We start from the raw sequence: 72,089 nt of genomic DNA on the forward strand, positions 1-72,089 counted from the left end.
CCTGTTTGAGACGTTACTCCCATGGGGGAATGTGCGCATGGTGACTGTTGTATTCAATCCCGAAGCAATTTCTGTGTTTCATCAACACTCTGATAGTCCACAGATTACAGAATGCCTCCAGATGTGCATCGGAAACTACTACTGGTCTTCCTGGGAACGATCAAAGCGTAGATGTTTGAGACATTACTCCCATTGAGGTATGTGCGCATGGTGACTGTTGTCTTCAATCCCCATGCAAATTCTGTGCTTAATCAACACTCTGATAGTCCACAGATTACAGAATGCCTCCAGATGTGCATTGGAAACTACTACTGGTCTTCCAGGAAACGATCAAAGCGTACACTGTATGAGACATTATTCCCATGGAGGAAAGTGCGCATGGTGACTGTTGTATTCAATCCCGATTCGATTTCTGTGTTTCATCAACACTCTGATAGTCCACAGATTACAGAATTCCTCCAGATGTCCATCGGAAACTACTACAGGTCTTCCAGGGAACGATCAAAGCGTAGACTGTTTGTGCCTTTACACCCATGGAGGAAAGTGCGCATGGTGACTGTTGTATTCAATCCCGAAGCAATTTCTGTGTTTCATCAACACTCTGATAGTCCACCGATTACAGAATGCCTCCAGATGTCCATCGGAAACTACTACTGGTCTTCCAGGGGACGATCAAAGCGTATACTGTTTGAGACATTACTCCCACGGAGGTAAGTGCGCATGGTGACTGTTTTATTCAATACTGATGCAAATTCTGTGTTTAATCAACACTCTGATAGTCCACAGATTACAGAATGCCTCCAGATGTGCAATGGAAACTACCACTGGTCTTCCAGGAAACGATCAAAGGGTAGACTGTTTGAGACATTACTCCCATGGAGGAAAGTGCGCATGGTGACTGTTGTATTCAATCCCGATTCGATTTCCATGTTTCATCAACACTCTGATAGTCCACAGATTACTGAATTCATAAAGATGTGCATCGGAAACTACTACTGGTCTTCTGGGGAACGATCAAAACGTAAACGGTTTGAGACATTACTCCCACGGAGGAAAGTGCGCATGGTGACTGTTGCATTCATTCCAGAAGCAATTTCCATGTTTCATCAACAATCTGATAGTCCGCAGATAACAGAATGCCTCCAGATGTGCATCGGAAACTACTACTGGTCTTCCAGGGAACGATCAAAGCGTAGACTGTTTGAGACATTACTCCCATGGAGGAAAGTGCACATGGTGACTGTTGTATTCAATCCCAATGCAGGTTGGGTTTCATCTACACCCTGATAGTCCACAGATTACAGAATGCCTCCAGATGTGCATCGGAAACTACTACTGGTCTTCCAGGGAACGATCAAAGCGTAGACTTTTTGAGACATTACTCCCATGGAGGTAAGTGCGAATGGTGACTGTTGTATTCAATCCCGAGGCAAATTCTTTGCTTAATCAACACTCTGATAGTCCACAGATTACAGAATGCCTCCAGATGTGCAATGGAAACTACCACTGGTCTTAAAGGAAACGATCAAATCGTAGACTGTTTGTGACATTACTATCACGGAGGTAAGTGCGCATGGTGACTGTTGTAATCAATCCCGAAGCAATTTCTGTGTTTCTTAAACACTCTGATAGTCCACATATTACAGAATGCCTCCAGATGTGCATCGGAAACTACTACTGGTCTTCCAGGGAACGATCAAAGCGTAGACTGTTTTAGACATTACTCCCATGGAGGTAAGAGCGCATGGGGACTGTTGTATTCAATCCCGATGCAAATTCTGTGCCTAATCAACACTCTGATAGTCCACAGATTACAGAATGCCTCCAGATGTGCATCGGAAACTACTACTGGTCTTCCAGGGAGCGATCAAAGCATAGACTGTTAGCGACATTACTCCCATGGAGGTAAGTGCGCATGGTGACTCTTGTATTCAATCCCGAAGCAATTTCTGTGTTTCATCAACACTCTGATAGTCCACAGATTACAGAATGCCTCCAGATGTGCAATGGAAACTACCACCGGCCTTCCAGGAAACGCTCAAAGCGTAACCTGTTTGAGACGTTACTCCCATGGGGGAATGTGCGCATGGTGACTGTTGTATTCAATCCCGAAGCAATTTCTGTGTTTCATCAACACTCTGATAGTCCACAGATTACAGAATGCCTCCAGATGTGCATCGGAAACTACTACTGGTCTTCCTGGGAACGATCAAAGCGTAGATGTTTGAGACATTACTCCCATTGAGGTATGTGCGCATGGTGACTGTTGTATTCAATCCCGATTCGATTTCAGTGTTTCATCAACACTCTGATAGTCCACCGATTACAGAATGCCTCCAGATGTCCATCGGAAACTACTACTGGTCTTCCAGGGGACGATCAAAGCGTATACTGTTTGAGACATTACTCCCACGGAGGTAAGTGCGCATGGTGACTGTTTTATTCAATACCGATGCAAATTCTGTGTTTAATCAACACTCTGATAGTCCACACATTACAGAATGCCTCCAGATGTGCAATGGAAACTACCACTGGTCTTCCAGGAAACGATCAAAGGGTAGACTGTTTGAGACATTACTCCCATGGAGGAAAGTGCGCTTGGTGACTGTTGTATTCAATCCCGATTCGATTTCCATGTTTCATCAACACTCTGATAGTCCACAGATTACTGAATTCATAAAGATGTGCATCGGAAACTACTACTGGTCTTCCGGGGAACGATCAAAACGTAAACGGTTTGAGACATTACTCCCACGGAGGAAAGTGCGCATGGTGACTGTTGCATTCATTCCAGAAGCAATTTCTATGTTTCATCAACAATCTGATAGTCCGCAGATAACAGAATGCCTCCAGATGTGCATCGGAATCTACTACTGGTCTTCCAGGGAACGATCAAAGCGTAGACTGTTTGAGACATTACTCCCATGGAGGAAAGTGCGCATGGTGACTGTTGTATTCAATCCCGATGCAGGTTGGGTTTCATCTACACCCTGATAGTCCACAGATTACAGAATGCCTCCAGATGTGCATCGGAAACTACTACTGGTCTTCCAGGGAACGATCAAAGCGTAGACTTTTTGAGACATTACTCCCATGGAGGTAAGTGCGAATGGTGACTGTTGTATTCAATCCCGAAGCAAATTCTTTGCTTAATCAACACTCTGATAGTCCACAGATTACAGAATGCCTCCAGATGTGCAATGGAAACTACCACTGCTCTTCCAGGAAACGATCAAAGCATAGACTGTTTGAGAAATTACTCCCATGGAGGAAAGTGCGCATGGTGACTGTTGTATTCAATCCCGATTCGATTTCTGTGTTTCATCAACACTCTGATAGTCCACAGATTAAAGAATTCCTCCAGATGTGCATCGGAAACTACTACTGGTCTTCCAGGGAACGATCAAATCGTAGACTGTTTGTGACATTAGTATCATGGAGGTAAGTGCGCATGGTGACTGTTGTAATCAATCCCGAAGCAATTTCTGTGTTTCATAAACACTCTGATAGTCCACAGATTACAGAATGCCTCCAGATGTCCATCGGAAACTAATACTGGTCTTCCAGGGGACGATCAAAGCGTAGACTGTTTGAGACATTACTCTCATGGAGGAAAGTGCGCATGGTGACTGTGGCATTCAATCCCGATGCAATTTTGGTTTCATCTACACGCTGATAGTCCACAGATTACAGAATGCCTCCAGATGTGCATCGGAAACTACTACTGGTCTTCCAGGGAACCATCAAAGCGTAGACGGTTTGAGACATTTCTCCCATGGAAGAAAGTGCGCATGGTGACTGTCGTATTCAATCCCGATGCAATTTTGGTTTTATCAACACTCTGATAGTCCACAGATTACAGAATGCCTCCAGATGTGCATCGGAAACTACTACTGGTCTACCAGGAAACGATCAAAGCGTAGAGTGTTTGAGGCATTAATCCCATGGAGGTAACTGCGCATAAAGACTGTTGTATTCAATCCCGATACAAATTCTGTGTTTCATCAACACTCTGATAGTCCACAGACTACAGATTGCCTCCACATGGGCATCGGAACCTACTACTGGTCTTCCAGGGAACGGTCAACACATAAATTCTTTGAGACATACTCCCATGGAGAGAAGTGCGCATGGTGACTGTTGTATTCAATCCCGATGCAATTTCTGTGTTTCATCAACACTCTGATAGTCCAGAGATAACAGAATGCCTCCAGATGGGCATCGGAAACTACTACTGGTCTTCCAGGGAACGATCAAAGCGTAAACTCTTTCAGACATTACTCCCATGGAGGAAAGTGCGCATGGTGACTGTTATATTCAATCCCGATGCAATTTCTGTGTTTCATCAACACTCTGATGGTCCACAGATTACAGAATGCCTCCAGATGTGCATCGGAAACTACTACTGGTCTTCCAGGGAACGATCAAAGCGTAGACTTTTTGAGACATTACTCCCATGGAGGTAAGTGCGAATGGTGACTGTTGTATTCAATCCCGAAGCAAATTCTTTGCTTAATCAACACTCTGATAGTCCACAGATTACAGAATGCCTCCAGATGTGCAATGGAAACTACCACTGGTCTTCCAGGAAACGATCAAAGCGTAGACTGTTTGAGAAATTACTCCCATGGAGGAAAGTGCGCATGGTAACTGTTGTATTCAATCCCGATTCGATTTCTGTGTTTCATCAACACTCTGATAGTCCACAGATTAAAGAATTCCTCCAGATGTGCATCGGAAACTACTACTGGTCTTCCAGGGAACGATCAAATCGTAGACTGTTTGTGACATTAGTATCATGGAGGTAAGTGCGCATGGTGACTGTTGTAATCAATCCCGAAGCAATTTCTGTGTTTCATAAACACTCTGATAGTCCACAGATTACAGAATGCCTCCAGATGTCCATCGGAAACTAATACTGGTCTTCCAGGGGACGATCAAAGCGTAGACTGTTTGAGACATTACTCTCATGGAGGAAAGTGCGCATGGTGACTGTGGCATTCAATCCCGATGCAATTTTGGTTTCATCTACACGCTGATAGTCCACAGATTACAGAATGCCTCCAGATGTGCATCGGAAACTACTACTGGTATCCAGGGAACCATCAAAGCGTAGACTGTTTGAGACATTTCTCCCATGGAAGAAAGTGCGCATGGTGACTGTCGTATTCAATCCCGATGCAATTTTGGTTTTATCAACACTCTGATAGTCCACAGATTACAGAATGCCTCCAGATGTGCATCGGAAACTACTACTGGTCTACCAGGAAACGATCAAAGCGTAGAGTGTTTGAGGCATTAATCCCATGGAGGTAACTGCGCATAAAGACTGTTGTATTCAATCCCGATACAAATTCTGTGTTTCATCAACACTCTGATAGTCCACAGACTACAGATTGCCTCCACATGGGCATCGGAACCTACTACTGGTCTTCCAGGGAACGGTCAACACATAAATTCTTTGAGACATACTCCCATGGAGAGAAGTGCGCATGGTGACTGTTGTATTCAATCCCGATGCAATTTCTGTGTTTCATCAACACTCTGATAGTCCAGAGATAACAGAATGCCTCCAGATGGGCATCGGAAACTACTACTGGTCTTCCAGGGAACGATCAAAGCGTAAACTCTTTCAGACATTACTCCCATGGAGGAAAGTGCGCATGGTGACTGTTATATTCAATCCCGATGCAATTTCTGTGTTTCATCAACACTCTGATGGTCCACAGATTACAGAATGCCTCCAGATGTGCATCGGAAACTACTACTGGTCTTCCAGGGAACGATCAAAGCGTAGACTTTTTGAGACATTACTCCCATGGAGGTAAGTGCGAATGGTGACTGTTGTATTCAATCCCGAAGCAAATTCTTTGCTTAATCAACACTCTGATAGTCCACAGATTACAGAATGCCTCCAGATGTGCAATGGAAACTACCACTGGTCTTCCAGGAAACGATCAAAGCGTAGACTGTTTGAGACATTACTCCCATTTAGGAAAGTGCGCATGGTGACTTTTGTATTCAATCCCGATTCGATTTCTGTGTTTCATCAACACTCTGATAGTCCACAGATTACAGAATTCCTCCAGATGTGCATCGGAAACTACTACTGGTCTTCCAGGGAACGATCAAATCGTAGACTGTTTGTGACATTACTATCACGGAGGTAAGTGCGCATGGTGACTGTTGTAATCAATCCCGAAGCAATTTCTGTGTTTCATAAACACTCTGATAGTCCACAGATTACAGAATGCCTCCAGATGTGCATCGGAAACTACTACTGGTCTTCCAGGGAACGATCAAAGCGTAGACTGTTTTAGACATTACTCCCATGGAGGTAAGAGCGCATGGGGACTGTTGTATTCAATCCCGATGCAAATTCTGTGCCTAATCAACACTCTGATAGTCCACAGATTACAGAATGCCTCCAGATGTGCATCGGAAACTACTACTGGTCTTCCAGGGAGCGATCAAAGCATAGACTGTTAGCGACATTACTCCCATGGAGGTAAGTGCGCATGGTGACTCTTGTATTCAATCCCGAAGCAATTTCTGTGTTTCATCAACACTCTGATAGTCCACAGAATACAGAATGCCTCCAGATGTGCAATGGAAACTACCACCGGCCTTCCAGGAAACGCTCAAAGCGTAACCTGTTTGAGACGTTACTCCCATGGGGGAATGTGCGCATGGTGACTGTTGTATTCAATCCCGAAGCAATTTCTGTGTTTCATCAACACTCTGATAGTCCACAGATTACAGAATGCCTCCAGATGTGCATCGGAAACTACTACTGGTCTTCCTGGGAACGATCAAAGCGTAGATGTTTGAGACATTACTCCCATTGAGGTATGTGCGCATGGTGACTGTTGTATTCAATCCCGATTCGATTTCAGTGTTTCATCAACACTCTGATAGTCCACCGATTACAGAATGCCTCCAGATGTCCATCGGAAACTACTACTGGTCTTCCAGGGGACGATCAAAGCGTATACTGTTTGAGACATTACTCCCACGGAGGTAAGTGCGCCTGGTGACTGTTTTATTCAATACTGATGCAAATTCTGTGTTTAATCAACACTCTGATAGTCCACAGATTACAGAATGCCTCCAGATGTGCAATGGAAACTACCACTGGTCTTCCAGGAAACGATCAAAGGGTAGACTGTTTGAGACATTACTCCCATGGAGGAAAGTGCGCATGGTGACTGTTGTATTCAATCCCGATTCGATTTCCATGTTTCATCAACACTCTGATAGTCCACAGATTACAGAATTCATAAAGATGTGCATCGGAAACTACTACTGGTCTTCCGGGGAACGATCAAAACGTAAACGTTTTGAGACATTACTCCCACGGAGGAAAGTGCGCATGGTGACTGTTGCATTCATTCCAGAAGCAATTTCTATGTTTCATCAACAATCTGATAGTCCGCAGATAACAGAATGCCTCCAGATGTGCATCGGAATCTACTACTGGTCTTCCAGGGAACGATCAAAGCGTAGACTGTTTGAGACATTACTCCCATGGAGGAAAGTGCGCATGGTGACTGTTGTATTCAATCCCGATGCAGGTTGGGTTTCATCTACACCCTGATAGTCCACAGATTACAGAATGCCTCCAGATGTGCATCGGAAACTACTACTGGTCTTCCAGGGAACGATCAAAGCGTAGACTTTTTGAGACATTACTCCCATGGAGGTAAGTGCGAATGGTGACTGTTGTATTCAATCCCGAAGCAAATTCTTTGCTTAATCAACACTCTGATAGTCCACAGATTACAGAATGCCTCCAGATGTGCAATGGAAACTACCACTGCTCTTCCAGGAAACGATCAAAGAGTAGACTGTTTGAGAAATTACTCCCATGGAGGAAAGTGCGCATGGTGACTGTTGTATTCAATCCCGATTCGATTTCTGTGTTTCATCAACACTCTGATAGTCCACAGATTAAAGAATTCCTCCAGATGTGCATCGGAAACTACTACTGGTCTTCCAGGGAACGATCAAATCGTAGACTGTTTGTGACATTAGTATCATGGAGGTAAGTGCGCATGGTGACTGTTGTAATCAATCCTGAAGCAATTTCTGTGTTTCATAAACACTCTGATAGTCCACAGATTACAGAATGCCTCCAGATGTCCATCGGAAACTAATACTGGTCTTCCAGGGGACGATCAAAGCGTAGACTGTTTGAGACATTACTCTCATGGAGGAAAGTGCGCATGGTGACTGTGGCATTCAATCCCGATGCAATTTTGGTTTCATCTACACGCTGATAGTCCACAGATTACAGAATGCCTCCAGATGTGCATCGGAAACTACTACTGGTCTTCCAGGGAACCATCAAAGCGTAGACTGTTTGAGACATTTCTCCCATGGAAGAAAGTGCGCATGGTGACTGTCGTATTCAATCCCGATGCAATTTTGGTTTTATCAACACTCTGATAGTCCACAGATTACAGAATGCCTCCAGATGTGCATCGGAAACTACTACTGGTCTACCAGGAAACGATCAAAGCGTAGAGTGTTTGAGGCATTAATCCCATGGAGGTAACTGCGCATAAAGACTGTTGTATTCAATCCCGATACAAATTCTGTGTTTCATCAACACTCTGATAGTCCACAGACTACAGATTGCCTCCACATGGGCATCGGAACCTACTACTGGTCTTCCAGGGAACGATCAAAGCGTAAACTCTTTCAGACATTACTCCCATGGAGGAAAGTGCGCATGGTGACTGTTATATTCAATCCCGATGCAATTTCTGTGTTTCATCAACACTCTGATGGTCCACAGATTACAGAATGCCTCCAGATGTGCATCGGAAACTACTACTGGTCTTCCAGGGAACGATCAAAGCGTAGACTTTTTGAGACATTACTCCCATGGAGGTAAGTGCGAATGGTGACTGTTGTATTCAATCCCGATGCAATTTCTGTGTTTCATCAACACTCTGATGGTCCACAGATTACAGAATGCCTCCAGATGTGCATCGGAAACTACTACTGGTCTTCCAGGGAACGATCAAAGCGTAGACTTTTTGAGACATTACTCCCATGGAGGTAAGTGCGAATGGTGACTGTTGTATTCAATCCCGAAGCAAATTCTTTGCTTAATCAAAACTCTGATAGTCCACTGATTACAGAATGCCTCCAGATGTGCAATGGAAACTACCACTGGTCTTCCAGGAAACGATCAAAGCGTAGACTGTTTGAGAAATTACTCCCATGGAGGAAAGTGCGCATGGTAACTGTTGTATTCAATCCCGATTCGATTTCTGTGTTTCATCAACACTCTGATAGTCCACAGATTAAAGAATTCCTCCAGATGTGCATCGGAAACTACTACTGGTCTTCCAGGGAGCGATCAAAGCATAGACTGTTAGCGACATTACTCCCATGGAGGTAAGTGCGCATGGTGACTCTTGTATTCAATCCCGAAGCAATTTCTGTGTTTCATCAACACTCTGATAGTCCACAGATTACAGAATGCCTCCAGATGTGCAATGGAAACTACCACCGGCCTTCCAGGAAACGCTCAAAGCGTAACCTGTTTGAGACGTTACTCCCATGGGGGAATGTGCGCATGGTGACTGTTGTATTCAATCCCGAAGCAATTTCTGTGTTTCATCAACACTCTGATAGTCCACAGATTACAGAATGCCTCCAGATGTGCATCGGAAACTACTACTGGTCTTCCTGGGAACGATCAAAGCGTAGATGTTTGAGACATTACTCCCATTGAGGTATGTGCGCATGGTGACTGTTGTATTCAATCCCGATTCGATTTCAGTGTTTCATCAACACTCTGATAGTCCACCGATTACAGAATGCCTCCAGATGTCCATCGGAAACTACTACTGGTCTTCCAGGGGACGATCAAAGCGTATACTGTTTGAGACATTACTCCCACGGAGGTAAGTGCGCATGGTGACTGTTTTATTCAATACTGATGCAAATTCTGTGTTTAATCAACACTCTGATAGTCCACAGATTACAGAATGCCTCCAGATGTGCAATGGAAACTACCACTGGTCTTCCAGGAAACGATCAAAGGGTAGACTGTTTGAGACATTACTCCCATGGAGGAAAGTGCGCATGGTGACTGTTGTATTCAATCCCGATTCGATTTCCATGTTTCATCAACACTCTGATAGTCCACAGATTACTGAATTCATAAAGATGTGCATCGGAAACTACTACTGGTCTTCCGGGGAACGATCAAAACGTAAACGTTTTGAGACATTACTCCCACGGAGGAAAGTGCGCATGGTGACTGTTGCATTCATTCCAGAAGCAATTTCTATGTTTCATCAACAATCTGATAGTCCGCAGATAACAGAATGCCTCCAGATGTGCATCGGAATCTACTACTGGTCTTCCAGGGAACGATCAAAGCGTAGACTGTTTGAGACATTACTCCCATGGAGGAAAGTGCGCATGGTGACTGTTGTATTCAATCCCGATGCAGGTTGGGTTTCATCTACACCCTGATAGTCCACAGATTACAGAATGCCTCCAGATGTGCATCGGAAACTACTACTGGTCTTCCAGGGAACGATCAAAGCGTAGACTTTTTGAGACATTACTCCCATGGAGGTAAGTGCGAATGGTGACTGTTGTATTCAATCCCGAAGCAAATTCTTTGCTTAATCAACACTCTGATAGTCCACAGATTACAGAATGCCTCCAGATGTGCAATGGAAACTACCACTGCTCTTCCAGGAAACGATCAAAGAGTAGACTGTTTGAGAAATTACTCCCATGGAGGAAAGTGCGCATGGTGACTGTTGTATTCAATCCCGATTCGATTTCTGTGTTTCATCAACACTCTGATAGTCCACAGATTAAAGAATTCCTCCAGATGTTCATCGGAAACTACTACTGGTCTTCCAGGGAACGATCAAATCGTAGACTGTTTGTGACATTAGTATCATGGAGGTAAGTGCGCATGGTGACTGTTGTAATCAATCCTGAAGCAATTTCTGTGTTTCATAAACACTCTGATAGTCCACAGATTACAGAATGCCTCCAGATGTCCATCGGAAACTAATACTGGTCTTCCAGGGGACGATCAAAGCGTAGACTGTTTGAGACATTACTCTCATGGAGGAAAGTGCGCAAGGTGACTGTGGCATTCAATCCCGATGCAATTTTGGTTTCATCTACACGCTGATAGTCCACAGATTACAGAATGCCTCCAGATGTGCATCGGAAACTACTACTGGTCTTCCAGGGAACCATCAAAGCGTAGACTGTTTGAGACATTTCTCCCATGGAAGAAAGTGCGCATGGTGACTGTCGTATTCAATCCCGATGCAATTTTGGTTTTATCAACACTCTGATAGTCCACAGATTACAGAATGCCTCCAGATGTGCATCGGAAACTACTACTGGTCTACCAGGAAACGATCAAAGCGTAGAGTGTTTGAGGCATTAATCCCATGGAGGTAACTGCGCATAAAGACTGTTGTATTCAATCCCGATACAAATTCTGTGTTTCATCAACACTCTGATAGTCCACAGACTACAGATTGCCTCCACATGGGCATCGGAACCTACTACTGGTCTTCCAGGGAACGGTCAACACATAAATTCTTTGAGACATACTCCCATGGAGAGAAGTGCGCATGGTGACTGTTGTATTCAATCCCGATGCAATTTCTGTGTTTCATCAACACTCTGATAGTCCAGAGATAACAGAATGCCTCCAGATGGGCATCGGAAACTACTACTGGTCTTCCAGGGAACGATCAAAGCGTAAACTCTTTCAGACATTACTCCCATGGAGGAAAGTGCGCATGGTGACTGTTATATTCAATCCCGATGCAATATCTGTGTTTCATCAACACTCTGATGGTCCACAGATTACAGAATGCCTCCAGATGTGCATCGGAAACTACTACTGGTCTTCCAGGGAACGATCAAAGCGTAGACTGTTTGAGACACTACTCCCATTGAGGAATGTGCGCATGGTGACTGTTGTATTCAATCCCGATGCAATTTCTGTGTTTCATCAACACTCTGATAGTCCACAGATTACGGAATGCCTCCAGATTTGCATCGGAAAATATTACAATGACTTCCAGGGAGCGATCAAAACGTAGACTGTTTGAGACATTACTCCCATAGGGGGAAGTGTGCATGGTGACAGTTGTTTTCTATCCCGATGCAATTTCTGTGTTTCATCTACACTCTGATAGTCCACAGATTACAGAATTCCTCCAAATGTGAATCGGAAACTACTACTGGTCTTCCAGGGAACGATCAAAGCGTAAACTCTTTGAGACATTACTCCCATGGAGGTAAGGGCGCATGGAGACTGTTGTATTCAATCCCGATGCAATTTTGGTTTCGTCAACACTCTGATAGTCCACAGATTACAGAATGCCTCCAGATGTGAAATGGAAACTACCACTGGTCTTCCAGGAAACGATCAAAACGTTGACTGTTTGAGACATTACTCCATTGGAGGAAAGTGCGCATGGTGACTGTTGTATTCAATCCCGATGCAATTTTGGTTTTATCAACACTCTGATAGTCTAAGGATTACAGAATGCCTCCAGATGTGCATCGGAAACTACTACTGGTCTACCAGGAAACTATCAAAGCGTAGAGTGTTTGAGGCATTAATCCCATGGAGGTAACTGCGCATAAAGACTGTTGTATTCAATCCCGATGCAAATTCTGTGTTTCATCAACACTCTGATAGTCCACAGACTACAGAATGCCTCCAGATGGGCATCGGAACCTACTACTGGTCTTCCAGGGAACGATCAACACATAAACTCTTTGAGACATACTCCCATGGAGAGAAGTGCGCATGGTGACTGTTGTATTCAATCCCGATGCAATTTCTGTGTTTCATCAACACTCTGATAGACCAGAGATAACAGAATTTCTCCAGATGGGCATCGGAAACTACTACTGGTCTTCCAGGGAACGATCAAAGCGTAAACTCTTTGAGACATTACTCCCGTGGAGGAAAGTGCGCATGCTGACTGTTATATTCAATCCCGATGCAATTTCTGTATTTCATCAACACTCTGATGGTCCACAGATTACAGAATTTCTCCAGATGTGCATCGGAAACTACTACTGGTCTTCCAGGGAACGATCAAAGCGTAGACTGTTTGAGACACTACTCCCATGGAGGAATGTGCGCATGGTGACTGTTGTATTCAATCCCGATGCAATTTCTGTGTTTCATCAACACTTTGATAGTCCACAGATTACGGCATGCCTCCAGATGTGCATCGGAAACTATTACAATGACTTCCAGGGAACGATCAAAGCGTAGACTGTTTGAGACATTACTCCCATAGAGGGAAGTGTGCATGGTGACTGTTGTATTCTATCCCGATGCAATTTCTGTGTTTCATCAACACTCTGATAGTCCACAGATTACAGAATTCCTCCAAATGTGAATCGGAAACTACTACTGGTCTTCCAGGGAACCATCAAAACGTAGACTGTTTGAGACAATACTCCCATGGAGGAAACTGCACATGGTGACTGTTGTATTCAATCCCGATGCAATTTCTGTCTTTCATCAACACTCAGATAGTCCACAGATTACAGAATGCCTCCAGATGTGCATCGGAAACTACTACTGGTCTACCAGGGAACGATCAAAGCGTAAACTGTTTGAGACATTACACCCATGGAGGAAAGTGCGCATGGTGACTGTTGTATTCAATCCCGATGCAATTTCTGTGTTTCATAAACACACTGAAGGACCACAGATTACAGAATGGCTTCATATGTGCATCGGAAACTACTACTGGTCTTCCAGGGAACGATCAATGCGTATACTGTTTGAGACATTACTCCAATGGAGGAAAGTGCGCATGGTGACTGTTGTATTCCATCCCAATGCAAATTCTGTGTTTCATCAAGTCTCCGATAGTCCACAGATTACAGAATGCCTCCAGATGGGCATCGGAAAGTACTACTGGTCTTCCAGGGAACGATCAAAGCGTAAACTCTTTGTGACTTTACTCCCATGGAGGAAAGTGCGCATGGTGACTGTTGTATTCAATCCCGATGCAATTTTGGTTTCATCAACACTCAGATAGTCGACAGATTACAGAATGCCTCCAGATGTGCATCGGAAACTACTACTTGTCTTCCAGGGAACGATCAAATCGTAAACACTTTTTGACATTACTCCCATGGAGGGAAGTGCGCATGGTGACTTTTGCATTCAATCTTGATGCAATTTCTGGGTTTCATCAACACTCTGATAGTCAACAGATTACAGAATGCCTCCAGATGTGCACCGGAAACTACTACTGGTCTTCCAGGGAACGATGAAAGCGTATACTGTTTGAGACATTACTCCCATGGACGTATGGGCGCATGGAGACTGTTGTATTCAACCCCGATGCAATTTTGGTTTCATCAACACTCTGATAGTCCACAGATTACAGAAATCCTCCAGATGTGCAATGGAAACTAACACTGGCCTTCCAGGAAACGATCAAAGCGTTGACTGTTTAAGACATTACTCCCATGGAGGAAAGTGCGCATGATGACTGTTGTATTCAATACCGATTCGATTTCTGTGTTTCATCAACACTATGATAGTCCACAGATTACAGAATTCCAACATATGTGCATCGGAAACTACTACTGGTCTTCCAGGGAACGATCAAAGCGTAAACTGTTTGAGACATTACTCCCATGGTTTAAGTGCGCATGGTGACTGTTGTATTAAATCCCGATGCAATTTCTGTGTTTCATCAACACTCTGATAATCCACAGATTACACAATGCCTCCAGATGTGCATCGGAAACTACTACTGGTCTTCCACGGAACGATCAAAGTGTAGACTGTTTGAGACATTAGTCCAGCAGAGGTAAGTGCTTATGGTGACTGTTGTATTCAAACCCGATGCAAATTCTGTGTTTCATCAACACTCTGATAGTCCAGAGATTACAGAATGGCTCCAGATGTGCAATGGAAACTACCACTGGTCTTCCAGGAAACGATCAAAGCGTAGACTGTTTGAGACATTACTCCCATGGAGGTAAGTGCGCATGGTGACTGTTTTATTCAATCCCGATCCAATTCCTGTGTTTCATCAACACTCTGATAATCCACAGATTACAGAATGCCTCCAGATGTGCATCGGAAACAACTACTGGTCTTCCAGGGAACAATCAAAGCGTAGAGTGTTTGAGACATTACTCCCATGGAGGTAAGTGCGCATGGTGACAGTTGTAGTCAATCCCATTGAAAATTCTGTGTTTAATCAACACTCTGATAGTCCACAGATTACAGAATGCCTCCAGATCTGCAATGGAAACTACCACTGGTCTTCCAGGAAACGATCAAAGCGTAGACTGTTTGAGACATTACTCCCATGGAGGAAAGTGCGCATGGTGACTGTTGTAGTCAATCCCCATTCGATTTCTGTGTTTCTTCAACACTCTGATAGTCCACAGATTAGAGAATTAATCCAGATGTGCATCGGAAATTTCTACTGGTCTTCCAGGGAACGATCAAAGCGTGAACTGTTTGAGACATCACTCCCATGGAGGAAAGTGCGCATGGTGACTGTTGTATTCAATCCCGAAGTAATTTCTGTGTTTCATCAACACTCTGATAGTCCACAGATTACAGAATGCCTCCAGATGTGCATCGGAAACTGCTAGTGGTCTTCCAGGGAATGATCAAAGCGTAGACTGTTTGAGACATTACTCCCATGGAGGAAAGTGCGCATGCGGACTGTTGTATTCAATCCCAATGCAATTTTGGTTTCATCTACACTCTGATAGTCCACAGATTACAGAATGCCTCCAGATGTGCATCGGAAACTACTACTGGTCTTACAGGGAACGAGCAAAGCGTAGAGTGTTTGAGACATTACTCCCACGGAGGTAAGTGCTTATGGTGACTGTTGTATTCAAACCCGATGCAAATTCTGTGTTTCATCAACACTCTGATAGTCAGGAGTTTACAGAATGGCTCCAGATGTGCAATGGAAACTACCACTGGTCTTCAAGGAAACGATCAAAGCGTAGACTGTTTGAGACATTACTCCCATGGAGGAAAGTGCGCATGGTGACTGTTGCATTCAATCCTGATTCGATTTCTGTGTTTCATCAACACTCTGATAGTCCACAGATTACAGAATGCCTCCAGATCTGCAATGGAAACTACCACTGGTCTTCCAGGAAACGATCAAAGCGTAGACTGTTTGAGACATTACTCCCATGGAGGAAAGTGCGCATGGTGACTGTTGTAGTCAATGCCCATTCGATTTCTGTGTTTCATCAACACTCTGATAGTCCACAGATTAGAGAATTAATCCAGATGTGCATCGGAAATTTCTACTGGTCTTCCAGGGAACGATCAAAGCGTGAACTGTTTGAGACATCACTCCCATGGAGGAAAGTGCGCATGGTGACTGTTGTATTCAATCCCGAAGTAATTTCTGTGTTTCATCAACACTCTGATAGTCCACAGATTACAGAATGCCTCCAGATGTGCATCGGAAACTGCTAGTGGTCTTCCAGGGAATGATCAAAGCGTAGACTGTTTGAGACATTACTCCCATGGAGGAAAGTGCGCATGCGGACTGTTGTATTCAATCCCAATGCAATTTTGGTTTCATCTACACTCTGATAGTCCACAGATTACAGAATGCCTCCAGATGTGCATCGGAAACTACTACTGGTCTTACAGGGAACGAGCAAAGCGTAGAGTGTTTGAGACATTACTCCCACGGAGGTAAGTGCTTATGGTGACTGTTGTATTCAAACCCGATGCAAATTCTGTGTTTCATCAACACTCTGATAGTCAGGAGTTTACAGAATGGCTCCAGATGTGCAATGGAAACTACCACTGGTCTTCAAGGAAACGATCAAAGCGTAGACTGTTTGAGACATTACTCCCATGGAGGAAAGTGCGCATGGTGACTGTTGCATTCAATCCTGATTCGATTTCTGTGTTTCATCAACACTCTGATAGTCCACAGATTACAGAATTCCTCCAGATGTGCATCGGAAACAACTACTGGTCTTCCAGGGAGCGATCAAAGCGTAAACTGTTTGAGACATTACTCCCATGGAGGAAAGTGCGCATGGTGACTGTTGTATTCAATCCCGAAGCAATTTCTGTGTTTCATCAACACTCTGATAGTCCACGGATTACAGAATGCCTCCAGATGTGCATCGGAAACTACTACTGGTCTTCCAGGGAACGATCAAAGTATTGACTGTTTGAGACATTACTCCCACGGAGGAAAGTGCGCATGATGACTGTTGTATTCAATCCCGATTCGATTTCTGTGTTTCATCAACACTATGATAGTCCACAGATTACAGAATTCCTCCAGATGTGCATCGGAAACTATTACTGGTCTTCCAGGGAACGATCAAAGCGTACACTGTTTGAGACATTACTCCCATGGATTAAAGTGCGCATGGTGACTGTTGTATTCAATCCCGAAGCAATTTCTGTGTTTCATCAACACTCTGATAGTCCACCGATTACAGAATGCCTCCAGATGTCCATCGGAAACTACTACTGGTCTTCCAGGGGACGATCAAAGCGTATACTGTTTGAGACATTACTTCCACGGAGGTAAGTGTGCATGGTGACTGTTTTATTCGATACTGATGCAAATTCTGTGTTTAATCAACACTCTGATAGTCCACAGATTACAGAATGACTCCAGATGTGCATCGGAAACTACTACTGGTCTTCCAGGGAACCATCAAAGCGTAGACCGTTTGAGACATTTCTCCCATGGAAGAAAGTGCGCATGGTGACTGTCGTATTCAATCCCGATGCAATTTTGGTTTTATCAACACTCTGATAGTCCACAGATTACAGAATGCCTCCAGATGTGCATCGGAAACTACTACTGGTCTACCAGGAAACGATCAAAGCGTAGAGTGTTTGAGGCATTAATCCCATGGAGGTAACTGCGCATAAAGACTGTTGTATTCAATCCCGATACAAATTCTGTGTTTCATCAACACTCTGACAGTCCACAGACTACAGATTGCCTCCACATGGGCATCGGAACCTACTACTGGTCTTCCAGGGAACGGTCAACACATAAATTCTTTGAGACATACTCCCATGGAGAGAAGTGCGCATGGTGACTGTTGTATTCAATCCCGATGCAATTTCTGTGTTTCATCAACACTCTGATAGTCCAGAGATAACAGAATGCCTCCAGATGGGCATCGGAAACTACTACTGGTCTTCCAGGGAACGATCAAAGCGTAAACTCTTTCAGACATTGCTCCCATGGAGGAAAGTGCGCATGGTGACTGTTATATTCAATCCCGATGCAATTTCTGTGTTTCATCAACACTCTGATGGTCCACAGATTACAGAATGCCTCCAGATGTGCATCGGAAACTACTACTGGTCTTCCAGGGAACGATCAAAGCGTAGACTGTTTGAGACACTACTCCCATTGAGGAATGTGCGCATGGTGACTGTTGTATTCAATCCCGATGCAATTTCTGTGTTTCATCAACACTCTGATAGTCCACAGATTACGGAATGCCTCCAGATTTGCATCGGAAAATATTACAATGACTTCCAGGGAGCGATCAAAACGTAGACTGTTTGAGACATTACTCCCATAGGGGGAAGTGTGCATGGTGACAGTTGTATTCTATCCCGATGCAATTTCTGTGTTTCATCAACACTCTGATAGTCCACAGATTACAGAATTCCTCCAAATGTGAATCGGAAACTACTACTGGTCTTCCAGGGAACCATCAAAGCGTATACTGTTAAAGACAATACTCCCATGGAGGAAACTGCACATGGTGACTGTTGTATTCAATCCCGATGCAATTTCTGTCTTTCATCAACACTCAGATAATCCACAGATTGCAGAATTCCTCCAGATGTGCATCGGAAACTACTACTGGTCTTCCAGGGAACGATCAAAGCGTAGACTGTTTGTGACATTACTCCCATGGAGGTAAGTGCGCATGGTGACTGTTGTAATCAATCCCGATGCAATTTCTGTGTTTCATCAACACTCTGATAGTCCACAGATTACGGAATGCCTCCAGATTTGCATCGGAAAATATTACAATGACTTCCAGGGAGCGATCAAAACGTAGACTGTTTGAGACAATACTATCATAGAGGGAAGTGTGCATGGTGACTGTTGTATTCTATCCCGATGCAAATTCTGTGTTTCATCAACACTCTGATAGTCCACAGATTACAGAATTCCTCCAAATGTGAATCGGAAACTACTACTGGTCTTCCAGGGAACGATCAAAGCGTAAACTCTTTGAGACATTACTCCCATGGAGGTAAGGGCGCATGGAGACTGTTGTATTCAATCCCGATGCAATTTTGGTTTCGTCAACACTCTGATAGTCCACAGATTACAGAATGCCTCCAGATGTGCAATGGAAACTACCACTGGTCTTCCAGGAAACGATCAAAACGTTGACTGTTTGAGACATTACTCCATTGGAGGAAAGTGCGCATGGTGACTGTTCTATTCAATCCCGATGCAATTTTGGTTTTATCAACACTCTGATAGTCTAAGGATTACAGAATGCCTCCAGATGTGCATCGGAAACTACTACTGGTCTACCAGGAAACTATCAAAGCGTAGAGTGTTTGAGGCATTAATCCCATGGAGGTAACTGCGCATAAAGACTGTTGTATTCAATCCCGATGCAAATTCTGTGTTTCATCAACACTCTGATAGTCCACAGACTACAGAATGCCTCCAGATGGGCATCGGAACCTACTACTGGTCTTCCAGGGAACGATCAACACATAAACTCTTTGAGACATACTCCCATGGAGAGAAGTGCGCATGGTGACTGTTGTATTCAATCCCGATGCAATTTCTGTGTTTCATCAACACTCTGATAGTCCAGAGATAACAGAATTTCTCCAGATGGGCATCGGAAACTACTACTGGTCTTCCAGGGAACGATCAAAGCGTAAACTCTTTGAGACATTACTCCCGTGGAGGAAAGTGCGCATGGTGACTGTTATATTCAATCCCGATGCAATTTCTGTATTTCATCAACACTCTGATGGTCCACAGATTACAGAATTTCTCCAGATGTGCATCGGAAACTACTACTGGCCTTCCAGGGAACGATCAAAGCGTAGACTGTTTGAGACACTACTCCCATGGAGGAATGTGCGCATGATGACTGTTGTATTCAATACCGATTCGATATCTGTGTTTCATCAACACTATGATAGTCCACAGATTACAGAATTCCAACAGATGTGCATCGGAAACTACTACTGGTCTTCCAGGGAACGATCAAAGCGTAAACTGTTTGAGACATTACTCCCATGGTTTAAGTGCGCATGGTGACTGTTGTATTAAATCCCGATGCAATTTCTGTGTTTCATCAACACTCTGATAATCCACAGATTACAGAATGCCTCCAGATGTGCATCGGAAACTACTACTGGTCTTCCACGGAACGATCAAAGTGTAGACTGTTTGAGACATTAGTCCAGCAGAGGTAAGTGCTTATGGTGACTGTTGTATTCAAACCCGATGCAAATTCTGTGTTTCATCAACACTCTGATAGTCCAGAGATTACAGAATGGCTCTAGATGTGCAATGGAAACTACCACTGGTCTTCCAGGAAACGATCAAAGCGTAGACTGTTTGAGACATTACTAACATGGAGCAAAGAGCGCATGGTGACTGTTGTATTCAATCCTGATTCGATCTCTGTGTTTCATCAACACTCTGATAGTCCACAGATTACAGAATTCCTCCAGATGTGCATCGGAAACAACTACTGGTCTTCCAGGGAACGATCAAAGCGTAAACTGTTTGAGACATTACTCCCATGGAGGAAAGTGCGCATGGTGACTGTTGTATTCAATACCGAAGCAATTTCTGTGTTTCATCAACACTATGATAGTCCACAGATTACAGAATGCCTCCAGATGTGCATCGGAAACTACTACTGGTCTTCTAGGGAACGATCAAAGCGTAGACTGTTTGAGACATTACACACATGGAGGAAAGTGTGCATGTTGACGGTTGTATTCAATCCAGATGCAATTACTGTGTTTCATTAACACACTGATACTCCACAGATTACAGAATGCCTCCAAATGTGAATCGGATACTACTACTGGTCTTCCAGGGAACCATCAAAGCGTAGACTGTTTGAGACAATACTCCCATGGAGGTAACTGCACATGGTGGCTGTTATATTCAATCCCGATGCAATTTCTGTGTTTCATCAACACTCACATAGTCCACAGATTAAAGAATGCCTCCAGATGTGCATCGGAAACTGCTACTGGTCTTCCAGGAAACGATCAAAGCGTAGACTGTTTGAGACATTACTCCCATGGAGGTAACTGCGCATGGTGTCTGTTGTATTTAATCCCGATGCAATTTCTGTGTTTCATCAACACTCTGATAGTCGACAGGTTACAGAATGCCTCCAGATGTGCATCGGAAACTACTACCGGTCATCCAGGAAACGATCAAAGCGTAGACTGTTTGAGACATTACTCCCACGGAGGAATGTGCGCATGGTGACTGTTGTATTCAATCCCGATGCAATTTCTGTGTTTCATTAACAATCTGATAGTCCACAGACTACAGAATGACTCCAGATGTGCATTGGAAACTACTACTGGTCTTCCAGTGAACGATGAAAGCGTATACTGTTTGAGACATTACTCCAATGGAGGTAAGGGCGCATGGAGACTGTTGTATTCAATCCCGATGCAATTTTGGTTTCATCAACACTCTGATAGTCCACAGATTACAGAATGCCTCCAGATGTGCATCGGAAACTACTACTGGTCTTCCAGGGAACGATCAAAGCGTAGACTATTTGAGACATTACTCCCATGGAGGTAAGTGCGCATGGTGACTGTTGTATTCAATCCCGATCCAATTTCTGTGTTTCATCAACACTCTGATAATCCACAGATTACAGAATGCCTCCAGATGTGCATCGGAAACAACTACTGGTCTTCCAGGGAACAATCAAAGCGTAGAGTGTTTGAGACATTACTCCCATGGAGGTAAGTGCGCATGGTGACAGTTGTAGTCAATCCCATTGAAAATTCTGTGTTTAATCAACACTCTGATAGTCCACAGATTACAGAATGCCTCCAGATCTGCAATGGAAACTACCACTGGTCTTCCAGGAAACGATCAAAGCGTAGACTGTTTGAGACATTACTCCCATGGAGGAAAGTGCGCATGGTGAATGTTGTAGTCAATCCCCATTCGATATCTGTGTTTCATCAACACTCTGATAGTCCACAGATTAGAGAATTAATCCAGATGTGCATCGGAAATTTCTACTGGTCTTCCAGGGAACGATCAAAGCGTGAACTGTTTAAGACATTACTCCCATGGAGGAAAGTGCGCATGGTGACTGTTGTATTCAATCCCTAAGTAATTTCTGTGTTTCATCAACACTCTGATAGTCCACAGATTACAGAATGCCTCCAGATGTGCATCGGAAACTGCTAGTGGTCTTCCAGGGAATGATCAAAGCGTAAACTGTTTGAGACATTACTCCCATGGAGGAAAGTGCGCATGGTGACTGTTGTATTCAATCCCGAAGCAATTTCTGTGTTTCATCAACACTCTGATAGTCCACGGATTACAGAATGCCTCCAGATGTGCATCGGAAACTACTACTGGTCTACCAGGAAGCGATCAAAACGTAAACTGTTTGAGACATTACTCCCATGGAGGTAAGTGTGCATGGTGACTGTTGTATTCTATCCCGATGCAATTTCTGTGTTTCATCAACACTCAGATAATCCACAGATTACAGAATGCCTCCAGATGTGCATCGGAAACTACTACTGGTCTTACAGGGAACGATCAAAGTGTAGAGTGTTTGAGACATTACTCCCACGGAGGTAAGTGCTTATGGTGACTGTTGTATTCAAACCCGATGCAAATTCTGTGTTTCATCAACACTCTGAAAGTCAGGAGTTTACAGAATGGCTCCAGATGTGCAATGGAAACTACCACTGGTCTTCAAGGAAACGATCAAAGCGTAGACTGTTTGAGACATTACTCCCATGGAGGAAAGTGCGCATGGTGACTGTTGCATTCAATCCTGATTCGACTTCTGTGTTTCATCAACACTCTGATAGTCCACAGATTACAGAATTCCTCCAGATGTGCATCGGAAACAACTACTGGTCTTCCAGGGAGCGATCAAAGCGTAAACTGTTTGAGACATTACTCCCATGGAGGAAAGTGCGCATGGTGACTGTTGTATTCAATCCCGAAGCAATTTCTGTGTTTCATCAACACTCTGATAGTCCACGGATTACAGAATGCCTCCAGATGTGCATCGGAAACTACTACTGGTCTTCCAGGGAACGATCAAAGTATTGACTGTTTGAGACATTACTCCCACGGAGGAAAGTGCGCATGATGACTGTTGTATTCAATCCCGATTCGATTTCTGTGTTTCATCAACACTATGATAGTCCACAGATTACAGAATTCCTCCAGATGTGCATCGGAAACTATTACTGGTCTTCCAGGGAACGATCAAAGCGTAAACTGTTTGAGACATTACTCCCATGGATTAAAGTGCGCATGGTGACTGTTGTATTCAATCCCGAAGCAATTTCTGTGTTTCATCAACACTCTGATAGTCCACAGATTACAGAATGCCTTTAGATGTGCATCGGAAACTACTACTGGTCTTCCAGGGAACGATCAATGCGTAGACAGTTTGAGACATTACTCCCATGGAGGAAAGTGCGCATGTTGACGGTTGTTTTCAATCCCGTTGCAATTTCTATGCTTTATTAACACTCTGATAGTCCACAGATTACAGAATGCCTCCAAATGTGAATCGGATACTACTACTGGTCTTCCAGGGAACCATCAAAGCGTAGTCTGTTAGAGAAAGTACTCCCATGGAGGTAACTGCACATGGTGACTCTTGTATTCAATCCCGATGCAATTTCTGTGTTTCATCAACACTCAGATAATCCACAGATTACAGAATGCCTCCAGATGTGCATCGGAAACTACTACTGGTCTTCAAGGGAGCGATCAAAGCGTAGACTGTTTGCGACATTACTCTCATGGAGGAAAGTGGGCATGGTGACTGTTGTATTCAACCCCGATGCAATTTCTGTGTTTCATCAACACTCTGATAGTCCACAGATTACAGAATGCCTCCAGATGTGCATCGGAAACTACTACTGGTCTACCAGGGAACGATCAAAGCGTAAACTGTTTGAGACATTACACCCATAGAGGAAAGTGCGCATGGTGACTGTTGTATTCAATCCCGATGCAATTTCTGTGTTTCATCAACACTCTCATAGTCCACAGATTACAGAATGCCTCCAGATGTGCATCGGAAACTACTACTGGTCTTCTTGGGAACCATCACAGCGTAGACTCTTTGAGACATTACTCCCATGGTGGAAAGTGCGCATGGTTACTGTTGTATTCAATCCCAACGCAATTTCTGTGTTTCCTCAAGACTCCGTTAGTCCACAGATTACAGAATGCCTCCAGATGGGCATCATAAAGTACTACTGGTCTCCAGGGAACGATCTAAGCGTAAACTCTTTGTGACTTTACTCCCATGGAGGAAAGTGCGCATGGTGACTGTTGTATTCAATCCCGATGCAATTTTGGTTTCATCAACACTCAGATAGTCGACAGATTACAGAATGCCTCCAGATGTGCATCGGAAACCACTACTGGTCTACCAGGAAACGATCAAACCGTAGACTGTTTGAGAAATTACTCCCATGGAGGTAACTGCGCATGGTGACTGTTTTATTCAATACCGATGCAATTTCTGTCTTTCATCAAAACTCTGATAGTCCACAGATTACAGAATGCCTCCAGATGTGCATCGGAAACTACTACTTGTCTTCCAGGGAACGATCAAATCGTAAACACTTTTTGACATTACTCCCATGGAGGGAAGTGCGCATGGTGACTTTTGTATTCAATCTTGATGCAATTTCTGGGTTTCATCAACACTCTGATAGTCAACAGTTTACAGAATGCCTCCAGATGTGCACCGGAAACTACTACTGGTCTTCCAGGGAACGATGAAAGCGTATACTGTTTGAGACGTTACTCCCATGGACGTATGGGCGCATGGAGACTATTGTATTCAATCCCGATGCAATTTTGGTTTCATCAACACTCTGATAGTCCACAGATTACAGAAATCCTCCAGATGTGCAATGGAAACTAACACTGGCCTTCCAGGAAACGATCAAAGCGTAGACTGTTTGAGACATTACTCCCATGGAGGTAACTGCGCATGGTGACTGTTGTATTTAATCCCGATGCAATTTCTGTGTTTCATCAACACTCTGATAGTCGACAGGTTACAGAATGCCTCCAGATGTGCATCGGAAACTACTACCGGTCATCCAGGAAACGATCAAAGCGTAGACTGTTTGAGACATTACTCCCACGGAGGAATGTGCGCATGGTGACTGTTGTATTCAATCCCGATGCAATTTCTGTGTTTCATTAACAATCTGATAGTCCACAGACTACAGAATGACTCCAGATGTGCATTGGAAACTACTACTGGTCTTCCAGTGAACGATGAAAGCGTATACTGTTTGAGACATTACTCCAATGGAGGTAAGGGCGCATGGAGACTGTTGTATTCAATCCCGATGCAATTTTGGTTTCATCAACACTCTGATAGTCCACAGATTACAGAATGCCTCCAGATGTGCATCGGAAACTACTACTGGTCCTCCATGAAACGATCAAAGAGTAGACTGTTTGAGACATTACTCCCATGGAGGTAAGTGCGCATGGTGACTGTTGTATTCAATCCCGATCCAATTTCTGTGTTTCATCAACACTCTGATAATCCACAGATTACAGAATGCCTCCAGATGTGCATCGGAAACAACTACTGGTCTTCCAGGGAACAATCAAAGCGTAGAGTGTTTGAGACATTACTCCCATGGAGGTAAGTGCGCATGGTGACAGTTGTAGTCAATCCCATTGAAAATTCTGTGTTTAATCAACACTCTGATAGTCCACAGATTACAGAATGCCTCCAGATCTGCAATGGAAACTACCACTGGTCTTCCAGGAAACGATCAAAGCGTAGACTGTTTGAGACATTACTCCCATGGAGGAAAGTGCGCATGGTGAATGTTGTAGTCAATCCCCATTCGATTTCTGTGTTTCATCAACACTCTGATAGTCCACAGATTAGAGAATTAATCCAGATGTGCATCGGAAATTTCTACTGGTCTTCCAGGGAACGATCAAAGCGTGAACTGTTTAAGACATTACTCCCATGGAGGAAAGTGCGCATGGTGACTGTTGTATTCAATCCCGAAGTAATTTCTGTGTTTCATCAACACTCTGATAGTCCACAGATTACAGAATGCCTCCAGATGTGCATCGGAAACTGCTAGTGGTCTTCCAGGGAATGATCAAAGCGTAGACTGTTTGAGACATTACTCCCATGGAGGAAAGTGCGCATGCGGACTGTTGTATTCAATCCCAATGCAATTTTGGTTTCATCTACACTCTGATAGTCCACACATTACAGAATGCCTCCAGAAGTGCATCGGAAACTACTACTGGTCTACCAGGAAGCGATCAAAGCTTAAACTGTTTGAGACATTACTCCCATGGAGGTAAGTCCGCATGGTGACTGTTGTATTCTATCCCGATGCAATTTCTGTGTTTCATCAACACTCAGATAATCCACAGATTACAGAATGCCTCCAGATGTGCATCGGAAACTACTACTGGTCTTACAGGGAACGATCAAAGTGTAGAGTGTTTGAGACATTACTCCCACGGAGGTAAGTGCTTATGGTGACTGTTGTATTCAAACCCGATGCAAATTCTGTGTTTCATCAACACTCTGATAGTCAGGAGTTTACAGAATGGCTCCAGATGTGCAATGGAAACTACCACTGGTCTTCAAGGAAACGATCAAAGCGTAGACTGTTTGAGACATTACTCCCATGGAGGAAAGTGCGCATGGTGACTGTTGCATTCAATCCTGATTCGATTTCTGTGTTTCATCAACACTCTGATAGTCCACAGATTACAGAATTCCTCCAGATGTGCATCGGAAACAACTACTGGTCTTCCAGGGAGCGATCAAAGCGTAAACTGTTTGAGACATTACTCCCATGGAGGAAAGTGCGCATGGTGACTGTTGTATTCAATCCCGAAGCAATTTCTGTGTTTCATCAACACTCTGATAGTCCACGGATTACAGAATGCCTCCAGATGTGCATCGGAAACTACTACTGGTCTTCCAGGGAACGATCAAAGTATTGACTGTTTGAGACATTACTCCCACGGAGGAAAGTGCGCATGATGACTGTTGTATTCAATCCCGATTCGATTTCTGTGTTTCATCAACACTATGATAGTCCACAGATTACAGAATTCCTCCAGATGTGCATCGGAAACTATTACTGGTCTTCCAGGGAACGATCAAAGCGTAAACTGTTTGAGACATTACTCCCATGGATTAAAGTGCGCATGGTGACTGTTGTATTCAATCCCGAAGCAATTTCTGTGTTTCATCAACACTCTGATAGTCCACAGATTACAGAATGCCTTCAGATGTGCATCGGAAACTACTACTGGTCTTCCAGGGAACGATCAATGCGTAGACAGTTTGAGACATTACTCCCATGGAGGAAAGTGCGCATGTTGACGGTTGTTTTCAATCCCGTTGCAATTTCTGTGTTTTATTAACACTCTGATAGTCCACAGATTACAGAATGCCTCCAAATGTGAATCGGATACTACTACTGGTCTTCCAGGGAACCATCAAAGCGTAGTCTGTTAGAGAAAATACTCCCATGGAGGTAACTGCACATGGTGACTCTTGTATTCATTCCCGATGCAATTTCTGTGTTTCATCAACACTCAGATAATCCACAGATTACAGAATGCCTCCAGATGTGCATCGGAAACTACTACTGGTCTTCAAGGGAGCGATCAAAGCGTAGACTGTTTGCGACATTACTCTCATGGAGGAAAGTGGGCATGGTGACTGTTGTATTCAACCCCGATGCAATTTCTGTGTTTCATCAACACTCTGATAGTCCACAGATTACAGAATACCTCCAGATGTGCATCGGAAACTACTACTGGTCTACCAGGGAACGATCAAAGCGTAAACTGTTTGAGACATTACACCCATAGAGGAAAGTGCGCATGGTGACTGTTGTATTCAATCCCGATGCAATTTCTGTGTTTCATCAACACTCTCATAGTCCACAGATTACAGAATGCCTCCAGATGTGCATCGGAAACTACTACTGGTCTTCTTGGGAACCATCACAGCGTAGACTCTTTGAGACATTACTCCCATGGTGGAAAGTGCGCATAGTTACTGTTGTATTCAATCCCAACGCAATTTCTGTGTTTCCTCAAGACTCCGTTAGTCCACAGATTACAGAATGCCTCCAGATGGGCATCGTAAAGTACTACTGGTCTCCAGGGAACGATCAAAGAGTAAACTCTTTGTGACATTACTCCCATGGAGGAAAGTGCGCATGGTGACTGTTGTATTAAATCCCGAAGCAATTTCTGTGTCTCATCAACACTCTGATAGTCCACAGATGACAGAATGCCTCCAGATGTGCATCGGAAACTACTACTGGTCTTCCAGGGAACGATCAAAGCGTAGACTGTTTGAGACATTACTCCCATGGAGGAAATTGCGCATGTTGAGGGTTGTATTCAATCCCGATGCAATTTCTGTGTTTCAGCAACAATCTGATAGTACACAGATTACAGAATGCCTCCAAATGTGAATCGGATACTACTACTGGTCTTCCAGGGAACCATCAAATCGTAGACTGTTTGAGACAATACTCCCATGGAGGTAACTGCACATGGTGACTGTTGTATTCAATCCCGATGCAATTTCTGTGTTTCATCAACACTCAGATAGTCCACAGATTACAGAATGCCTCCAGGTGTGCATCGGAAACTACTACTGGTCTTCCAGGGAGCGATCAAAGCGTAGACTGTTTGCGACATTACTCCCATGGAGGAAAGTGGGCATGGTGACTGTTGTATTCAACCCCGAAGCAATTTCTGTGTTTCATCAACACTCTGAAAGTCCACAGATTACAGAATGCCTCCAGATGTGCATCGGAAACTACTACTGGTCTTCCAGGGAGCGATCAAAGCGTAGACTGTTTGCGACATTACTCTCATGGAGAAAAGTGCGCATGGTGACTGTTGTATTCAACCCCGATGCAATTTCTGTGTTTCATCAACACTCTGATAGTCCACAGATTACAGAATGCCTCCAGATGTGCATCGGAAAATACTACTGGTCTACCAGGGAACGATCAAAGCGTAAACTGTTTGAGACATTACACCCATTGAGGAAAGTGCGCATGGTGACTGTTGTATTCAATCCCGATGCAATTTCTGTGTTTCATCAACACTCTCATAGTCCACAGATTACAGTATGCCTCCAGATGTGCATCGGAAACTACTACTGGTCTTCTTGGGAACCATCAGAGCGTAGACTGTTTGAGACATTACTCCCATGGAGGAAAGTGCGCATGGTGACTGTTGTATTCAATCCGAACGCAATTTCTGTTTTTCTTCAAGACTCCGATAGTCCACAGATTACAGAATGCCTCCAGATGGGCATCGGAAAGTACTACTGGTCTTCAAGGGAACGATCAAAGCGTAAACTCTTTGTGACATTACTCCCACGGAGGAAAGTGCGCATGTTGACGGTTGTATTCAATCCCGATGCAATTTCTGTGTTTCATCAACACTCTGATAGTCCACAGATTACAGAATGCCTCCTAATGTGAATCGGATACTACTACTGGTCATCCAGGGAACCATGAAAGCGTAGACTGTTTGAGACAATACTCCCATGGAGGTAACTGCACATGGTGACTGTTGTATTCAATCCCGATGCAATTTCTGTGTTTCATCAACACTGAGATAGTCCACAGATTACAGAATGCTTCCACATGTGCATCGGAAACTACTACTGGTCTTCCAGGGAGCGATCAAAGCGTAGACTGTTTGCGACATTACTCCCATGGAGGAAAGTGGGCATGGTCACTGTTGTATTCAACCCCGATGCAATTTCTGTGTTTCATCAACACTCTGATAGCCCACAGATTACAGAATACCTCCAGATGTGCATCGGAAACTACTACTGGTCTTCTTGGGAAACATCAGAGCGTAGACTGTTTGAGACATTACTCGCATGGAGGAAAGTGAGCATGGTGACTATAGTATTCAATCCCTACGCAATTTCTGTGTTTCTTCAAGACTCCGATTGTCCACAGATTACAGAATGCCTCCAGATGGGCATCGGAAAGTACTACTAGTCTTTCAGGACACGATAAAACGTAGACTGTTTGAGACATTACTCCCATGGAGGAAAGTGCGCATGGTGACTGTTGTATTCAATCCCGATGCAATTTCTGTGTTTCATCAACACTCAGATAGTCCACAGATTACAGAATGCCTCCAGATGTGCATCGGAAACTAATACTGGTCTTCCAGGGAGCGATCAAAGCGTAGACTGTTTGCGACATTACTCCCATAGAGGAAAGTGGGCATGGTGACTTTTGTATTCAACCCCGATGCAATTTCTGTGTTTCATCAACACTCTGATAGTCCACAGATTACAGAATGCCTCCAGATGTGCATCGGAAACTACTACTGGTCTACCAGGGAACGATCAAAGCGTATACTGTTTGAGACATTACACCCATGGAGGAAAGTGCGCATGGTGACTGTTGTATTCAATACCGATGCAATTTCTGTGTTTCATTAACACTCTGATAGTCCACAGATTACAGAATGCCTCCAGATGTGCATCGGAAACTACTACTGGTCATCTTGGGAACCATCAGAGCGTAGACGGTTTGAGACATTACTCCCATGGAGGAAAGTGCGCATGGTGAAGGTTGTATTCAATCCCAACGCAATTTCTGTGTTTCTTCAAGACTCCGATAGTCCACAGATTACAGAATGCCTCCAGATGAGCAATGGAAACTACCAGTGGTCTTCCAGGAAACGATCAAAGCGTGGACTGTTTGCGACATTACTCCCATGGAGGAAAGTGGGCATAGTGACTGTTGTATTCAACCCCGATGCAATTTCTGTGTTTCATCAACACTCTGATAGTCCACAGATTACTGAATGCCTCCTGATTTGCATCGGAAACTACTACTGGTCTACCAAGGAAAGATTAAAGCGTAAACTGTTTGAGACATTACACCCATTGGGGAAAGTGCGCATGGTGACTGTTGTATTCAATCCCGATGCAATTTCTGTGTTTCATCAACACTCTGTTAGTCCACAGATTACAGAATGCCTCCAGATGTGCATCGGAAACTACTACTGGTCTTCTTGGGAACCATCAGAGCGTAGACTGTTTGAGACATTACTCCCATGGAGGAAAGTGAGCATGGTGACTGTTGCATTCAATCCCAACGCAATTTCTGTGTTTCTTCAAGACTCCGTTAGTCCACAGATTACAGAATGCCTCCAGATGGGCATCGGAAAGTACTACTGGTCTTCCAGGGAACGATCAAAGCGTAAACTTTTTGTGACATTACTCCCATGGATGAAAGTGTGCATGGTGACTGTTGTATTCAATCCCGATGCATTTTCTGTGTTTCATCAACACTCTGATAGTCCACAGATTACAGAGTGCCTCCAGATGTGCTTCGGAAACTGCTACTGGTCTTTCAGGACACGATAAAAGCGTAGACTGTTTGAGACATTACTCGCATGGAGGAAAGTGCGCATGGTGACTGTTGTATTCAATCCCGATGCAATTTCTGTGTTTCACCAACACTCTGATAGTCCACAGATTACAGAATGCCTCCAGATGTGCATCGGAAACTACTACTGGTCTTCCAGTAGTTGTTTTCAATCCCGATGCAATTTCTGTGTTTCATCAACACTCAGATAGTCCACAGATTACAGAATGCCTCCAGATGTGCATCGGAAACTACTACTGGTCTTCCACTGAGCGATCAAAGCGTAGACTGTTTGCGACATTACCCTCATGGAGGAAATTGGGCATGGTGACTGTTGTATTCAACCCCGATGCAATTTCTGTGTTTCATCAACACTCTGATAGACCACAGATTACAGAATGCCTCCAGATGTGCATCGGAAACTACTACTGGTCTTCCAGGGAATGATCAAAGCGTAGACTGTTTGAGACATTACTCCCATGGAGGAAAGTGCGCATGCGGACTGTTGTATTCAATCCCAATGCAATTTTGGTTTCATCTACACTCTGATAGTCCACACATTACAGAATGCCTCCAGAAGTGCATCGGAAACTACTACTGGTCTACCAGGAAGCGATCAAAGCGTAAACTGTTTGAGACATTACTCCCATGGAGGTAAGTCTGCATGGTGACTGTTGTATTCTATCCCGATGCAATTTCTGTGTTTCATCAACACTCAGATAATCCACAGATTACAGAATGCCTCCAGATGTGCATCGGAAACTACTACTGGTCTTACAGGGAACGATCAAAGTGTAGAGTGTTTGAGACATTACTCCCACGGAGGTAAGTGCTTATGGTGACTGTTGTATTCAAACCCGATGCAAATTCTGTGTTTCATCAACACTCTGATAGTCAGGAGTTTACAGAATGGCTCCAGATGTGCAATGGAAACTACCACTGGTCTTCAAGGAAACGATCAAAGCGTAGACTGTTAGAGACATTACTCCCATGGAGGAAAGTGCGCATGGTGACTGTTGCATTCAATCCTGATTCGATTTCTGTGTTTCATCAACACTCTGATAGTCCACAGATTACAGAATTCCTCCAGATGTGCATCGGAAACAACTACTGGTCTTCCAGGGAGCGATCAAAGCGTAAACTGTTTGAGACATTACTCCCATGGAGGAAAGTGCGCATGGTGACTGTTGTATTCAATCCCGAAGCAATTTCTGTGTTTCATCAACACTCTGATAGTCCACGGATTACAGAATGCCTCCAGATGTGCATCGGAAACTACTACTGGTCTTCCAGGGAACGATCAAAGTATTGACTGTTTGAGACATTACTCCCACGGAGGAAAGTGCGCATGATGACTGTTGTATTCAATCCCGATTCGATTTCTGTGTTTCATCAACACTATGATAGTCCACAGATTACAGAATTCCTCCAGATGTGCATCGGAAACTATTACTGGTCTTCCAGGGAACGATCAAAGCGTAAACTGTTTGAGACATTACTCCCATGGATTAAAGTGCGCATGGTGACTGTTGTATTCAATCCCGAAGCAATTTCTGTGTTTCATCAACACTCTGATAGTCCACAGATTACAGAATGCCTTCAGATGTGCATCGGAAACTACTACTGGTCTTCCAGGGAACGATCAATGCGTAGACAGTTTGAGACATTACTCCCATGGAGGAAAGTGCGCATGTTGACGGTTGTTTTCAATCCCGTTGCAATTTCTGTGTTTTATTAACACTCTGATAGTCCACAGATTACAGAATGCCTCCAAATGTGAATCGGATACTACTACTGGTCTTCCAGGGAACCATCAAAGCGTAGTCTGTTAGAGAAAATACTCCCATGGAGGTAACTGCACATGGTGACTCTTGTATTCATTCCCGATGCAATTTCTGTGTTTCATCAACACTCAGATAATCCACAGATTACAGAATGCCTCCAGATGTGCATCGGAAACTACTACTGGTCTTCAAGGGAGCGATCAAAGCGTAGACTGTTTGCGACATTACTCTCATGGAGGAAAGTGGGCATGGTGACTGTTGTATTCAACCCCGATGCAATTTCTGTGTTTCATCAACACTCTGATAGTCCACAGATTACAGAATACCTCCAGATGTGCATCGGAAACTACTACTGGTCTACCAGGGAACGATCAAAGCGTAAACTGTTTGAGACATTACACCCATAGAGGAAAGTGCGCATGGTGACTGTTGTATTCAATCCCGATGCAATTTCTGTGTTTCATCAACACTCTCATAGTCCACAGATTACAGAATGCCTCCAGATGTGCATCGGAAACTACTACTGGTCTTCTTGGGAACCATCACAGCGTAGACTCTTTGAGACATTACTCCCATGGTGGAAAGTGCGCATGGTTACTGTTGTATTCAATCCCAACGCAATTTCTGTGTTTCCTCAAGACTCCGTTAGTCCACAGATTACAGAATGCCTCCAGATGGGCATCGTAAAGTACTACTGGTCTCCAGGGAACGATCAAAGAGTAAACTCTTTGTGACATTACTCCCATGGAGGAAAGTGCGCATGGTGACTGTTGTATTAAATCCCGAAGCAATTTCTGTGTCTCATCAACACTCTGATAGTCCACAGATGACAGAATGCCTCCAGATGTGCATCGGAAACTACTACTGGTCTTCCAGGGAACGATCAAAGCGTAGACTGTTTGAGACATTACTCCCATGGAGGAAATTGCGCATGTTGAGGGTTGTATTCAATCCCGATGCAATTTCTGTGTTTCAGCAACAATCTGATAGTACACAGATTACAGAATGCCTCCAAATGTGAATCGGATACTACTACTGGTCTTCCAGGGAACCATCAAATCGTAGACTGTTTGAGACAATACTCCCATGGAGGTAACTGCACATGGTGACTGTTGTATTCAATCCCGATGCAATTTCTGTGTTTCATCAACACTCAGATAGTCCACAGATTACAGAATGCCTCCAGGTGTGCATCGGAAACTACTACTGGTCTTCCAGGGAGCGATCAAAGCGTAGACTGTTTGCGACATTACTCCCATGGAGGAAAGTGGGCATGGTGACTGTTGTATTCAACCCCGAAGCAATTTCTGTGTTTCATCAACACTCTGAAAGTCCACAGATTACAGAATGCCTCCAGATGTGCATCGGAAACTACTACTGGTCTTCCAGGGAGCGATCAAAGCGTAGACTGTTTGCGACATTACTCTCATGGAGAAAAGTGCGCATGGTGACTGTTGTATTCAACCCCGATGCAATTTCTGTGTTTCATCAACACTCTGATAGTCCACAGATTACAGAATGCCTCCAGATGTGCATCGGAAAATACTACTGGTCTACCAGGGAACGATCAAAGCGTAAACTGTTTGAGACATTACACCCATTGAGGAAAGTGCGCATGGTGACTGTTGTATTCAATCCCGATGCAATTTCTGTGTTTCATCAACACTCTCATAGTCCACAGATTACAGAATGCCTCCAGATGTGCATCGGAAACTACTACTGGTCTTCTTGGGAACCATCAGAGCGTAGACTGTTTGAGACATTACTCCCGTGGAGGAAAGTGCGCATGGTGACTGTTGTATTCAATCCGAACGCAATTTCTGTTTTTCTTCAAGACTCCGATAGTCCACAGATTACAGAATGCCTCCAGATGGGCATCGGAAAGTACTACTGGTCTTCAAGGGAACGATCAAAGCGTAAACTCTTTGTGACATTACTCCCACGGAGGAAAGTGCGCATGTTGACGGTTGTATTCAATCCCGATGCAATTTCTGTGTTTCATCAACACTCTGATAGACCACAGATTACAGAATGCCTCCTAATGTGAATCGGATACTACTACTGGTCATCCAGGGAACCATGAAAGCGTAGACTGTTTGAGACAATACTCCCATGGAGGTAACTGCACATGGTGACTGTTGTATTCAATCCCGATGCAATTTCTGTGTTTCATCAACACTGAGATAGTCCACAGATTACAGAATGCTTCCACATGTGCATCGGAAACTACTACTGGTCTTCCAGGGAGCGATCAAAGCGTAGACTGTTTGCGACATTACTCCCATGGAGGAAAGTGGGCATGGTCACTGTTGTATTCAACCCCGATGCAATTTCTGTGTTTCATCAACACTCTGATAGCCCACAGATTACAGAATACCTCCAGATGTGCATCGGAAACTACTACTGGTCTTCTTGGGAAACATCAGAGCGTAGACTGTTTGAGACATTACTCGCATGGAGGAAAGTGAGCATGGTGACTATAGTATTCAATCCCTACGCAATTTCTGTGTTTCTTCAAGACTCCGATTGTCCACAGATTACAGAATGCCTCCAGATGGGCATCGGAAAGTACTACTAGTCTTTCAGGACACGATAAAACGTAGACTGTTTGAGACATTACTCCCATGGAGGAAAGTGCGCATGGTGACTGTTGTATTCAATCCCGATGCAATTTCTGTGTTTCATCAACACTCAGATAGTCCACAGATTACAGAATGCCTCCAGATGTGCATCGGAAACTAATACTGGTCTTCCAGGGAGCGATCAAAGCGTAGACTGTTTGCGACATTACTCCCATAGAGGAAAGTGGGCATGGTGACTTTTGTATTCAACCCCGATGCAATTTCTGTGTTTCATCAACACTCTGATAGTCCACAGATTACAGAATGCCTCCAGATGTGCATCGGAAACTACTACTGGTCTACCAGGGAACGATCAAAGCGTATACTGTTTGAGACATTACACCCATGGAGGAAAGTGCGCATGGTGACTGTTGTATTCAATACCGATGCAATTTCTGTGTTTCATTAACACTCTGATAGTCCACAGATTACAGAATGCTTCCAGATGTGCATCGGAAACTACTACTGGTCATCTTGGGAACCATCAGAGCGTAGACGGTTTGAGACATTACTCCCATGGAGGAAAGTGCGCATGGTGAAGGTTGTATTCAATCCCAACGCAATTTCTGTGTTTCTTCAAGACTCCGATAGTCCACAGATTACAGAATGCCTCCAGATGAGCAATGGAAACTACCAGTGGTCTTCCAGGAAACGATCAAAGCGTGGACTGTTTGCGACATTACTCCCATGGAGGAAAGTGGGCATAGTGACTGTTGTATTCAACCCCGATGCAATTTCTGTGTTTCATCAACACTCTGATAGTCCACAGATTACTGAATGCCTCCAGATTTGCATCGGAAACTACTACTGGTCTACCAAGGAAAGATTAAAGCGTAAACTGTTTGAGACATTACACCCATTGGGGAAAGTGCGCATGGTGACTGTTGTATTCAATCCCGATGCAATTTCTGTGTTTCATCAACACTCTGTTAGTCCACAGATTACAGAATGCCTCCAGATGTGCATCGGAAACTACTACTGGTCTTCTTGGGAACCATCAGAGCGTAGACTGTTTGAGACATTACTCCCATGGAGGAAAGTGAGCATGGTGACTGTTGTATTCAATCCCAACGCAATTTCTGTGTTTCTTCAAGACTCCGTTAGTCCACAGATTACAGAATGCCTCCAGATGGGCATCGGAAAGTACTACTGGTCTTCCAGGGAACGATCAAAGCGTAAACTTTTTGTGACATTACTCCCATGGATGAAAGTGTGCATGGTGACTGTTGTATTCAATCCCGATGCATTTTCTGTGTTTCATCAACACTCTGATAGTCCACAGATTACAGAGTGCCTCCAGATGTGCTTCGGAAACTGCTACTGGTCTTTCAGGACACGATAAAAGCGTAGACTGTTTGAGACATTACTCGCATGGAGGAAAGTGCGCATGGTGACTGTTGTATTCAATCCCGATGCAATTTCTGTGTTTCACCAACACTCTGATAGTCCACAGATTACAGAATGCCTCCAGATGTGCATCGGAAACTACTACTGGTCTTCCAGTAGTTGTTTTCAATCCCGATGCAATTTCTGTGTTTCATCAACACTCAGATAGTCCACAGATTACAGAATGCCTCCAGATGTGCATCGGAAACTACTACTGGTCTTCCACTGAGCGATCAAAGCGTAGACTGTTTGCGACATTACCCTCATGGAGGAAATTGCGCATGGTGACTGTTGTATTCAACCCCGATGCAATTTCTGTGTTTCATCAACACTCTGATAGACCACAGATTACAGAATGCCTCCAGATGTGCATCGGAAACTACTACTGGTCTACCAGGGAATGATCAAAGCGTAAACTGTTTGAGACATAACACCCATGGAGGAAAGTGCGCATGGTGACTGTTGTATTCAATCCCGATGCAATTTCTGTGTTTCATCAACACTCTGATAGCCCAAACATTACAGAATGCCTCCAGATGTGCATCGGGAACTACTACTGGTCTTTTTGGGAACCATCAGAGCGTAGACTGTATGAAACATTACTCCCATGGAGGAAAGTGAGCATGGTGACTATTGTATTCAATCCCAACACAATTTCTGTGTTTCTTCAAGACTCCGATAGTCCACAGATTACAGAATGCCTCCAGATGGGCATCGGAAAGTACTACTGGTCTTCCAGGGAACGATCAAAGCGTAAACTCTTTGTGACATTACTCCCATGGAGGAAAGTGCGCATGGTGACTGTTGTATTCAAACCCGATGCAATTTCTGTGTTTCTTCAAGACTCCGATAGTCCACAGATTACAGAATGCCTCCAGATGGGCATCGGAAAGTACTATTGGTCTTCCAGGGAACGATCAAAGCGTAAACTCTTTGTGACATTACTCCCATTGATGAAAGTGCGCATGGTGACTGTTGTATTCAATCCCGATGCAATTTCTGTGTTTCACCAACACTCTGATAGTCCACAGATTACAGAATGCCACCAGATGTGCATCGGAAACTACTACTGGTCTTCCAGGGAGCGATCAAAGCGTAGACTGTTTGCGACATTACTCTCATGGAGGAAAGTGGGCATGGTGACTGTTGTATTCAACCCCGATGCAATTTCTGTCTTTCATCAACACTCTGATAGTCCACAGATTACAGAATGCCTCCAGATGTGCATCGGAAAATACTACTGGTCTACCAGGGAACGATCAAAGCGTAATCTGTTTGAGACATTACACCCATTGTGGAAAGTGCGCATGGTGACTGTTGTATTCAATCCCGATGCAATTTCAGTGTTTCATCAACACTCTCATAGTCCACAGATTACAGAATGCCACCAGATGTGCATCGGAAACTACTACTGGTCTTCTTGGGAACCATCAGAGAGTAGACTGTTTGAGACATCACTCCCATGGAGGAAAGTGCGCATGGTGACTGTTGTATTCAATCCCAACGCAATTTCTGTGTTTCTTCAAGACTCCGATAGTCCACGGATTACAGAATGCCTCCAGATGGGCATCGGAAAGTACTACTGGTCTTCCAGGGAACGATCAAAGCGTAAACTCTTTGTGACATTACTCCCATGGAGGAAAGTGCGCATGGTGACTATTGTAATCAAACCCGATGCAAATTCTGTGTTTAATCAACACTCTTATAGTCCACAGATTACAGAATGCCTCCAGAAGTGCAATGGAAACTACTAGTGGTCTTCCAGGAAACGATCAAAGCGTAGACTGTTTGAGACATTACTCCCATGGAGGAAAGTGCGCATGGTGACTGTTGTATTCAATCCCGATGCAATTTCTGTGTTTCACCAACACCCTGATAGTCCACAGATTATAGAATGCCTCCAGATGTGCATCGGAAACTACTACTGGTCTTCCAGTAGTTGTTTTCAATCCCGATGCAATTTCTGTGTTTCATCAACACTCAGATAGTCCACAGATTACAGAATGCCTCCAGATGTGCATCGGAAACTAGTACTGGTCTTCCAGGGAGCGATCAAAGCGTAGACTGTTTGCGACATTACCCTCATGGAGAAAAGTGCGCATGGTGACTGTTGTATTCAACCCCGATGCAATTTCTGTGTTTCATCAACACTCTGATAGTCCACAGATTACAGAATGCCTCCAGATGTGCATCGGTAACTACTACTGGTCTTTTTGGGAACCATCAGAGCGTAGACTGTATGAGACATTACTCCCATGGAGGAAAGTGAGCATGGTGACTATTGTATTCAATCCCAACGCAATTTCTGTGTTTCTTCAAGACTCCGATAGTCCACAGATTACAGAATGCCTCCAGATGGGCATCGGAAAGTACTACTGGTCTTCCAGGGAACGATCAAAGCGTAAACTCTTTGTGACATTACTCCCATGGAGGAAAGTGCGCATGGTGACTGTTGTATTCAAACCCGATGCAATTTCTGTGTTTCTTCAAGACTCCGATAGTCCACAGATTACAGAATGCCTCCAGATGGGCATCGGAAAGTACTATTGGACTTCCAGGGAACGATCAAAGCGTAAACTCTTTGTGACATTACTCCCATTGATGAAAGTGTGCATGGTGACTGTTGTATTCAATCCCGATGCAATTTCTGTGCTTCATCAACACTCTGAGTGTCCACAGATAACAGAGTGCCTCCCGATGTGCATCGGAAACTGCTACTGGTCTTTCAGGACACGATAAAAGCGTAGACTGTTTGAGACATTACTCCCATGGAGGAAAGTGCGCATGGTGACTGTTGTATTCAATCCCGATGCAATTTCTGTGTTTCACCAACACTCTGATAGTCCACAGATTACAGAATGCCTCCAGATGTGCATCGGAAACTACTACTGGTCTACCAGGGAACGATCAAAGCGTAAACTGTTTGAGACATTACACCCATGGAGGAAAGTGCGCATGGTGAGTGTTGTATTCAATCCCGATGCAATTTCTGTGTTTCATCAACACTCTGATAGTCCACAGATTACAGAATGCCTCCAGATTTGCATCGGAAACTACTACTGGTCTTCCAGGGAGCGATCAAAGCGTAGACTGTTTGCAACATTACTCTCATGGAGGAAAGTGGGCATGGTGACTGTTGTATTCAACCCCGATGCAATTTCTGTGTTTCATCAACACTCTGATAGTCCCCAGATTACAGAATGCCTCCAGATGTGCATCGGAAAATACTACTGGTCTACCAGGGAACGATCAAAGCGTAAACTGTTTGAGACATTACACCCATTGAGGAAAGTGCGCATGGTGAATGTTGTATTCAATCCCGATGCAATTTCAGTGTTTCATCAGCACTCTCATAGTCCACTGATTACAGAATGCCTCCAGATGTGCATCGGAAACTACTACTGGTCTTCTTGGGAACCATCAGAGCGTAGACTGTTTGAGACATTACTCCCATGGAGGAAAGTGCGCATGGTGACTGTTGTATTCAATCCCAACGCAATTTTTGTGTTTCTTCAAGACTCAGATAGTCCACAGATTACAGAATGCCTCCAGATGGGCATCGGAAAGTACTACTGGTCTTCCAGGGAACGATCAAAGCGTAAACTCTTTGTGACATTACTCCCATGGAGGAAAGTGCGCATGGTGACTATTGTAATCAAACCCGATGCAAATTCTGTGTTTAATCAACACTCTGATAGTCCACAGATTACAGAATGCCTCCAGAAGTGCAATTCAAACTACTAGTGGTCTTCCAGGAAACGATCAAAGCGTAGACTGTTTGAGAAATTACTCCCATGGAGGAAAGTTCGCATGGTGACTGTTGTATTCAATCCCGATTCGATTTCTGAGTTTCATCAACACTCTGATAGTCCACAGATTACAGAATGCCTCCAGATGTGCATCGGAAACTACTACTGGTCTTCCAGGGAACCATCAAAGCGTAGACTGTTTGAGACAATACTCCCATGGAGGTAACTGCACATGGCGACTGTTGTATTCAATCCCGATGCAAATTCTGTGTTTCATCAACACTCAGATAGTCCACAGATTACAGAATGCCTCCAGATGTGCATCGGAAACTTTTACTGGTCTTCCAGGGAACGATCAAAGCGTAGACTGTTTGCGACATTACCCTCATGGAGGAAAGTGCGCATGGTGACTGTTGTATTCAACCCCGATGCAATTTCTGTGTTTCATCAACACTCTGATAGACCACAGATTACAGAATGCCTCCAGATGTGCATCGGAAACTACTACTGGTCTACCAGGGAACGATCAAAGCGTAAACTGTTTGAGACATTACACCCATGGAGGAAAGTGCGCATGGTGACTGTTGTATTCAATCCCGATGCAATTTCTGTGCTTCATCAACACTCTGATGGTCCACAGATTACAGAGTGCCTCCAGATGTGCATCGGAAACTGCTACTGGTCTTCCAGGGAACGATCAAAGCGTAAACTGTTTGAGACATTACACCCATGGGGGAAAGTGCGCATGGTGACTGTTGTACTCAATCCCGATGCAATTTCTGTGTTTCACCAACACTCTGATAGTCCACAGATTACAGAATGCCTCCAGATGTGCAGCGGAAACTACTACTGGTCTACCAGGGAACGATCAAAGCGTAAACTGTTTGAGACATTACACCCATGGAGGAAAGTGCGCATGGTGACTGTTGTATTCAATCCCGATGCAATTTCTGTGTTTCATCAACACTCTGATAGTCCACAGATTACAGAATGCCTCCAGATGTGCATCGGAAACTACTACTGGTCTTCTTGGGAACCATCAGAGCGTAGACTGTTTGAGACATTACTCCCATGGAGGAAAGTGAGCATGGTGACTGTTGTATTCAATCCCAACGCAATTTCTGTGTTTCTTCAAGACTCCGTTAGTCCACAGATTACAGAATGCCTCCAGATGGGCATCGGAAAGTACTACTGGTCTTCCAGGGAACGATCAAAGCGTAAACTTTTTGTGACATTACTCCCATGGATGAAAGTGTGCATGGTGACTGTTGTATTCAATCCCGATGGATTTTCTGTGTTTCATCAACACTCTGATAGTCCACAGATTACAGAGTGCCTCCAGATGTGCTTCGGAAACTGCTACTGGTCTTTCAGGACACGATAAAAGCGTAGACTGTTTGAGACATTACTCGCATGGAGGAAAGTGCGCATGGTGACTGTTGTATTCAATCCCGATGCAATTTCTGTGTTTCACCAACACTCTGATAGTCCACAGATTACAGAATGCCTCCAGATGTGCATCGGAAACTACTACTGGTCTTCCAGTAGTTGTTTTCAATCCCGATGCAATTTCTGTGTTTCATCAACACTCAGATAGTCCACAGATTACAGAATGCCTCCAGATGTGCATCGGAAACTACTACTGGTCTTCCACTGAGCGATCAAAGCGTAGACTGTTTGCGACATTACCCTCATGGAGGAAATTGCGCATGGTGACTGTTGTATTCAACCCCGATGCAATTTCTGTGTTTCATCAACACTCTGATAGACCACAGATTACAGAATGCCTCCAGATGTGCATCGGAAACTACTACTGGTCTACCAGGGAATGATCAAAGCGTAAACTGTTTGAGACATAACACCCATGGAGGAAAGTGCGCATGGTGACTGTTGTATTCAATCCCGATGCAATTTCTGTGTTTCATCAACACTCTGATAGCCCAAACATTACAGAATGCCTCCAGATGTGCATCGGGAACTACTACTGGTCTTTTTGGGAACCATCAGAGCGTAGACTGTATGAGACATTACTCCCATGGAGGAAAGTGAGCATGGTGACTATTGTATTCAATCCCAACACAATTTCTGTGTTTCTTCAAGACTCCGATAGTCCACAGATTACAGAATGCCTCCAGATGGGCATCGGAAAGTACTACTGGTCTTCCAGGGAACGATCAAAGCGTAAACTCTTTGTGACATTACTCCCATGGAGGAAAGTGCGCATGGTGACTGTTGTATTCAAACCCGATGCAATTTCTGTGTTTCTTCAAGACTCCGATAGTCCACAGATTACAGAATGCCTCCAGATGGGCATCGGAAAGTACTATTGGTCTTCCAGGGAACGATCAAAGCGTAAACTCTTTGTGACATTACTCCCATTGATGAAAGTGCGCATGGTGACTGTTGTATTCAATCCCGATGCAATTTCTGTCTTTCATCAACACTCTGATAGTCCACAGATTACAGAATGCCTCCAGATGTGCATCGGAAAATACTACTGGTCTTCCAGGGAGCGATCAAAGCGTAGACTGTTTGCGACATTACTCTCATGGAGGAAAGTGGGCATGGTGACTGTTGTATTCAACCCCGATGCAATTTCTGTCTTTCATCAACACTCTGATAGTCCACAGATTACAGAATGCCTCCAGATGTGCATCGGAAAATACTACTGGTCTACCAGGGAACGATCAAAGCGTAATCTGTTTGAGACATTACACCCATTGAGGAAAGTGCGCATGGTGACTGTTGTATTCAATCCCGATGCAATTTCAGTGTTTCATCAACACTCTCATAGTCCACAGATTACAGAATGCCACCAGATGTGCATCGGAAACTACTACTGGTCTTCTTGGGAACCATCAGAGAGTAGACTGTTTGAGACATCACTCCCATGGAGGAAAGTGCGCATGGTGACTGTTGTATTCAATCCCAACGCAATTTCTGTGCTTCTTCAAGACTCCGATAGTCCACGGATTACAGAATGCCTCCAGATGGGCATCGGAAAGTACTACTGGTCTTCCAGGGAACGATCAAAGCGTAAACTCTTTGTGACATTACTCCCATGGAGGAAAGTGCGCATGGTGACTATTGTAATCAAACCCGATGCAAATTCTGTGTTTAATCAACACTCTTATAGTCCACAGATTACAGAATGCCTCCAGAAGTGCAATGGAAACTACTAGTGGTCTTCCAGGAAACGATCAAAGCGTAGACTGTTTGAGACATTACTCCCATGGAGGAAAGTGCGCATGGTGACTGTTGTATTCAATCCCGATGCAATTTCTGTGTTTCACCAACACCCTGATAGTCCACAGATTATAGAATGCCTCCAGATGTGCATCGGAAACTACTACTGGTCTTCCAGTAGTTGTTTTCAATCCCGATGCAATTTCTGTGTTTCATCAACACTCAGATAGTCCACAGATTACAGAATGCCTCCAGATGTGCATCGGAAACTAGTACTGGTCTTCCAGGGAGCGATCAAAGCGTAGACTGTTTGCGACATTACCCTCATGGAGAAAAGTGCGCATGGTGACTGTTGTATTCAACCCCGATGCAATTTCTGTGTTTCATCAACACTCTGATAGTCCCCAGATTACAGAATGCCTCCAGATGTGCATCGGAAAATACTACTGGTCTACCAGGGAACGATCAAAGCGTAAACTGTTTCAGACATTACACCCATTGAGGAAAGTGCGCATGGTGAATGTTGTATTCAATCCCGATGCAATTTCAGTGTTTCATCAGCACTCTCATAGTCCACTGATTACAGAATGCCTCCAGATGTGCATCGGAAACTACTACTGGTCTTCTTGGGAACCATCAGAACGTAGACTGTTTGAGACATTACTCCCATGGAGGAAAGTGCGCATGGTGACTGTTGTATTCAATCCCAACGCAATTTTTGTGTTTCTTCAAGACTCAGATAGTCCACAGATTACAGAATGCCTCCAGATGGGCATCGGAAAGTACTACTGGTCTTCCAGGGAACGATCAAAGCGTAAACTCTTTGTGACATTACTCCCATGGAGGAAAGTGCGCATGGTGACTATTGTAATCAAACCCGATGCAAATTCTGTGTTTAATCAACACTCTGATAGTCCACAGATTACAGAATGCCTCCAGAAGTGCAATTCAAACTACTAGTGGTCTTCCAGGAAACGATCAAAGCGTAGACTGTTTGAGAAATTACTCCCATGAAGGAAAGTTCGCATGGTGACTGTTGTATTCAATCCCGATTCGATTTCTGAGTTTCATCAACACTCTGATAGTCCACAGAATACAGAATGCCTCCAGATGTGCATCGGAAACTACTACTGGTCTTCCAGGGAACCATCAAAGCGTAGACTGTTTGAGACAATACTCCCATGGAGGTAACTGCACATGGCGACTGTTGTATTCAATCCCGATGCAAATTCTGTGTTTCATCAACACTCAGATAGTCCACAGATTACAGAATGCCTCCAGATGTGCATCGGAAACTACTACTGGTCTTCCAGGGAACGATCAAAGCGTAGACTGTTTGCGACATTACCCTCATGGAGGAAAGTGCGCATGGTGACTGTTGTATTCAACCCCGATGCAATTTCTGTGTTTCATCAACACTCTGATAGACCACAGATTACAGAATGCCTCCAGATGTGCATCGGAAACTACTACTGGTCTACCAGGGAACGATCAAAGCGTAAACTGTTTGAGACATTACACCCATGGAGGAATGTGCGCATGGTGACTGTTGTATTCAATCCCGATGCAATTTCTGTGCTTCATCAACACTCTGATGGTCCACAGATTACAGAGTGCCTCCAGATGTGCATCGGAAACTGCTACTGGTCTTCCAGGGAACGATCAAAGCGTAAACTGTTTGAGACATTACACCCATGGGGGAAAGTGCGCATGGTGACTGTTGTACTCAATCCCGATGCAATTTCTGTGTTTCACCAACACTCTGATAGTCCACAGATTACAGAATGCCTCCAGATGTGCAGCGGAAACTACTACTGGTCTACCAGGGAACGATCAAAGCGTAAACTGTTTGAGACATTACACCCATGGAGGAAAGTGCGCATGGTGACTGTTGTATTCAATCCCGATGCAATTTCTGTGTTTCATCAACACTCTGATAGTCCACAGATTACAGAATGCCTCCAGATGTGCATCGGAAACTACTACTGGTCTTCCAGGGAGCGATCAAAGCGTAGACTGTTTGCGACATTACTCTCATGGAGGAAAGTGGGCATGGTGACTGTTGTATTCAACCCCGATGCAATTTCTGTGTTTCATCAACACTCTGATAGTCCCCAGATTACAGAATGCCTCCAGATGTGCATCGGAAAATACTACTGGTCTACCAGGGAACGATCAAAGCGTAAAGTGTTTGAGACATTACACCCATTGAGGAAAGTGCGCATGGTGACTGTTGTATTCAATCCCGATGCAATTTCAGTGTTTCATCAGCACTCTCATAGTCCACTGATTACAGAATGCCTCCAGATGTGCATCGGAAACTACTACTGGTCTTCTTGGGAACCATCAGAGCGTAGACTGTTTGAGACATTACTCCCATGGAGGAAAGTGCGCATGGTGACTGTTGTATTCAATCCCAACGCAATTTTTGTGTTTCTTCAAGACTCAGATAGTCCACAGATTACAGAATGCCTCCAGATGGGCATCGGAAAGTACTACTGGTCTTCCAGGGAACGATCAAAGCGTAAACTCTTTGTGACATTACTGCCATGGAGGAAAGTGCGCATGGTGACTATTGTAATCAAACCCGATGCAAATTCTGTGTTTAATCAACACTCTGATAGTCCACAGATTACAGAATGCCTCCAGAAGTGCAATTCAAACTACTAGTGGTCTTCCAGGAAACGATCAAAGCGTAGACTGTTTGAGAAATTACTCCCATGGAGGAAAGTTCGCATGGTGACTGTTGTATTCAATCCCGATTCGATTTCTGAGTTTCAAAAACACTCTAATAGTCCACAGATTACAGAATGCCTCCAGATGTGCATCGGAAACTACTACTGGTCTTCCAGGGAACGATCTAAGCGTAGACTGTTTGAGACATTACTCCCATGGAGGAAAGTGCGCAGGTTGACGGTTGCATTCAATCCCGATGCAATTTCTGTGTTTCATCAACACTCTGATAGACCACAGATTACAGAATGCCTCCAGATGTGCATCGGAAACTACTACTGGTCTACCAGGGAACGATCAAAGCGTAAACTGTTTGAGACATTACACCCATGGAGGAAAGTGCGCATGGTGACTGTTGTATTCAATCCCGATGCAATTTCTGTGCTTCATCAACACTCTGATGGTCCACAGATTACAGAGTGCCTCCAGATGTGCATCGGAAACTGCTACTGGTCTTCCAGGGAACGATCAAAGCGTAAACTGTTTGAGACATTACACCCATGGGGGAAAGTGCGCATGGTGACTGTTGTACTCAATCCCGATGCAATTTCTGTGTTTCACCAACACTCTGATAGTCCACAGATTACAGAATGCCTCCAGATGTGCAGCGGAAACTACTACTGGTCTACCAGGGAACGATCAAAGCGTAAACTGTTTCAGACATTACACCCATGGAGGAAAGTGCGCATGGTGACTGTTGTATTCAATCCCGATGCAATTTCTGTGTTTCATCAACACTCTGATAGTCCACAGATTACAGAATGCCTCCAGATGTGCATCGGAAACTACTACTGGTCTTCCAGGGAGCGATCAAAGCGTAGACTGTTTGCGACATTACTCTCATGGAGGAAAGTGGGCATGGTGACTGTTGTATTCAACCCCGATGCAATTTCTGTGTTTCATCAACACTCTGATAGTCCCCAGATTACAGAATGCCTCCAGATGTGCATCGGAAAATACTACTGGTCTACCAGGGAACGATCAAAGCGTAAAGTGTTTGAGACATTACACCCATTGAGGAAAGTGCGCATGGTGACTGTTGTATTCAATCCCGATGCAATTTCAGTGTTTCATCAGCACTCTCATAGTCCACTGATTACAGAATGCCTCCAGATGTGCATCGGAAACTACTACTGGTCTTCTTGGGAACCATCAGAGCGTAGACTGTTTGAGACATTACTCCCATGGAGGAAAGTGCGCATGGTGACTGTTGTATTCAATCCCAACGCAATTTTTGTGTTTCTTCAAGACTCAGATAGTCCACAGATTACAGAATGCCTCCAGATGGGCATCGGAAAGTACTACTGGTCTTCCAGGGAACGATCAAAGCGTAAACTCTTTGTGACATTACTGCCATGGAGGAAAGTGCGCATGGTGACTATTGTAATCAAACCCGATGCAAATTCTGTGTTTAATCAACACTCTGATAGTCCACAGATTACAGAATGCCTCCAGAAGTGCAATTCAAACTACTAGTGGTCTTCCAGGAAACGATCAAAGCGTAGACTGTTTGAGAAATTACTCCCATGGAGGAAAGTTCGCATGGTGACTGTTGTATTCAATCCCGATTCGATTTCTGAGTTTCAAAAACACTCTAATAGTCCACAGATTACAGAATGCCTCCAGATGTGCATCGGAAACTACTACTGGTCTTCCAGGGAACGATCTAAGCGTAGACTGTTTGAGACATTACTCCCATGGAGGAAAGTGCGCAGGTTGACGGTTGCATTCAATCCCGATGCAATTTCTGTGTTTCATCAACACTCTGATAGACCACAGATTACAGAATGCCTCCAGATGTGCATCGGAAACTACTACTGGTCTACCAGGGAACGATCAAAGCGTAAACTGTTTGAGACATTACACCCATGGAGGAAAGTGCGCATGGTGACTGTTGTATTCAATCCCGATGCAATTTCTGTGCTTCATCAACACTCTGATGGTCCACAGATTACAGAGTGCCTCCAGATGTGCATCGGAAACTGCTACTGGTCTTCCAGGGAACGATCAAAGCGTAAACTGTTTGAGACATTACACCCATGGGGGAAAGTGCGCATGGTGACTGTTGTACTCAATCCCGATGCAATTTCTGTGTTTCACCAACACTCTGATAGTCCACAGATTACAGAATGCCTCCAGATGTGCAGCGGAAACTACTACTGGTCTACCAGGGAACGATCAAAGCGTAAACTGTTTGAGACATTACACCCATGGAGGAAAGTGCGCATGGTGACTGTTGTATTCAATCCCGATGCAATTTCTGTGTTTCATCAACACTCTGATAGTCCACAGATTACAGAATGCCTCCAGATGTGCATCGGAAACTACTACTGGTCTTCCAGGGAGCGATCAAAGCGTAGACTGTTTGCGACATTACTCTCATGGAGGAAAGTGGGCATGGTGACTGTTGTATTCAACCCCGATGCAATTTCTGTGTTTCATCAACACTCTGATAGTCCCCAGATTACAGAATGCCTCCAGATGTGCATCGGAAAATACTACTGGTCTACCAGGGAACGATCAAAGCGTAAAGTGTTTGAGACATTACACCCATTGAGTAAAGTGCGCATGGTGACTGTTGTATTCAATCCCGATGCAATTTCAGTGTTTCATCAGCACTCTCATAGTCCACTGATTACAGAATGCCTCCAGATGTGCATCGGAAACTACTACTGGTCTTCTTGGGAACCATCAGAGCGTAGACTGTTTGAGACATTACTCCCATGGAGGAAAGTGCGCATGGTGACTGTTGTATTCAATCCCAACGCAATTTTTGTGTTTCTTCAAGACTCAGATAGTCCACAGATTACAGAATGCCTCCAGATGGGCATCGGAAAGTACTACTGGTCTTCCAGGGAACGATCAAAGCGTAAACTCTTTGTGACATTACTGCCATGGAGGAAAGTGCGCATGGTGACTATTGTAATCAAACCCGATGCAAATTCTGTGTTTAATCAACACTCTGATAGTCCACAGATTACAGAATGCCTCCAGAAGTGCAATTCAAACTACTAGTGGTCTTACAGGAAACGATCAAAGCGTAGACTGTTTGAGAAATTACTCCCATGGAGGAAAGTTCGCATGGTGACTGTTGTATTCTTTCCCGATTCGATTTCTGAGTTTCATCAACACTCTGATAGTCCACAGATTACAGAATGCCTCCAGATGTGCATCGGAAACTACTACTGGTCTTCCAGGGAACGATCTAAGCGTAGACTGTTTGAGACATTACTCCCATGGAGGAAAGTGCGCAGGTTGACGGTTGCATTCAATCCCGATGCAATTTCTGTGTTTCATCAACACTCTGATAGACCACAGATTACAGAATGCCTCCAAATGTGAATCGGATACTACTACTGGTCTTCCAGGGAACCATCAAAGCGTAGACTGTTTGAGACAATACTCCCATGGAGGTAACTGCACATGGCGACTGTTGTATTCAATCCCGATGCAAATTCTGTGTTTCATCAACACTCAGATAGTCCACAGATTACAGAATGCCTCCAGATGTGCATCGGAAACTACTACTGGTCTTCCATGGAACGATCAAAGCGTAGACTGTTTGCGACATTACCCTCATGGAGGAAAGTGCGCATGGTGACTGTTGTATTCAACCCCGATGCAATTTCTGTGTTTCATCAACACTCTGATAGACCACAGATTACAGAATGCCTCCAGATGTGCATCGGAAACTACTACTGGTCTACCAGGGAACGATCAAAGCGTAAACTGTTTGAGACATTACACCCATGGAGGAAAGTGCGCATGGTGACTGTTGTATTCAATCCCGATGCAATTTCTGTGCTTCATCAACACTCTGATGGTCCACAGATTACAGAGTGCCTCCAGATGTGCATCGGAAACTGCTACTGGTCTTCAAGGGAACGATCAAAGCGTAAACTGTTTGAGATATTACACCCATGGGGGAAAGTGTGCATGGTGACTGTTGTATTCAATCCCGATGCAATTTCTGTGTTTCATCAACACTCTCATAGTCCACAGACTACAGAATGCCTCCAGATGTGCATCGGAAACTACTACTGGTCTTCTTGGGAACCATCAGAGCGTAGACTGTTTGAGACATTACTCCCATGGAGGAAAGTGAGCATGGTGACTGTTGTATTCAATCCCAACACAATTTCTGTGTTTCTTCAAGACTCCGTTAGTCCACAGTTTACAGAATGCCTCCAGATGGGCATCGGAAAGTACTACTGGTCTTCCAGGGAACGATCAAAGCGTAGACTGTTTGAGACATTACTCCCATGGAGGAAAGTGCGCATGGTGACTGTTGTATTCAATCCCGATGCAATTTCTGTGTTTCACCAACACTCTGATAGTCCACAGATTACAGAATGAATCCAGATGTGCATCGGAAACTACTACTGGTCTTCCAGTAGTTGTTTTCAATCCCGATGCAATTTCTGTGTTTCATCAACACTCAGATAGTCCACAGATTACAGAATGCCTTCAGATGTGCATCGGAAACTACTACTGGTCTTCCAGGGAGCGATCAAAGCGTATACTGTTTGCGACATTACCCTCATGGAGGAAAGTGCGCATGGTGACTGTTGTATTCAACCCCGATGCAATTTCTGTGTTTCATCAACACTCTGATAGACCACAGATTACAGAATACCTCCAGATGTGCATCGGAAACTACTACTGGTCTACCAGGGAACGATCAAAGCGTAAACTGTTTGAGACATTACACCCATGGAGGAAAGTGCGCATGGTGACTGTTGTATTCAATCCCGATGCAATTTCTGTGTTTCATCAACACTCTGATAGCCCACACATTACAGAATGCCTCCAGATGTGCATCGGGAACTACTACTGGTCTTTTTGGGAACCATCAGAGCGTAGACTGTATGAGACATTACTCCCATGGAGGAAAGTGAGCATGTAGACTATTGTATTCAATCCCAACGCAATTTCTGTGTTTCTTCAAGACTCCGATAGTCCACAGATTACAGAATGCCTCCAGATGGGCATCGGAAAGTACTACTGGTCTTCCAGGGAACGATCAAACCGTAAACTCTTTGTGACATTACTCCCATGGAGGAAAGTGCGCATGGTGACTGTTGTATTCAAACCCGATGCAATTTCTGTGTTTCTTCAAGACTCCGATAGTCCACAGATTACAGAATGCCTCCAGATGGGCATCGGAAACTGCTACTGGTCTTTCAGGACACGATAAAAGCGTAGACTGTTTGAGACATTACTCCCATGGAGGAAAGTGCGCATGTTGACTGTTGTATTCAATCCCGATGCAATTTCTGTGTTTCACCAACACTCTGATAGTCCACAGATTACAGAATGCCTCCAGATGTGCATCGGAAACTACTACTGGTCTACCAGGGAACGATCAAAGCGTAAACTGTTTGAGACATTACACCCATGGAGGAAAGTGCGCATGGTGACTGTTGTATTCAATCCCGATGCAATTTCTGTGTTTCATCAACACTCTGATAGTCCACAGATTACAGAATGCCTCCAGATGTGCATCGGAAACTACTACTGGTCTTCCAGGGAGCGATCAAAGCGTAGACTGTTTGCGACATTACTCTCATGGAGGAAAGTGGGCATGGTGACTGTTGTATTCAACCCCGATGCAATTTCTGTGTTTCATCAACACTCTGATAGTCCACAGATTACAGAATGCCTCCAGATGTGCATCGGAAAATACTACTGGTCTACCAGGGAACGATCAAAGCGTAAACTGTTTGAGACATTACACCCATTGAGGAAAGTGCGCATGGTGACTGTTGTATTCAATCCCGATGCAATTTAAGTGTTTCATCAACACTCTCATAGTCCACAGATTACAGAATGACTCCAGATGTGCATCGGAAACTACTACTGGTCTTCTTGGGAACCATCAGAGCGTAGACTGTTTGAGACATTACTCCCATGGAGGAAAGTGCGCAGGTTGACGGTTGCATTCAATCCCGATGCAATTTCTGTGTTTCATCAACACTCTGATAGACCACAGATTACAGAATGCCTCCAAATGTGAATCGGATACTACTACTGGTCTTCCAGGGAGCGATCAAAGCGTAGACTGTTAGCGACATTACTCCCATGGAGGAAAGTGGCCATGGTGACTGTTGTATTCAATCCCGATGCAATTTCTGTGTTTCATCAACACTCAGATAGTCCACAGTTTACAGAATGCTTCCAGATGGGCATCGGAAAGTACTACTGGTCTTCCAGGGAACGATCAAAGCGTAAACTCTTTGTGACATTACTCCCATGGAGGAAAGTGCACATGGTGACTGTTGTATCCAATCCCGATGCATTTTCTGTGTTTCATCAACACTCTGATAGTCCACAGATTACAGAATGCCTCAAGATGTGCATCGGAAACTGCTACTGGACTTTCAGGACACGATAAAAGCGTAACTGTTTGAGACATTACTCCCATGGAGGAAAGTGCGCATGGTGACTGTTGTGTTCAATCCCGATGCAATTTCTGTGTTTCATCAACACTCAGATAGTCCACAGATTACAGAATGCCTCCAGATGTGCATCGGAAACTACTACTGGTCTTCCAGGGAGCGATCAAAGCGTAGACTGTTTGCGACATTACTCCCATGGAGGAAAGTGGGCATGTTGACTGTTGTATTCAACCCCGATGCAATTTCTGTGTTTCATCTACACTCTGATAGTAGACAGATTACAGAATGCCTCCAGATGTGCATCGGAAACTACTACTGGTCTACCAGGGAACGATCAAAGCGTAGACTGTTTGATACATTACTTCCATGGAGGAAAGTGCGCATGTTGACGGTTGTATTCAATCCCGATGCAATTTCTGTGTTTGATCAAAACTCTGATAGTCCACAGATTACAGAATGCTCCAAATGTGAATCGGATACTACTACTGGTCTTCCAGGGAACCATCAAAGCGTAGACTGTTTGAGACAATACTCCCATGGAGGTAACTGCACATGGTGACTGTTGTATTCAATCCCGATGCAATTTTTGTGTTTCATCAACACTCAGATAGTCCACAGATTACAGAATGCCTCCAGATGTGCATCGGAAACTACTACTGGCCTTCCAGGGAGCGATCAAAGCGTAGACTGTTTGCGACATTACTCCCATGGAGGAAAGTGGGCATGGTGACTGTTGTATTCAACCCCGATGCAATTTCTGTGTTTCATCAACACTCTGATAGTCCACAGATTACAGAATGCCTCCAGATGTGCATCGAAAACTACTACTGGTCTACCATGGAACGATCAAAGCGTTAACTGTTTGAGACATTACACCCACGGAGGAAAGTGCGCATGGTGACTGTTGTTTTCAATCCCCATGCAATTTCTGTGTTTCATTAACACTCTGATAGTCCACAGATTACAGAATGCCTCCAGATGTGCATCGGAAACTACTACTGGTCTTCTTGGGAACCATCTGAGCGTAGACTGTTTGAGACATTACTCCCATGGAGGAAAGTGCGCATGGTGACTGTTGTATTCAATCCCGAAGCAAGTTCTGTGTTTCATCAACACTCTGATAGTCCACAGATTACAGAATGCCTCCAGATGTGCATCGGAAACTACTACTGGTCTTCCAGGGAACGATCAAAGCGTAGACTGTTTGATACATTACTCCCATGGAGGAAAGTGCGCATGTTGACGGTTGTATTCAATCCCGATGCAATTTCTGTGTTTCATCAACACTCTGATAGTCCACAGATTACAGAATGCTCCAAATGTGAATCGGATACTACTACTGGTCTTCCAGGGAACCATCAAAGCATAGACTGTTTGAGACAATACTCCCATGGAGGTAACTGCACATGGTGACTGTTGTATTCAATCCCGATGCAATTTCTGTGTTTCATCAACACTCAGATAGTCCACAGATTACAGAATGCCTCCAGATGTGCATCGGAAACTACTACTGGTCTTCCATTGAGAAATCAAAGCGTAGACTGTTTGAGACATTACTCCCATGGAGGAAGTGTGCATGGTGACTGTTGTATTCAATCCCGATGCAATTTCTGTGTTTCATCAACACTCTGATAGTCCACAGTTTACAGAATGCCTCCAGATGTGCATCGGAAACTGCTACTGCTCTTTCAGGACACGATCAAAGCGTAGCCTGTTTGAGACATTACTCCCATGGAGGAAAGTGCGCATGGTGACTGTTGTATTGAATCCCGATGCAATTTTGGTTTCATCAAAACTCTGATAGTCCACAGATTACAGAATGCCTCCAGATGTGCATCGGAAACAACAACTGGTCTTCCAGGAAACGATCAAAGCGTAGACTGTTTGAGACATTACTCCCATGGAGGTAAGTGCGCATGGTGACTGTTTTATTCAATCCCGATGCAATTTCTGTGATTCATCAACACTCAGATAATCCACATATTACAGAATGCCTCCTGATGTGCATCGGAAATTACTACTGGTCTTCCAGGGAACGATCAAAGCGTAGACTGTTTGAGACATTACTCGCATGGAGGTAAGTGCGCATGGTGACTGTTGTATTAAATCCCGATGCAATTTCTGTGTTTCACCAACACTCTGATAGTCCACAGATTACAGAATGCCTCCAGATGTGCATCGGGAACTACTACTGGTCTTTTTGGGAACCATCAGAGCGTAGACTGTATGAGACATTACTCCCATGGAGGAAAGTGAGCATGGTGACTATTGTATTCAATCCCAACGCAATTTCTGTGTTTCTTCAAGACTCCGATAGTCCACAGATTACAGAATGCCTCCAGAAGTGCAATGGAAACTACTAGTGGTCTTCCAGGAAACGATCAAAGCGTAGACTGTTTGAGACATTACTCCCATGGAGGAAAGTGCGCATGGTGACTGTTGTATTCAATCCCGATTCGATTTCTGAGTTTCATTAACACTCTGATAGTCCACAGATTATAGAATGCCTCCAGATGTGCATCGGAAACTACTACTGGTCTTCCAGGGAACGATCAAAGCGTAGACTGTTTGAGACATTACTCCCATGGAGGAAAGTGCGCAGGTTGACGGTTGCATTCAATCCCGATGCAATTTCTGTGTTTCATCAACACTCTGATAGACCACAGATTACAGAATGCCTCAAGATGTGCATCGGAAACTGCTACTGGACTTTCAGGACACGATAAAATCGTAGACTGTTTGAGACATTACTCCCATGGAGGAAAGTGCGCATGGTGACTGTTGTATTCAATCCCGATGCAATTTCTGTGTTTCATCAACACTCAGATAGTCCACAGATTACAGAATGCCTCCAGATGTGCATCGGAAACTACTACTGGTCTTCCAGGGAGCGATCAAAGCGTAGACTGTTTGCGACATTACTCCCATGGAGGAAAGTGGGCATGTTGACTGTTGTATTCAACCCCGATGCAATTTCTGTGTTTCATCTACACTCTGATAGTAGACAGATTACAGAATGCCTCCAGATGTGCATCGGAAACTACTACTGGTCTACCAGGGAACGATCAAAGCGTAGACTGTTTGATACATTACTCCCATGGAGGAAAGTGCGCATGTTGACGGTTGTATTCAATCCCGATGCAATTTCTGTGTTTGATCAAAACTCTGATAGTCCACAGATTACAGAATGCTCCAAATGTGAATCGGATACTACTACTGGTCTTCCAAGTGAACCATCAAAGCGTAGACTGTTTGAGACAATACTCCCATGGAGGTAACTGCACATGGTGACTGTTGTATTCAATCCCGATGCAATTTTTGTGTTTCATCAACACTCAGATAGTCCACAGATTACAGAATGCCTCCAGATGTGCATCGGAAACTACTACTGGCCTTCCAGGGAGCGATCAAAGCGTAGACTGTTTGCGACATTACTCCCATGGAGGAAAGTGGGCATGGTGACTGTTGTATTCAACCCCGATGCAATTTCTGTGTTTCATCAACACTCTGATAGTCCACAGATGACAGAATGCCTCCAGATGTGCATCGGAAACTACTACTGGTCTACCTTGGAACGATCAAAGCGTTAACTGTTTGAGACATTACACCCACAGAGGAAAGTGCGCATGGTGACTGTTGTATTCAATCCCCATGCAATTTCTGTGTTTCATTAACACTCTGATAGTCCACAGATTACAGAATGCCTCCAGACGTGCATCGGAAACTACTACTGGTCTTCTTGGGAACCATCAGAGCGTAGACTGTTTGAGACATTACTCCCATGGAGGAAAGTGCGCATGGTGACTGTTGTATTCAATCCCGAAGCAAGTTCTGTGTTTCATCAACACTCTGATAGTCCACAGATTACAGAATGCCTCCAGATGTGCATCGGAAACTACTACTGGTCTTCCAGGGAACGATCAAAGCGTAGACTGTTTGATACATTACTCCCATGGCGGAAAGTGCGCATGTTGACGGTTGTATTCAATCCCCATGCAATTTCTGTGTTTCATCAACACTCTGATAGTCCACAAATTACAGAATGCTCCAAATGTGAATCGGATACTACTACTGGTCTTCCAGGGAACCATCAAAGCATAGACTGTTTGAGACAATACTCCCATGGAGGTAACTGCACATGGTGACTGTTGTATTCAATCCCGATGCAATTTCTGTGTTTCATCAACACTCAGATAGTCCACAGATTACAGAATGCCTCCAGATGTGCATCGGAAACTACTACTGGTCTTCCATTGAGCGATGAAAGCGTAGACTGTTTGAGACATTACTAGCATGGAGGAAAGTGTGCATGGTGACTGTTGTATTCAATCCCGATGCAATTTCTGTGTTTCATCAACACTCTGATAGTCCACAGTTTACAGAATGCCTCCAGATGTGCATCGGAAACTGCTACTGCTCTTTCAGGACACGATCAATGCGTAGCCTGTTTGAGACATTACTCCCATGGAGGAAAGTGCGCATGGTGACTGTTGTATTGAATCCCGATGCAATTTTGGTTTCATCAACACTCCGATAGTCCACAGATTACAGAATGCCTCCAGATGTGCATCGGAAACAACAACTGGTCTTCCAGGAAACGATCAAAGCGTAGACTGTTTGAGACATTACTCCCATGGAGGTAAGTGCGCATGGTGACTGTTTTATTCAATCCCGATGCAATTTCTGTGATTCATCAACACTCAGATAATCCACATATTACAGAATGCCTCCTGATGTGCATCGGAAATTACTACTTTTCTTCCAGGGAACGATCAAAGCGTAGACTGTTTGAGACATTACTCCCATGGAGGTAAGTGCGCATGGTGACTGTTGTATTCAAACCCGATGCAATTTCTGTGTTTGTTCAAGACTCCGATAGTCCACAGATTACAGAATGCCTCCAGATGGACATCGGAAAGTACTATTGGTCTTCCAGGGAACGATCAAAGCGTAAACTCTTTGTGACATTACTCCCATTGATGAAAGTGCGCATGGTGACTGTTGTATTCAATCCCGATGCAATTTCTGTGCTTCATCAACACTCTGAGTGTCCACTGATTACAGAGTGCCTCCAGATGTGCATCGGAAACTGCTACTGGTCTTTCAGGACACGATAAAAGCGTAGACTGTTTGAGACATTACTCCCATGGAGGAAAGTGCGCATGGTGACTGTTGTATTCAATCCCGATGCAATTTCTGTGTTTCACCAACACCCAGATAGTCCACAGATTACAGAATGCCTCCAGATGCGCATCGGAAACTACTACTGGTCTACCAGGGAAAGATCAAAGCGTAAACTGTTTGAGACATTACACCCATGGACGAAAGTGCGCATGGTGACTGTTGTATTCAATCCCGATGCAATTTCTGTGTTTCATCAACTCTGTGATAGTCCACTGATTACAGAATGCCTCCAGATGTGCATCGGAAACTACTACTGGTCTTCCAGGGAGCGATCAAAGCGTAGACTGTTTGCGACATTACTCTCATGGAGGAAAGTGGGCATGGTGACTGTTGTATTCAACCCCGATGCAATTTCTGTGTTTCATCAACACTCTGATAGTCCACAGATTACAGAATGCCTCCAGATGTGCATCGGAAAATACTACTGGTCTACCAGGGAACGATCAAAGCGTAAACTGTTTGAGACATTACACCCATTGAGGAAAGTGCGCATGGTGACTGTTGTATTCAATCCCGATGCAATTTCAGTGTTTCATCAACACTCTCATAGTCCACAGATTACAGAATGCCTCCAGATGTGCATAGGAAACTACTACTGGTCTTCTTGGGAACCATCAGAGCGTAGACTGTTTGAGACATTACTCCCATTGAGGAAAGTGCGCATGGTGACTGTTGTATTCAATCAAAACGCAATTTCTGTGTTTCTTCAAGACTCCGATAGTCCACAGATTACAGAATGCCTCCAGATGGGCATCGGGAAGTACTACTGGTCTTCCAGGGAACGATCAAAGCGTAAACTCTTTGTGACATTACTCCCATGGAGGAAACTGCGCATGGTGACTATTGTAATCAAACCCGATGCATATTCTGTGTTTAATCAACACTCTGATAGTCCACAGATTACAGAATGCCTCCAGAAGTGCAATGGAAACTACTAGTGGTCTTCCAGGAAACGATCAAAGCGTAGACTGTTTGAGACATTACTCCCATGGAGGAAAGTGGGCATGGTGACTGTTGTATTCAATCCCGACGCAATTTCTGTGTTTCATCAACACTCAGATAGTCCACAGATTACAGAATGCCTCCAGATGGGCATCGGAAACTACTACTGGTCTTCCAGGGAGCGATCAAAGCGTAGACTGTTTGCGACATTACTCCCATGGAGGAAAGTGGGCATGTTGACTGTTGTATTCAACCCCGATGCAATTTCTGTGTTTCATCTACACTCTGATAGTAGACAGATTACAGAATGCCTCCAGATGTGCATCGGAAACTACTACTGGTCTACCAGGGAACGATCAAAGCGTAGACTGTTTGATACATTACTCCCATGGAGGAAAGTGCGCATGTTGACGGTTGTATTCAATCCCGATGTAATTTCTGTGTTTCATCAAAACTCTGATAGTCCACAGATTACAGAATGCTCCAAATGTGAATCGGATACTACTACTGGTCTTCCAGGGAACCATCAAAGCGTAGACTGTTTGAGACAATACTCCCATGGAGGTAACTGCACATGGTGACTGTTGTATTCAATCCCGATGCAATTTTTGTGTTTCATCAACACTCAGATAGTCCACAGATTACAGAATGCCTCCAGATGTGCATCGGAAACTACTACTGGCCTTCCAGGGGGCGATCAAAGCGTAGACTGTTTGCGACATTACTCCCATGGAGGAATGTGGGCATGGTGACTGTTGTATTCAACCCCGATGCAATTTCTGTGTTTCATCAACACTCTGATAGTCCACAGATTACAGAATGCCTCCAGATGTGCATCGGAAACTACTACTGGTCTACCATGGAACGATCAAAGCGTTAACTGGTTGAGACATTACACCCACGGAGGAAAGTGCGCATGGTGACTGTTGTATTCAATCCCCATGCAATTTCTGTGTTTCATTAACACTCTGATAGTCCACAGATTACAGAATGCCTCCAGATGTGCATCGGAAACTACTACTGGTCTTCTTGGGAACCATCAGAGCGTAGACTGTTTGAGACATTACTCCCATGGAGGAAAGTGCGCATGGTGACTGTTGTATTCAATCCCGAAGCAATTTCTGTGTTTCATCAACACTCTGATAGTCCACAGATTACAGAATGCCTCCAGATGTGCATCGGAAACTACTACTGGTCTTCCAGGGAACGATCAAAGCGTAGACTGTTTGATACATTACTCCCATGGAGGAAAGTGCGCATGTTGACGATTGTATTCAATCCCGATGCAATTTCTGTGTTTCATCAACACTCTGATAGTCCACAGATTACAGAATGCTCCAAATGTGAATCGGATACTACTACTGGTCTTCCAGGGACCCATCAAAGCGTAGACTGTTTGAGACAATACTCCCATGGAGGTAACTGCACATGGTGACTGTTGTATTAAATCCCGATGCAAATTCTGTGTTTAATCAACACTCTGATAGTCCACAGATTACAGAATGCCTCAAGATGTGCAATGGAAGCTACTACTGGTCTTCCAGGGAGCGATCAAAGCGTAGACTGTTTGCGATACTACTCTCATGGAGGAAAGTGCGCATGGTGACTGTTGTAGTCAACCCCGATGCAATTTCTGTGTTTCATCAACACTCTGATAGCCCACAGATTACAGAATGCCTCCAGATGTGCATCGGAAACTACTACTGGTCTTCTTGGGAACCATCAGAGCGTAGACTGTTTGAGACATTACTCCCATGGAGGAAAGTGAGCATGGTGACTGTTGTATTCAATCCCAACACAATTTCTGTGTTTCTTTAAGACTCCGTTAGTCCACAGATTACAGAATGCCTCCAGATGGGCATCGGAAAGTACTACTGGTCTTCCAGGGAACGATCAAAGCGTAGACTGTTTGAGACATTACTCCCATGGAGGAAAGTGCGCATGGTGACTGTTGTATTCAATCCCGATGCAATTTCTGTGTTTCACCAACACTCTGATAGTCCACAGATTACAGAATGCCTCCAGATGTGCATCGGAAACTACTACTGGTCTTCCAGTAGTTGTTTTCAATCCCGATGCAATTTCTGTGTTTCATCAACACTCAGATAGTCCACAGATTACAGAATGCCTCCAGATGTGCATCGGAAACTACTACTGGTCTTCCAGGGAGCGATCAAAGCGTAGACTGTTTGCGACATTACACTCATGGAGGAAAGTGCGCATGGTGACTGTTGTATTCAACCACGATGCAATTTCTGTGTTTCATCTCCACTCTGATAGGCCACAGATTACAGAATGCCTCCAGATGTGCATCGGAAGCTACTACTGGTCTACCAGGGAACGATCAAAGCGTAAACTGTTTGAGACATTACACCCATGGAGGAAAGTGCGCATGGTGACTGTTGTATTCAATCCCGATGCAATTTCTGTGTTTCATCAACACTCTGATAGCCCACACATTACAGAATGCCTCCAGATGTGCATCGGGAACTACTACTGGTCTTTTTGGGAACCATCAGACCGTAGACTGTATGAGCCATTACTCCCATGGAGGAAAGTGAGCATGGTGACTATTGTATTCAATCCCAACGCAATTTCTGTGTTTCTTCAAGACTCCGATAGTCCACAGATTACAGAATGCCTCCAGATGGGCATCGGAAAGTACTACTGGTCTTCCAGGTAACGGTCAAAGCGTAAACTCTTTGTGACATTACTCCCATGGAGGAAAGTGCGCATGGTGACTGTTGTATTGAATCCCGATGCAATTTTGGTTTCATCAACACTCCGATAGTCCACAGATTACAGAATGCCTCCAGATGTGCATCGGAAACAACAACTGGTCTTCCAGGAAACGATCAAAGCGTAGACTGTTTGAGACATTACTCCCATGGAGGTAAGTGCGCATGGTGACTGTTTTATTCAATCCCGATGCAATTTCTGTGATTCATCAACACTCAGATAATCCACATATTACAGAATGCCTCCTGATGTGCATCGGAAATTACTACTGGTCTTCCAGGGAACGATCAAAGCGTAGACTGTTTGAGACATTACTCCCATGGAGGTAAGTGCGCATGGTGACTGTTGTATTAAATCCCGATGCAATTTCTGTGTTTCACCAACACTCTGATAGTCCACAGATTACAGAATGCCTCCAGATGTGCATCGGGAACTACTACTGGTCTTTTTGGGAACCATCAGAGCGTAGACTGTATGAGACATTACTCCCATGGAGGAAAGTGAGCATGGTGACTATTGTATTCAATCCCAACGCAATTTCTGTGTTTCTTCAAGACTCCGATAGTCCACAGATTACAGAATGCCTCCAGATGGGCATCGGAAAGTACTACTGGTCTTCCAGGGAACGATCAAAGCGTAAACTCTTTGTGACATTACTCCCATGGAGGAAAGTGCGCATGGTGACTGTTGTATTCAAACCCGATGCAATTTCTGTGTTTGTTCAAGACTCCGATAGTCCACAGATTACAGAATGCCTCCAGATGGACATCGGAAAGTACTATTGGTCTTCCAGGGAACGATCAAAGCGTAAACTCTTTGTGACATTACTCCCATTGATGAAAGTGCGCATGGTGACTGTTGTATTCAATCCCGATGCAATTTCTGTGCTTCATCAACACTCTGAGTGTCCACTGATTACAGAGTGCCTCCAGATGTGCATCGGAAACTGCTACTGGTCTTTCAGGACACGATAAAAGCGTAGACTGTTTGAGACATTACTCCCATGGAGGAAAGTGCGCATGGTGACTGTTGTATTCAATCCCGATGCAATTTCTGTGTTTCATCAACACTGTGATAGTCCACAGATTACAGAATGCCTCCAGATGTGCATCGGAAACTACTACTGGTCTTCCAGGGAGCGATCAAAGCGTAGACTGTTTGCGACATTACTCTCATGGAGGAAAGTGGGCATGGTGACTGTTGTATTCAACCCCGATGCAATTTCTGTGTTTCATCAACACTCTGATAGTCCACAGATTACAGAATGCCTCCAGATGTGCATCGGAAAATACTACTGGTCTACCAGGGAACGATCAAAGCGTAAACTGTTTGAGACATTACACCCATTGAGGAAAGTGCGCATGGTGACTGTTGTATTCAATCCCGATGCAATTTCAGTGTTTCATCAACACTCTCATAGTCCACAGATTACAGAATGCCTCCAGATGTGCATAGGAAACTACTACTGGTCTTCTTGGGAACCATCAGAGCGTAGACTGTTTGAGACATTACTCCCATTGAGGAAAGTGCGCATGGTGACTGTTGTATTCAATCCCAACGCAATTTCTGTGTTTCTTCAAGACTCCGATAGTCCACAGATTACAGAATGCCTCCAGATGGGCATCGGGAAGTACTACTGGTCTTCCAGGGAACGATCAAAGCGTAAACTCTTTGTGACATTACTCCCATGGAGGAAAGTGCGCATGGTGACTATTGTAATCAAACCCGTGCATATTCTGTGTTTAATCAACACTCTGATAGTCCACAGATTACAGAATGCCTCCAGAAGTGCAATGGAAACTACTAGTGGTCTTCCAGGAAACGATCAAAGCGTAGACTGTTTGAGACATTACTCCCATGGAGGAAAGTGGGCATGGTGACTGTTGTATTCAATCCCGACGCAATTTCTGTGTTTCATCAACACTCAGATAGTCCACAGATTACAGAATGCTTCCAGATGGGCATCGGAAACTACTACTGGTCTTCCAGGGAGCGATCAAAGCGTAGACTGTTTGCGACATTACTCCCATGGAAGAAAGTGGGCATGTTGACTGTTGTATTCAACCCCGATGCAATTTCTGTGTTTCATCTACACTCTGATAGTAGACAGATTACAGAATGCCTCCAGATGTGCATCGGAAACTACTACTGGTCTACCAGGGAACGATCAAAGCGTAGACTGTTTGATACATTACTCCCATGGAGGAAAGTGCGCATGTTGACGGTTGTATTCAATCCCGATGCAATTTCTGTGTTTTATCAAAACTCTGATAGTCCACAGATTACAGAATGCTCCAAATGTGAATCGGATACTACTACTGGTCTTCCAGGGAACCATCAAAGCGTAGACTGTTTGAGACAATACTCCCATGGAGGTAACTGCACATGGTGACTGTTGTATTCTATCCCGATGCAATTTTTGTGTTTCATCAACACTCAGATAGTCCACAGATTACAGAATGCCTCCAGATGTGCATCGGAAACTACTACTGGCCTTCCAGGGGGCGATCAAAGCGTAGACTGTTTGCGACATTACTCCCATGGAGGAATGTGGGCATGGTGACTGTTGTATTCTATCCCGATGCAATTTCTGTGTTTCATCAACACTCTGATAGTCCACAGATTACAGAATGCCTCCAGATGTGCATCGGAAACTACTACTGGTCTACCATGGAACGATCAAAGCGTTAACTGGTTGAGACATTACACCCACGGAGGAAAGTGCGCATGGTGACTGTTGTATTCAATCCCCATGCAATTTCTGTGTTTCATCAACACTCTGATAGTCCACAGATTACAGAATGCTCCAAATGTGAATCGGATACTACTACTGGTCTTCCAGGGACCCATCAAAGCGTAGACTGTTTGAGACAATACTCCCATGGAGGTAACTGCACATGGTGACTGTTGTATTCAATCCCGATGCAATTTCTGTGTTTCATCAACACTCAGATAGTCCACAGATTACAGAATGCCTCCAGATGTGCATCGGAAACTACTACTGGTCTTCCAGGGAGCGATCAAAGCGTAGAATGTTTGAGACATTACTCCCATGGAGGAAAGTGCGCATGGTGACTGTTGTATTCAATCCCAACGCAATTTCTGTGTTTCTTCAAGACCCCGATAGTCCACAGATTACAGAATGCCTCCAGATGGGCATCGGAAAGTACTACTGGTCTTCCAGGGAACGATCAAAGCGTAAACTCTTTGTGACATTACTCACATGGAGGAAAGTGTGCATGGTGACTGTTGTATTCAATCCCGATGCAATTTCTGTGTTTCATCAACACTCTGATAGTCCACAGTTTACAGAATGCCTCCAGATGTGCATCGGAAACTGCTACTGCTCTTTCAGGACACAATCAAAGCGTAGACTGTTTGAGACATTACTCCCATGGAGGAAAGTGCGCATGGTGACTGTTGTATCGAATCCCGATGCAATTTTGGTTTCATCAACACTCTGATAGTCCACAGATTACAGAATGCCTCGAGATGTGCATCGGAAACAACAACTGGTCATCCAGGAATCGATCAAAGCGTAGACTGTTTGAGACATTACTCCCATGGAGGTAAGTGCGCATGGTGACTGTTTTATTCAATCCCGATGCAATTTCTGTGTTTCATCAACACTCAGATAATCCACAGATTACAGAATGCCTCCTGATGTGCATCGGAAATTACTACTGGTCTTCCAGGGAACGATCAAAGCGTAGACTGTTTGAGACATTACTCCCATGGAGGTAAGTGCGCATGGTGACTGTTGTATTAAATCCCGATGCAAATTCTGTGTTTAATCAACACTCTGATAGTCCACAGATTACAGAATGCCTCAAGATGTGCAATGGAAGCTACTACTGGTCTTCCAGGGAGCGATCAAAGCGTAGACTGTTTGCGATATTACTCTCATGGAGGAAAGTGCGCATGGTGACTGTTGTAGTCAACCCCGATGCAATTTCTGTGTTTCATCAACACTCTGATAGCCCACAGATTACAGAATGCCTCCAGATGTGCATCGGAAACTACTACTGGTCTTCTTGGGAACCATCAGAGCGTAGACTGTTTGAGACATTACTCCCATGGAGGAAAGTGAGCATGGTGACTGTTGTATTCAATCCCAACACAATTTCTGTGTTTCTTTAAGACTCCGTTAGTCCACAGATTACAGAATGCCTCCAGATGGGCATCGGAAAGTACTACTGGTCTTCCAGGGAACGATCAAAGCGTAGACTGTTTGAGACATTACTCCCATGGAGGAAAGTGCGCATGGTGACTGTTGTATTCAATCCCGATGCAATTTCTGTGTTTCACCAACACTCTGATAGTCCACAGATTACAGAATGCCTCCAGATGTGCATCGGAAACTACTACTGGTCTTCCAGTAGTTGTTTTCAATCCCGATGCAATTTCTGTGTTTCATCAACACTCAGATAGTCCACAGATTACAGAATGCCTCCAGATGTGCATCGGAAACTACTACTGGTCTTCCAGGGAGCGATCAAAACGTAGACTGTTTGCGACATTACCCTCATGGAGGAAAGTGCGCATGGTGACTGTTGTATTCAACCACGATGCAATTTCTGTGTTTCATCTCCACTCTGATAGCCCACAGATTACAGAATGCCTCCAGATGTGCATCGGAAACTACTACTGGTCTACCAGGGAACGATCAAAGCGTAAACTGTTTAAGACATTACACCCATGGAGGAAAGTGCGCATGGTGACTGTTGTATTCAATTCCGATGCAATTTCTGTGTTTCATCAACACTCTGATAGCCCACACATTACAGAATGCCTCCAGATGTGCATCGGGAACTACTACTGGTCTTTTTGGGAACCATCAGAGCGTAGACTGTATGAGCCATTACTCCCATGGAGGAAAGTGAGCATGGTGACTATTGTATTCAATCCCAACGCAATTTCTGTGTTTCTTCAAGACTCCGATAGTCCACAGATTACAGAATGCCTCCAGATGGGCATCGGAAAGTACTACTGGTCTTCCAGGTAACGGTCAAAGCGTAAACTCTTTGTGACATTACTCCCATGGAGGAAAGTGCGCATGGTGACTGTTGTATTCAAACCCGATGCAATTTCTGTGTTTCTTCAAGACTCCGATAGTCCACAGATTACAGAATGCCTCCAGATGGGCATCGGAAAGTACTACTGGTCTTCCAGGGAACGATCAAAGCGTAAACTCTTTGTGACATTTATCCCATGGAGGAAAGTGCGCATGGTGACTATTGTAATCAAACCCGATGCAAATTCTGTGTTTAATCAACACTCTGATAGTCCACAGATTACAGAATGCCTCCAGAAGTGCAATGGAAACTACTAGTGGTCTTCCAGGAAACTATCAAAGCGTAGACTGTTTGAGACATTACTCCCATGGAGGAAAGTGCGCATGGTGATTGTTGTATTCAATCCCGATTCGATTTCTGAGTTTCATCAACACTCTGATAGTCCACAGATTACAGAATGCCTCCAGATGTGCATCGGAAACTACTACTGGTCTTCCAGGGAACGATCAAAGCGTAGACTGTTTGAGACATTACTCCCATGGAGGAAAGTGCGCAGGTTGACGGTTGCATTCAATCCCGATGCAATTTCTGTGTTTCATCAACACTCTGATAGACCACAGATTACAGAATGCCTCCAAATGTGAATCGGATACTACTACTGGTCTTCCAGGGAACCATCAAAGCGTAGACTGTTTGAGACAATACTCCCATGGAGGTAACTGCACATGGCGACTGTTGTATTCAATCCCGATGCAAATTCTGTGTTTCATCAACACTCAGATAGTCCACAGATTACAGAATGCCTCCAGATGTGCATCGGAAACTACTACTGGTCTTCTTGGGAACCATCAGAGCGTAGACTGTTTGAGACATTACTCCCATGGAGGAAAGTGAGCATGGTGACTAATGTATTCGATCCCAACGCAATTTCTGTGTTTCTTCAAGACTCCGATAGTCCACAGATTACAGAATGCCTCCAGATGGGCATCGGAAAGTACTACTGGCCTTCCAGGGAACGATCAAAGCGTAAACTCTTTGTGACATTACTCCCATGGAGGAAAGTGCACATGGTGACTGTTGTATTCCATCCCGATGCAATTTCTGTGTTTCATCAACACTCTGATAGTCCACAGATTACAGAATGCCTCAAGATGTGCATCGGAAACTGCTACTGGACTTTCAGGACACGATAAAAGCGTAGACTGTTTGAGACATTACTCCCATGGAGGAAAGTGCGCATGGTGACTGTTGTATTCAATCCCGATGCAATTTCTGTGTTTCATCAACACTCAGATAGTCCACAGATTACAGAATGCCTCCAGATGTGCATCGGAAACTACTACTGGTCTTCCAGGGAGCGATCAAAGCGTAGACTGTCTGCGACATTACTCCCATGGAGGAAAGTGGGCATGTTGACTGTTGTATTCAACCCCGATGCAATTTCTGTGTTTCATTAACACTCTGATAGTAGACAGATTACAGAATGCCTCCAGATGTGCATCGGAAACTACTACTGGTCTACCAGGGAACGATCAAAGCGTAGACTGTTTGATACATTACTCCCATGGAGGAAAGTGCGCATGTTGACAGTTGTATTCAATCCCGATGCAATTTCTGTGTTTCATCAACACTCTGATAGTCCACAGATTACAGAATGCTCCAAATGTGAATCGGATACTACTACTGGTCTTCCAGGGAAACATCAAAGCGTAGACTGTTTGAGACAATACTCCCATGGAGGTAACTGCACATGGTGACTGTTGTATTCAATCCCGATGCAATTTTTGTGTTTCATCAACACTCAGATAGTCCACAGATTACAGAATGCCTCCAGATGTGCATCGGAAACTACTACTGACCTTCCAGGGAGCGATCAAAGCGTAGACTGTTTGCGACATTACTCCCATGGAGGAAAGTGGGCATGGTGACTGTTGTATTCAACCCCGATGCAATTTCTGTGTTTCATCAACACTCTGATAGTCCACAGATTACAGAATGCCTCCAGATGTGCATCGGAAACTACTACTGGTCTACCATGGAACGATCAAAGCGTTAACTGTTTGAGACATTACACCCACGGAGGAAAGTGCGCATGGTGACTGTTGTATTCAATCCCCATGCAATTTCTGTGTTTCATTAACACTCTGATAGTCCACAGATTACAGAATGCCTCCAGATGTGCATCGGAAACTACTACTGGACTTCTTGGGAACCATCAGAGCGTAGACTGTTTGAGACATTAATCCCATGGAGGAAAGTGCGCATGGTGACTGTTGTATTCAATCCCGAAGCAATTTCTGTGTTTCATCAACACTCTGATAGTCCACAGATTACAGAATGCCTCCAGATGTGCATCGGAAACTACTACTGGTCTTCCAGGGAACGATCAAAGCGTAGACTGTTTGATACATTACTCCCATGGAGGAAAGTGCGCATGTTGACGATTGTATTCAATCCCGATGCAATTTCTGTGTTTCATCAACACTCTGATAGTCCACAGATTACAGAATGCCTCAAGATGTGCAATGGAAACTACTACTGGTCTTCCAGGGAGCGATCAAAGCGTAGACTGTTTGCGATATTACTCTCATGGAGGAAAGTGCGCATGGTGACTGTTGTAGTCAACCCCGATGCAATTTCTGTGTTTCATCAACACTCTGATAGTCCACAGATTACAGATTGCCTCCAGATGTGCATCGGAAACTACTACTGGTCTTCTTGGGAACCATCAGAGCGTAGACTGTTTGAGACATTACTCCCATGGAGGAAAGTGAGCATGGTGACTATTGTATTCAATCCCAACGCAATTTCTGTGTTTCTTCAAGACTCCGATAGTCCACAGATTACAGAATGCCTCCAGATGGGCATCGGAAAGTACTACTGGTCTTCCAGGGAACGATCAAAGCGTAAACTCTTTGTGACATTACTCCCATGGAGGAAAGTGCACATGGTGACTGTTGTATTCCATCCCGATGCAATTTCTGTGTTTCATCAACACTCTGATAGTCCACAGATTACAGAATGCCTCAAGATGTGCATCGGAAGCTGCTACTGGACTTTCAGGACACGATAAAAGCGTAGACTGTTTGAGACATTACTCCCATGGAGGAAAGTGCGCATGGTGACTGTTGTATTCAATCCCGATGCAATTTCTGTGTTTCATCAACACTCAGATAGTCCACAGATTACAGAATGCCTCCAGATGTGCATCGGAAACTACTACTGGTCTTCCAGGGAGCGATCAAAGCGTAGACTGTTTGCGACATTACTCCCATGGAGGAAAGTGGGCATGTTGACTGTTGTATTCAACCCCGATGCAATTTCTGTGTTTCATCAACACTCTGATAGTAGACAGATTACAGAATGCCTCCAGATGTGCATCGGAAACTACTACTGGTCTACCAGGGAACGATCAAAGCGTAGACTGTTTGATACATTACTCCCATGGAGGAAAGTGCGCATGTTGACGGTTGTATTCAATCCCGATGCAATTTCTGTGTTTCATCAACACTCTGATAGTCCACAGATTACAGAATGCTCCAAATGTGAATCGGATACTACTACTGGTCTTCCAGGGAACCATCAAAGCGTAGACTGTTTGAAACAATACTCCCATGGAGGTAACTGCACATGGTGACTGTTGTATTCAATCCCGATGCAATTTTTGTGTTTCATCAACACTCAGATAGTCCACAGATTACAGAATGCCTCCAGATGTGCATCGGAAACTACTACTGGCCTTCCAGGGAGCGATCAAAGCGTAGACTGTTTGCGACATTACTCCCATGGAGGAAAGTGGGCATGGTGACTGTTGTATTCAACCCCGATGCAATTTCTGTGTTTCATCAACACTCTGATAGTCCACAGATTACAGAATGCCTCCAGATGTGCATCGGAAACTACCACTGGTCTACCATGGAACGATCAAAGCGTTAACTGTTTGAGACATTACACCCACGGAGGAAAGTGCGCATGGTGACTGTTGTATTCAATCCCCATGCAATTTCTGTGTTTCATCAACACTCTGATAGTCCACAGATTACAGAATGCCTCCAGATGTGCATCGGAAACTACTACTGGTCTTCTTGGGAACCATCAGAGCGTTGACTGTTTGAGACATTACTCCCATGGAGGAAAGTGCGCATGGTGACTGTTGTATTCAATCCCGAAGCAATTTCTGTGTTTCATCAACACTCTGATAGTCCAATGATTACAGAATGCCTCCAGATGTGCATCGGAAACTATTACTGGTCTTCCAGGGAACGATCAAAGCGTAGACTGTTTGATACATTACTCCCATGGAGGAAAGTGCGCATGTTGACGGTTGTATTCAATCCCGATGCAATTTCTGTGTTTCATCAACACTCTGATAGTCCACAGATTACAGAATGCTCCAAATGTGAATCGGATACTACTACTGGTCTTCCAGGGAACCATCAAAGCGTAGACTGTTTGAGACAATACTCCCATGGAGGTAACTGCACATGGTGACTGTTGTATTCAATCCCGATGCAATTGCTGTGTTTCATCAACACTCAGATAGTCCACAGATTACAGAATGCCTCCAGATGTGCATCGGAAACTACTACTGGTCTTCCAGGGAGCGAACAAAGCGTA

The sequence above is a fragment of the Schistocerca gregaria genome, chromosome 10 (genome assembly GCF_023897955.1).
Source record: "Schistocerca gregaria isolate iqSchGreg1 chromosome 10, iqSchGreg1.2, whole genome shotgun sequence".
Taxonomy (NCBI): Eukaryota; Metazoa; Arthropoda; class Insecta; order Orthoptera; family Acrididae; genus Schistocerca; species Schistocerca gregaria.